This window comes from Gymnoscopelus microlampas (genome assembly GCF_963454915.1).
Source record: "Gymnoscopelus microlampas genome assembly, chromosome: 1".
NCBI lineage: Eukaryota > Metazoa > Chordata > Actinopteri > Myctophiformes > Myctophidae > Gymnoscopelus > Gymnoscopelus microlampas.
Window position 1 is genome coordinate 6,394,644 of NC_139962.1, and position 72,089 is coordinate 6,466,732.

The 72,089-nt window shown below is 41.1% G+C and overlaps 1 protein-coding gene and 1 long non-coding RNA gene across 2 annotated transcripts; one reads left to right on the top strand and one right to left on the bottom strand.

Annotated features, from left to right (window-relative positions):
* The first annotated feature begins 4,819 nt into the window (after positions 1–4,819).
* Positions 4,820–53,184, top strand: LOC311048264 (CD151 antigen-like). The gene is made up of 8 exons (XM_084061412.1): positions 4,820–4,991; positions 30,137–30,227; positions 36,277–36,468; positions 44,361–44,435; positions 48,407–48,511; positions 48,950–49,108; positions 49,681–49,767; positions 52,286–53,184. Exons 2-8 carry the CDS (start codon positions 30,144–30,146, stop codon positions 52,343–52,345), a joined length of 762 nt encoding a protein of 253 aa, XP_083917538.1. The 5' UTR covers positions 4,820–4,991; positions 30,137–30,143; the 3' UTR covers positions 52,346–53,184.
* Positions 13,540–15,296, bottom strand: LOC311063922. Its single transcript, XR_014602655.1, has 5 exons — positions 15,252–15,296; positions 14,938–15,068; positions 13,911–14,004; positions 13,760–13,821; positions 13,540–13,648 (listed from the first exon to the last, which is right to left on the bottom strand). It is a non-coding gene; the product is annotated as an uncharacterized lncRNA (long non-coding RNA).
* Positions 53,185–72,089: the final 18,905 nt, after the last annotated feature.

Here is a 72,089-nt window from a genome sequence, read left to right on the forward strand (position 1 = left end):
TTTGCACACCAGCATCAAATCAACATAATGCTGCCTTTTAGAACTTCAGATTGGGGGTCATTTGAACCCATTAAGACCTGGAATGCATCTGTGTCATGTTTTGATTTGAGCTAAAAAGCACTATTTTACACTTTGGCTATTCATAAATAGCAGATCTACAAGCTCATAGCACGGCACCGAGTGCCGCGCAACGAGCTTGTAGATCTGCTATTTTTTTTTAATCGTGAAAATGTGTGCAAATCTTTGAATATGTATATTTTTAAAGACAACTTTTTTTAACTCAAATCTTTGCTTCTGGGACCCCCTGGAACGAAATATTTTGAGATGGGGGTCGGCGGCCAAATCCATATCATTTTGGGGGTCCTTGACATGAAAAAGATTGAGCACCACTGATATAGAAACATACGTTTTTCAGAAAACTGTTGGGATTTAAAAGACATCTGTAGAATCGGCTTCAGGTCTTAATGGGTTAACTTTGCAGGCCGGATTGAGATCGTCAACAGGCCCTGGTTGCCTATGTGTGATCTAAACAACAGAAGACAGTTCACTATTGCTGTGCCACTGCCAACATGCAGAGTGGTACAACAGTATTTAAGCAGGTCTTCTGGGCCTCCCTGTGAGCCAGGCTTACTATCTAGGTACTTACTATCCAGGATCCTCATAGTGACCCCAGGTGGATCCTATTATGACCCCAGGCCATCCATGCAGACACAGTATTTATAGCGTGGCAGGTGTGACCGTGTGACAGAGATTAAGACCAGTTACAACACTGACCATGCCGACTCTCTGCTGAACCCTCCCTCCCTCCCTCACACATGCAGCACAATGGCACTGGGCTATAAATATATATAACCTTTTAGCCTACTGACCCATAATAGAGGGTATAGGTTATGAGCATATGTAAAGGTAAAGGCATAGAATGCATCTTTGCCCTGTGTTTACAAAACAAAACATACCATCATTTCCTTCTATAGCAGCAGTCGTCATGCCATCAGAGAGTAGTGTGGTGGTGTTTACCTGCAGAGAGACACACTGTCCTCTCACTGTTATGTTGGTGTTTTAACTGTTTGTTTTTGGTAGATGGGGACGTTTTTGGGCCTACCATAACAATTAACAAACAGTTAAAACACCTCACAGATCGGATATTTTCAAATAGCCTACGTATACATTTGTGCTAAAGTGGTATGTTTAATAATATCATAATGTATATCTGAAAAGTAACTAGTAACTATAATTGTAGTGGAGTAAAAGTACAATATTTGCCTCTGAGATGTAGTGGAGTAGAAGTAAAAGTATTGGAAATTGGAAATACTCAAGTAAAATACAAATACCTAAACATTTTACTTAAGTACAGTACTTAAGTAAATGTACTAGTTACTTTCCACCACTGTTTAGTTATGTAAACACAAGGCAAAGTGACATACATTGCCTTTAACAAATAATTTCCGGATGAAGCCCCCCATGACCCAACCCCCCCTTCTTCTACTTTTGTCACTTACACTCAATCACACATTATGTGATTTCCTCACCATAAAGCACCTGAACCCCAGCATTCATATTCTAGGGCCGGGGGGAACATTATAGCCAAAAAATAGCAGATCTACAAGCTCACACTAGGCATTGTGAGCTTATAGATCAGCTATTTCTGGGGAAGAGATTTGGTGTAGAGGAGAAAAAACTGTCCCAAGTACAGAGACAACAACTCAGATCCAGTAAAGTCTAGAGGGTTTAAGTGGTTAAAGTTCAATGCAAAAATCGATTTGTGTATTTATATTCAAATATTGAATGTATTATTTAAAAATAAATGACTAAATCAAATATAATATATAGTATAGCCAGGTTGGTATAGTGCCACAGACCTGGGTAATTAAGCCTGGCCAACTTAATCCTATTAAGCCATGTAATGCTGGAACAAAACAACAACACTATAGCCTAACTAAAGACTAAACACAACATAATGAGTACCTGGACCTGGCAGAGAGATGAAGAAGAACAACAACACAGTCTTGAAGTGAAGTCTATACTTAAGTTGCACAAATCCAAAAGTGTAATAAAGCACAGAAATGTGTGCGTCTGTGTCTGATCAAGATGTCCAACCACCTGCTGTGAGCTGGGACAGACTTTGTCCCGTAAAGTCTCTAATAGACGGCCACATCACTTTTCTTTTCTCCCTTCCTTTTTTTGTGCTATTTGCAGTGGTATAAAGTAACTGAGTACATTTGCTCAAGTAATTCTGTACTTAAGTACAATTTTGAGGTATTTTTTACTTTACTGGTGTTAAGTACTTATACCATTTTTCAATAGATTTACTTCTACTCCACTATCTCAGAGGTAAATTATTATGCTTTTACTTAGTTAGTAGCTACTTTGCAGATTCTGATTATTATTACAAAACATACATTAACCACTTCAGTCCTAGTATACTTACTTAATACCTGTAAGGGTCCATTTGGTTCCTAACTATCAATCTTTTCTGGGGACCCCATGGAACCCCCTCAATGACACATGGGGGTCCCCGCACTCACCTTTGAGAACCACTGCCTTAATGAATGCATCAATGGTCTAATGAAAAGTGAATGAATGATGATCCAGACCCACCATGATGCACTAAAGATGTGTGCACTGCTGAATATGTGAGCAGGGCCTTTCAGGCTTTAGAGGACCACTGATGGATGACATGTTGGTTAAATGGTTTTGCCCTTAGGCCTTCAGACAAAACCAAACCCATGGGCTTTACTTGGAAGATTACGGTAATACATCTAGGAAGGATGTTTGGAACCAAAGCGACATCTAGTGGTTGAAACACGTCACTGCCATAAACAAACCACTCCAGGCAATGATAGATTCCCATTTTACATTTATTAACAAAACAAACAAAAAAAAACTCTGCTTGATCAAAAAACACATGTTATAAATATATTACAAACATATTGTTCAGTTCCTGCTGGATCTGCAGGTAAACTTCAAAGTCTTCTTCTCTGCCCAGCAGAACAGAGCATTGTCCTCTAAAACATACATGTGTGTCAGTGTGTGACCTTTCTCTAGGCATGAGGCTATAAGCATCTGTAATCATTCTAGGAATGTAATTATAACACCATTACAAACAGTGCTGGGAGAAGTACTCAGATTAATTGAATTAGCACTTGCCGTAGCACTTATAGGCTATACCCTACCTTGACGACCTTGCAGTTTTATGCAAAGGTTGAAATGTAATTTAGATCAGTGCTTCTCAAACTTTTTCATGTCAAGGACCCCCAAATTGACACTTAGTAGCCCGTGGACCCCCATTTGAAAAGATATGCCAGGGACCCCCGAAGATTTTTTAGGTGAAAATGTATGTGAAAATGGGTCCATTTGGTTCCTAACTATCTACCATTTAGCTGGGGACCACCTGGAACTCCCTCAAGGACCCCTGGGGGTCCCCGGACCCCACTTTGAGAGCCAATGATTTAGATAGCATGTTATGTAGACAGATGCCAGGTTCATTTGTTGGCCTGGTATCCTATAGTATGTACAGTTTCAATGTACAGATTATTGTTTAAAATATATATATATTATACAGTTTAGACTGATGGTTTACCTATGCTCCTAGATTACTATTTATATGCATTAGATGTATTATATTGGGTTGTCTTTGCTTATACTGTAAATCACTCTGGATTAATACCTACATTGTAAATTATAATTGTATGTAAAAGTACCAATACCACATTGAAAAATATTGTTTCAAGTAAAAACTCTAGATTCCACATACCTAGAATACCAAATCAAAAGTATCCATTATTCATAATGATATTATTACATTGTAATAAGTAATGCCTTATGTGTTCTTGACTTTAAAGCTGGTAAAAGTGGGGCTGATTTTAATGACTTTATATGCTGTTGCCCGGTAGATTGACCTTTTATTATACATGATCATATAGTAGCCTAACCTAAATCTGCAAAATAACTAGTAACAAACTAAAGTAGAATATTTGTGACAAATGTTGTACTTTTTACTCCACTATTACAATTATTTGCCACCACAGAGACACAGAATTTGTCTCTGAGATGTAGTGGAGAAGTGAACTATCAAGAAATGCAGATACTCACTTAAAAATTGAGCATCTGTAGCCTAGGGCTACTTAGTTACTTTCAATCACTGCTTGCTTTGAAGTGAAAGTGCTTCTTCCACTGATCCAGCATTGATTTTCTTATTGTGCTGCTTTAAGGCCAAATGTTTGAATGAGCAGCACGGATTCACAAACCAGTGGTGGGCTGGTGGCCACTAACAAAGTACATTTACTCAAGTACTGTACATACTTAAGTACAATTTTGAGGTTGCACTTTTACCCCACTACAATTATTTGACAACTTTAGTTACTTTGTAGATTTTTGATTATTATTACAAATTATTATTATTATTATTATTATGCATTAACCGTAAGCAGATCTTTACTGTGAGCTTGTAGATTTGTAGACAAAAGATTTGTTATGTTTTGAAAACTTGTGAAATGGTACATTCTGCATCATGAATACTTTTATTTTTGGTACTTTAAGCAGGCTATGTTTTGATTCCAATGCGATTGTACTTTTATAAAAGTACATTTTGAATACAGGACCTTGTTGTAACAGAGTATTTCTACATTGTGGAATGATACTTTTACTTAAGTAAAGAATGTGAGTAGCAGTGATTTAGTGGTGCTTCAAGGCCTATAATGTGTGAATGAGCAGCATGGATTCACAAAGCATCGCCCCGGGACAGAGAAAGGTGGTTGTTCTCATGGGGTGGAGTCTCATAGACACAGAGACCACGTAGCCTCTCTCTCTCTCTCTCTCTCTCTCTCTCTCTCTCTCTCTCTCTCTCTCTGTTCTAACGCGCTTTGCTTTGCGGACACTTTTCTTTCATTCCATCCAATGAATCTGGAATGAAAAGCATCGTTTAAGTTGATCCTCACAGTCACACACCATCCGTCCATTGGATCCACCAGATCACCGGATCACCAGATCAGGTAGGTCCAGTATAGGAAGTGATTGAAACTCGATACTTTGTAGCTGCTTATTGTGTGTCGGGCCGACCGACACACAGACAGAGGACATTGTCGTTTGTGTTTGTTTAGGTAACATTTGTAACAACGTTAATACAATGTAACAATGTTATTATAGTGTTATTACAATGTAACCATAACATCTGGTCTTCGCAACGCTCTGTAGTTGAACCTGCTTTACTATCGTAGGGTTTCCTTCTCTAAATCAATCATCCATTTCAGTGAACGCACAGCAGCAGTAAAACAGTGCAGGCTGATTCTACAGACGGTATGTTCTCTCCCCGCAGGCAGCGGCCGGGTGGTTAACAGATAAGAAATGTCCTAGTCTTGGATCAAGACTGTATTTTATCGAGTCTGACTGTACTTTTGTATCCTAGATCGTGTCAAAATCTTTAAAATACACGTATGATAGTCTTGATCTGCAGGCTATAGACAAGTCCTGGAGTTATTCAGGATGTTTTACGTTGTTTTGGTTTTGTCTAAACTAGTGTCTTCAAGGGTTTTGTTTTGTTTCGTGTTTAGGGGATGGTGGTGGTACCATCTAGTCCTAACCTAGCTATGTCTGTCTGTCTGTCTGTCTGTCTGCCCCTGGCAGAATGTTGTTCCCAGGGATCACCACCCCAAAGCCTCAGTTATTATAGCCTAATAGTTGCTTGCCGGTGTCGTGTTCAGTAAATAGCAGATCTACAAGCTCACAACGCGTCACGTCACGACTGTGACACGTTGAGAGCTTGTAGATCTGCTATTTAGGCTACGGCATGCAACACCATGGCAAGTATAGGCCTTTAAATCAGTCTTAACCCTATACAGACCTAACCTAACTCTCACCAATCATTCGCAAACCTTTTCATTTCAAGGACCAGCCAGTTTATGGAGTATGAACTGTGAGAGTGTAGGGCAGGGTACACCATGGAACCCAACAGGTCCATTTGGATCCATTTCTACATCATTTTTCCCCTAGTTACTACAGTAGATAGCATACTGGTTCCATTTGGTTCCCACTATAGTAACGATAACAATCATTTAGCCCTGGGGACTCCATTCAACCCCCTCAAGACCCCTGGGGGTCCCCGGACCCAACTTAGAAGGAGAACCACTGTAATAAATGTAGGGACCTGTTAGGACATGTATTGTGTTCATTTGTTATGCTAAGTTGATGGATTGAATACATAGGACCACAATGGAAACAAGTCCCCAGGACTTTTTTGTTTACATAGTTACATTTATGACTAATTGATTGAATACTTTATTAGTCATAAATGGAAACAGCATGTGGTACAGTCAGACATTAAGGCTGAAAGGATAACACAAAAAAGTCCTGGGGACTTGTTTATTCAATCAATCAATCAATCAAACCCTGCATAAGGAACAACCCCAGTATCACAAGTTAACCCATTGAGACCTGAAGCCGATTCTACATGTCTCCTAAATCTCAGTATTCTGAAAAACGTATGTTTCTATATCAGTGGTGCTCAATCTTTTTCATGTCAAGGACCCCCAAAATTATATGTATTTGGCCGCAGACCCCCATCAAAATATTTTGTTCCAGGGACCCCCAGAAGCAAAGATTTGAGTTAAACATTTTCGCTTTAAAAGTATTCATATTCAAAGACTTGCACACATTTTCACGATTTTTCAAAAATAGCAGATCTACAAGCTCGTAGCGCGGAGTGCCGCGCTACGAGCTGGGGTTAAGCATGATTGTTGAGAGTTAAAAACTAAAAACTAAAAACAAAATCAAACCCATGTTTAGTTTGAATGAGGGATATGTAGCCCATGACAACTCACTGGATCACAGTTTGTTTGTGTATCTATGTACAGTATATACATCCAAAAAGGAATGAGAACAAGCAGTGGTGTAAAGTAACTAAGTACATTTACTCAAAGGTACTTTTACTGTACTGGAGTGTTTCCAATTTTCAATACTTTTACTTCTACTCCACTACATCTCAGAGGCAAATATTGTATGTTTACAATTTCTTTTTTTGGGGGGAAAACTTTAGTTACTAGTTACTTATATACATTAACCATAAAATATACATTAACCACTTAAGCCCTATACTTTGGCTATTTGAAAATAGCAGATCTACAAGCTCACAAAGCGTCCCTTATCGACATGTTGTGAGCGTGTTATCTGCTATTTTCAAAGGATTTTTATACATTTCATACATGTAAAAACGTGTGATATTCATGGGACCTTCTGCATAATGAGTACTTTTAATACTAAGAACCTAGCATCAGTCTAAACAATATAATAATACAAAAAATAAATAATCTGTACATTGAAACTATAGCAACTATAGGATGTCTACGTATGAACCTGGCATCTGTCTAAAGAACGTGCTATCTAAATTACATTTGAACCTTTGCATTATACCAAGAATATAACTATATTACGACTTTTATAAACTTCCTTTATGAAACCGGTAAAGCATCCGTGTCACTTTTTGCGCTGGCTATTCATAAATAGCAGATATACAAGCTCACAGTCTGTGCAATAGTCAGTGAAGGAAACCATCCATGTCCAAAAAGCGCTCCATCTATAGCTCTGTAAATGTTATTAATAATTTAAACCTAATTAACCTACATTTCAGTGTGATTGTCCCCATTGTCTGTAGTAATGAGAGGTTGAGCCAAGTTATAAAGCATTGTGTCATAATTACATCATCAGAACACAAAGTAGTGCTTTGTACTGACCCCCCCCCCCCCCCCCCCCCCTCACCTACAGCTTCCAATACAGTGACACATAATAATATTTATAGAGCACTGAACTGTCCAGGTGCATATCTTCCATTTGGGAGCGGATGGATCATGGGAACAACTTTCATATCGTCACTGTCTGTCGTTGTGGAAACCAAAACTGTTACTTTAGAGGAAATGAAAAAATAAATGTTACAATGGATCCATTGTAGTCAGTATTTTAGTCACAAGCTCTTGTAAATACTTTTCATTGGTTTAATATTTATAAATACCACAGTCACTCTTAAATGGCTTTCAACCTGGCCTCCATATTTTGGGCCTTTCAGTACAATATTATGCAAAAATCATTACCAGAACAAAACATAAATACATAAGTATACACATCAGAACTCAACACACTCAACATGCTGTAGCACTGTTGAATGACATGACATGCAGTAAATGAGAGAAATAACAATATATTACAATTAACACAAACATTAAAAGAAAGGAACCCAGGGGGATTCTGGCAAGAAGGCTATTCATGAGGCAAAGTTAACAAGTTCTTGTTGCAAATTAAATTCAGTTGTATTTAAATGGCAAGATTTTAACCACATGTACCCTATTGTCCCTATTATGGGCATATCATAACAGGCCGAATAGCCAGCGAAAATAGGCACATATTCACCAAAAATAGCAGATCTACAAGCTCGAGCTTGTAGATCTGCTATTTCCTGAGAAGCGATTTGGCGTAGAGTGGGAAAAAGGAGGGGACCAATTATAGACCCCTGGGGAACTCCGGTCAACAAAGTACTGCAAGGTTTAAGTGGTGGGTGTGATACAGTCAGTGATGTTCCGCACAGTGTGGCGTGACTTGACCAGTTGAAATGTTTGTATTTAAGTATTATTTAGTACTATTTATAGTGACTTTCAAATATGACAGATATCAGCAAGAATAGACAGACAAGAATCTCCTTTTGTTGATGGCTGCAATAATTATGATGATGTGTGTGACATTGTTGAAGCCAGCGGTGGAAAAAGTACTCACAAGTTTCAATACTGCAATATAGAAATACTCTGTTACAAGTAAAAGTCTGGAATTCAAAATGTACTTGAGTAGAAGTACAAAAGTATTGGCATCAAAATGTACTTAAAGTACCAAGAATAAAAGTACTCATTATAAAGAATGTCCCAATTCAAGTTTCAAATGCATGCACATCTTTTGAAAATAGCAGATCTACAAGCTCACAATGCGTCGCATTGTGAGTTTGTAGATCGGCTATTTTCAAATGGCCAAAATGTAGGGCTGAAGTGGTTAATGTATGTTTTGTAATAATAATTTAAATCTACAAAGTTAACTATAGTAACTAAAGTTAGTAGTGGAGTAAAAGTACAATATTTGCCTCTTAGATGTTGTGGAGTAGAAGCAAAAGTACTGAAAATTGGAAATACAATACCAGTAAAAACAATACCTCAAAATTGTACTTAATTGTACAGCACTTGAGTAAATGTACTTAGTTACTTTCCACCACTGGTTGACGCACACTTGAAACTAATTCACACACAAACACAAATTCATGTGAAAGTGTAGGCAGTGTGTGAACATGTGTCAACCTCATGCAGGTTCAGCTGGGTGGGGGTGTGGGGGGTGGGGGGGGATGACTCTACACTGGCATCTGTCAGGCAGGTGGTCTAGTCTAGTAGTCTGAGCAGTCTTGTTGAAAAAAAAAAATAACAATAACCTTGAGTGCTGAATGAGACATTCCCAAAACAACTAGATAGTAAGTCTGTTAATTATGTCAGTGGGTGAAAACAGGGAGGCCATGACCTTAATCATTTCATACTTTCAAACATTTTCCGAAATAGCGAAAATACAATCACGAACAACTACTACCAGGTGACTATAATAACGGTGACAGACAGGCCTAAGGGTGCGGTCAGGTCACACCGAATTTTATTTCTGCCTATGCGGCGGATTCTGCCGATGCCTTTCAATGGCAACAAACCACTCCGTTCCCATCGGCACAATCCACCCTCATTGACAGAATTAAAGTTGGGTGTGACCGCACCCTCTAAAGACTGTTGATTGTGTCTGTGGTTTTCGTTTAACTTGTGTCAACCGGTTATCTCCAAAACCTCAGTCTTTGGTGTTTCCTGGTGGGAAATGTTCTTTTTGTTTTAATTAGCGTGTTGCTTGTCTTCTTAACTCAGCTGTGCTTTGTCAAGCCTCTAAACAGTCATGTCAATAAAGGCTTGTTTGAATTGAATTGACAGGCCTACACTAAAAGCACCCTTACGGCAGATGGTCAGCAGACACAGAGCACACACACACACACACACACACACGCACACACACACACACACACACGCACGCACACACACACACACGCACACGCACACGCACGCGCTTGCCCGCACACAACCCATTTTAATTAAATGAATGTAATTAACCTTTAATTTATTAGCCATAGATAATTCATTCAAGAATTTCCCCCAGCACTATACCTTTAATAAAGGCCCTCAACCCACCAGAAGCCAAGCTCACTGATACTGCTTCGCTTTCACTCCTGTGTTAACCCATTAAGACCATGAATGCATCTCTGTCATTTTAGATTTCTTTGGCTATTCAAAAATAGCAGATCTACAAGCTCACAGCGTGGCACCGAGTGCCGCACTATGAGCTTGTAGATCTGCTATTTATTTTATTTCTTTCGTGAAAACTATATATATTTTATAAAGCGAACATTTGTAACTCAAATCTTTGCTTCTGGGGGGTCCCTGGAACTAAACATTTTGAGATGGGGGGTCCGTGGCTGACTACATATCATTTTGGGTGGTCTTTGACTTGAAAAAGTTTGAGAACCACTGATTATTATAGCAACATACGTTTTTCAGAAACCTGTCGGGATTTAGAAGACATTTATAGATGCGTTCCTGGATTGAAAGGGTTAATGATGCAGTGGTCATCACTGCGCCGCCCTGCTGGTGGACACGTGAATCGAATGCTTCCACTCTGGGTGGAAAAATCTGGGCGTTCACCCAAGCATATTGTCTCATAGAATTACATTATATACAGTATCGTTGCATATTTTTTTTCGTCCATATTTTAACTGTGTGTGTGTGTTTTTTTTGTAATTAACACCCTATACTTGATCATACTACAGCGTCACACAAAAGCATCAAAAGTAGCAGATCTACAAGCTCGAAAGGCGGCGCGGCGCGAATCGACTGCGTTTTGAGCTTGTAGATCTGCTACTTTTGCTATTTTTAAATTTGAATAGTTTTGGACATATGAGGTTTCTACCCGACAGAGACGACATAAACCTAGACACAACATTGTGGGACGAATCCAGTTAAATCAAGTTATACACATTTAGCATATGACCAGTTTTCACATTTTACACTTATATGTATTTGGCCGCTGATCCCCATCTCAAAATATGTTGCTCCAGGGACCCCCCAGAAGCACAGATTTGAGTTAAAAATGTTCACTTTAAAACAATATATAATCAAAGATTTGCACACATTTTCCCGATTTCTCAAAAATAGCAGATCTACAAGCTCATAGCGCGGCACTCGGTGCCGCGCTATGAGCTTGTATATCTGCTATTTTTGAATAGCCAAAGCGTAAAATAATGATTTTTATAATCCTTTATCTCAAATAAATATGTCCAATGAATGAAGTTAATGTTCAGTTAATTACAACTATGCTTACTTCTGTTTTTATTATGCTTAAATCCCTGTATTGATTTAAGGTATACCTACTACTACCGAAGAGCTCAAGGACTCTGGCAAGCAGTACATTAATCTCCATTGATATAAAGGGCACAAATCCATACCAATAAGTAGACATTCCTACATAGACCTATTGATTCCTGAATCTTCTCGACATTGAGTGGGCCATCTAGAACTATCACAGCACTAGATGGCTCTGAAATCTCGTTTATATTGGAACTAGGACCTTATTTAACTACAGTCGTTCACATTAATTCAACGCATCTGTGTCATTTTAGATTTCTTTGGCTATTCATAAATAGCAGATATACAAGCTCATAGCACGCCACCGAGTGCCGCGCTATGAGCTTACACTGCAAAAAATGGCCAAATTAAAACAAGCAAAATATTTTTAAATTGAGACATATTTCTTTATATCAAGCAAAAAAATCTGCCAATGGGGTAAGCATTTTTTTCTATACTAGAATTCTTAAAACTAGGAACAAAGTCTAACCACTGTAAGAGCATAGTGGTGCTCAAAACTAGACAAAAATGCCTACATCTAAAGCAAGTTCTGCTTAATACAAGCAATGAAGACTTTGTTATTTAAGAAAGATATGCTTAAATGTGGTATTTTTGTTCTCTTTATTAAGCTGATTCTGAGGATTTTTTCCTTAAATCTGAGAATAATAATAAGCCCCAAAACTCTTAAAATAAGAAGACATTTCTTCAAATAATAGAATGAAAAGTCTTAAATTAAGACACCAGAAGCATTCTTATTTTCAGCATTTATTTTCTTTTATAAAGCAGCTCAGGCCCACATGCTATAAAATAGTGGTTATCAAAGTGGGGTCCACGCAGGGACCCCCAGGAGTCTATGAGGGGATTTGAGGGGGTCCTCAATCCTCATGAACATTTGTTGACATAGCCTCAATGTCAGTTTTACTACTTTAACCCATGATATCATTTTAACAACCCAAATTGTGTATGGGGAGGCCTGCGGCACAGATTATTTTCAGATGGGGTCCAAAGCCAAATATTAATTTGGGGATCCTGGATTAGAATAAGTTTGAGAACCACTGCAAAGTTGGGCAGGGGGAGGACTTCACAGTTTACACAGCAGACACTCCGGACACTCAACTGGAAACATTCAATTCTAAAAACCTTTGAAACAAAATCATTTGACAAAATGATATGAAAACACACACATGAAACAAAAAAAACTACAGCACAAAGTAAAATGTCTATTCTTAAAAAAGTGCACTTTGAATGATCCTTGTATGTCCATTTTCAATTAAGACCCCAAATAAGAATCCATTTTAAACAAAAGACCTCAAACTGGAATCCAGAGTGACAATACAATGTATATATAAAGTGCTTTGAAGGAGAGGCATAACTGATCCTTACTTCACAGGGTCCATCAGTTGAAGAATAACTGTTACCAAGACGTCTTGGCGGTAATAAAGCAGTACCAAGCTCTGTTTGTGACTAACCTGAGTAATCAACTAACCGTATTACAGCAACATCGAGGAACTGAACTGGTGGCGTTTGGTGTTTTTCTAGGAGTCTTGTTCCACTTGGGGTATGTGAGGTGAACGGTGTAATCACACGCCATGAGATACATCATGCTGGCATAGGTGTCCTCTTTTGGGGGAGGCACGGTGGCGCAGTCGGTAGCGCTGTCGCCTCACAGCTAGAAGGTCCTGGGTTCGATTCCCGCAGGGGACATTGTGGGCGTGTCCTCTCCTCTGCGTCATCAGTGCCCATACTAGGTGGGGTTGGCAAAAGGGCCTTTCTGTGTGGAGTTTGCACGTTCTCCCCGTGTCTCCTAGGGTAGGTACCCTCACAAAAACATGCAGTAATCACAATACTGCCTCCCCCTGGCCAGCCGGGGCGCCTGATGGAGGGGAAAGGAACAAGTTGGAATAACGTGTTCCCTCCACGTCCTACCGGGGAAACTCTCCCCTGTCAGGTGGTCATGCATTGAAGGAGGCATGAGCTCGGCCCTGGCCTCTAGGTTGGCAGAGGGAGTGGGTGCCCAGGATTACATAGACAATTCGCACTGGGTGTAAAAAATAGGGGTTAAGAAATCGTGGGATAAAAAAGATGTCCTCTTTTGGGAAGGTCAACACAGGCATGGCTCCAATGGCATGTGCAGATGGTTTCACAGGCGGCAGGGCTGAGTTTAGTGGTCTTGCCTGAAGAAAGGTGTTGGGGTCTTCTGCAGACTGACACAAAGACAAAAACAAAAAACAAAAAAATATCACCAAAAAAATCATGCGTTGCATTCTGAATCTTATAGTCAAATATGAAAATTGCCATATATGCACATTTCTTACCTCAAGGATGTGAGCAGAGCATGTATGTCCTAACTTCATGTGATGGAGACATGTCAGGCGTGCTGCAAAGTTAAAAACATTAATTTACAGCAGCCAGTTATTTAAACAAGCGTATACTTTCATGAGATACTCTGTCAGAAACAGTAATTACCTTTGTCCAGCTGCTTTTCATAAAAGGTCCCACAGCGGATCACTTTGGGTACAAAGTAGGAGTTCCGTCAATCAAGGATTCGTCAGAGTTTATCCTATGACACAGACAGATAAAGAGAGAGAGAGCAGGTCAGTTCACATTCCTCCAATGAGGATCTACCGGTGTTCATCCATAACTAGAGAGAGATCACAGAGAGACAACAAATATTAGAAAAGTAGAGCCTGGTGTTAACCAGGTAAGATAGATAGATAGATACTTTATTTGTCCTTGCGGAAATTAATTATCAGGATACAAAAAAATCACAAACACATAACATAAATACAAAATACATACAAACTAGAAAAGGCCACCAGTCATGATTCAAGAGGCATCACATTACATTTTATGCACAGAACTGAGATGGGGCGTGTTTGTTCAGGAGTCCTATACTTGTAGGGACAAATTATCTTGAAGCCCTAGCCTGCAACGGCACTGTGTACCGTCGTACTGATGGTAAAAGGTGGTATTGACTGTATAACGGGTGCGTTCTATCCCTAGCAATAGCTCTCCCCTTCCTAAGCACCCGGGTCTCATACATTGCTGCCATACTCTCATGTCGTACCCCAGCTATCTTGCTGGATACATTGATGATTTTATGGAGTTTGTTCTTATTAACCAATGATAGTGAGCCATACCAGGAAACAAAACAGAAAGTCAGTGCACTCTCCACGAAGGATCGATGGAAGAGCACCATTACACTTTTTTCCACGTCATACTGTCTCAGTCTGCGCATAAAATGCAGCCTCTGCTGACCTTTCTTATAGATGGCATCAGTGTTGGAATTCCATGTCAGCTTGGAATCAATCGTTGCACCCAAATACTTGTATTCCTCAACAGTCGCCACCCCATCCCCATCAATAACTATTTGCTGGTGTGCATCATGAGCACTATAGTCCTAAAATCAAATATAACCTCCTTAGTTTTCTTAATATTCAACTGACTGAAGGAAGCACATGCAGGCCTACTTCAAAGGAATACATTTGCTTACATGTTCCAGTTCTCTGAAGCAGGGGTCGATGAGTCAATGAAGGCCCATCTGGGTTGTTATTCAAGGTCCAAGACCTGGGAAACATCCTTCTTGTTGGGTCTGGTCTTAGGCTCTCAGTTGACTCTTCCAGACTGCCAGAAAACATAACAAAAATAACCAATTACAATTTAAAAGTGTAACCTGGCATTACGTTTCTAATAGCAGAAACTGAATTTATACACATGTTGCCACATCATGCCATGATGAGTGTCAGATGTTTGTCATTTGTCTGCCAGGTATCAGTAATGTGTTAACATGAATAGTGGCTTACTCACTTAGCTCCAACTCCACTGGCTGCATATCTGTCCTGCAACATTGGGTAGCACTGAGGTAAGGGATAAAAGGATAATACACATTAGAAACAATGTTTGGTAATGCCTAGACTCCAATAAGAAATAAGTAATAGTAAAAAAAGGGAATTAAACAAATAACCACAGGCAACCACTGGAATATGTATAAATGAAGTTAGACAAGACAGTAGCAAAGGGCCAGTCAAGACAAACAGCCAAATAAACAAACTACATAAGCCACAGTCTAATAATAATAATAATAATAGTCTGATTTCAACCTGGTGTCCCTATTTTGAGCAACATTCTCAATAATGGGCAGCCTACACCCTCACAACGTGTTGTGATGCGCCACTGTTGGACAATACAGTATTAATAGTTGGGACAAGGATAAGTCGGGACCCCAGGGAGGTCCCCGCATGATTTTGAGGGGGGGTCCCCCAATGACAGTTAAGTGACAATTTAAGGACTTTTAGACCTTTTTAATACCTCAAAAGGAAAGAAAAAGACCATTACTGAACCAAAAGTAAACAACAAACTATACTATAAACACTGGTGAAACATTGGCCAATTTGTCAAATGATATAAGAAAGAGGCAACAATTGTGAAAATAGAGAATATCTATATCAGTGGTTCTCAACCTGTCGGTCAGGACCCCAGGGGGTTCCCCAAATGATTTTGGGGGGTCCCCAGTTGACAGTAAAGTGACAATGTAATACCCAACAAAAAGATAAGAGCGGAAAAGGAGATGAAAAAAAGACCATTATACTGTATTAAGTAATAATCAAACTATACTATTATATAAAAACTGGTCAAAAATGTGTCAAATTATATAAGAGGCTACAATTGTGAAAATAGCAGATCTACAAGCACACAACGCCTCAGAGCGTGAGACATTGTGAGCTTGTAGATCTGCTATTTTCCACAATATTTAACAGTGAAACAGACTAGTCAAGCTAAATTGAATACATCAACACCTACAATTCCAAGTGCTTGTCAGGGTGGGGGTCTCCAGTTCAAATATGATTATTGTGGGGGGGTCTCCAGTTAAAATAGAATTATTTTGGGGGGTCTGCAGTTCACATAGGATTATTTTGGGGGGTCTCCAGTTTAAATTAGATTATTTTGGGGGGTTACCAGTTCAAATAGTCTTATGTTGGGGGCTCCCCAGTTCGAATTATGATTATTTGGGGGGCCTTGGCCTGAAAAGGTTGAGAACCACTGGCTTACGTGGTTAACAGTCAACAATATGGTCACTGATTACATGAATTAAAAAATAGGGGGAAAAATAGGATTTTTTTGGGGTCTAAAACTGGTTGTCAAACATTTTAAATTCAAGAAACCCCAGTTTAGAATACATTTGTCAATGGACCCCCATAACTACCCTATAGAGCAGTGGTTTTCAACCTTTTTAGCATCAAGGACCCCCAAATTGACAAATATTAGCCCAGGGACCCCCATTTGAAAATATATGCCAGGGACTCAACCATTGAAATTTATTGGGGGTCCCAATCTACACTGTATCATCATCACCAGTGTTCATTTAACTCTGAGAGTGTACAAATGGAACCAAATGGACCCGTTAGGGTCCATTTGGTTCCATTTGTACACTCTCAGAGTTACAGACCTAAAAGGGTCAATTTGGTTGCTAACTATTAATTTAGTTGGGGACCCCCTGGAACCCCCTCAAGGACCACTGGTGGTCCCCGGACCACTGGTTGAAAACCCCTGCTATAGAGTGTACAAATGTAACCAAATGGACCTGTAAGGGTCCATTTGGTTCCCAATAAGCCTCTGCTAGCCTCTGCTAATATTAGCTCAAGTTAGCCACAGATACTACACACAACATAGCACATTATGGTCATAGTAAACAAAAAAACGGTTCCTTCTATCAAAAGGGCATCATACTATGAGCTATCCAACACAGTTTGAACATGCAGTTCCTTAAGGATGTACTGTAAAGACCTTAGCATCAGTTAGCGTTAGCCCCCGTTAGCATCCGCTAGCATTAGCTCCCGTTAGCATGTGTATGCTTAGTAATGTGTCTGTCTAGCTAGCTAGCATGACCTCTTAAAATACACATTTCCAACAAAAATACCAGAGACAATATTCTTAACATACAGGTAACAGTTAGATTATCCAGTGGTAATGTTTAAGTTTCACCTACCAAAAAGGAATACATGAAATACCTCCATCCTCTGGCAGAAGTGCAGCTGCTGTGAGTCAGTGTGCTTTGCTTTCAAACAAAAACTGGTTCAGGCCAGTTCCAAGGTAGAATATCAAAGGAGGTTCTCCCGTTCTGCTGACTGCTGCATGCAGATCAGAGGAAAATATGATGTCACTGACTTAACCTTTGAGCCCTTAATGTTTGGACACTTAACCCTTGAACTGCTGACTTAATAATAATTGTTTTTTTATGTGACGTGTTAACTACAGAAGGAAGTTACATCTAAAGATTAGATTAGATTAGATAAAAGAATAAATAGATAGATAGATAGATAGATAGATAGATAGATAGATAGATAGATAGATAGATAGATGATATTAATAATTATAATCATAATTATAATATACATAATAATATAATCAATATGATAACAATATTAAATATGTATGGTATTTATATGAATATAATAATATTAAATAATAATGTCGTTATATTAATATCAAGAATATAATATTACTATCATATATAGCCTAGAGTTGCAGCTGTAGAAGTAATAGTATTTGATTAGATTTTGGTAAAAGATATAAGTAAAATCACAATATAACTTAAACCCAGGATAACAAATCAAAGTTTAATGAAACACTTGTTTCCAATGTGGTCCTGCAGTAGTAGGCCTAGTATGTGGACATAAACATTAAAACATCAAAACAGATCAAATAATTGCTGTTTGTGGTTCTATATGGGCGTTGGTGTAAAGTAACTAAGTACATTTACTCAAGTACTGTACTTAAGTACAATTTTGACGTATTAATGTCTTTATCGGTGTCAATAAAGATCTGACCAAAAAAATGACAAAACAAATGTTTTATGATCTATCTATCTATCTACATAAACGTTCAAATGTTTTAAAAGGTGCTGACCCCTATGGCCACGGATGTTGCAATTATTTACGGGTCCTTAAAAGTACCCGTATCTTCCGTATTGTTTAATAAAAAGCATTTTAATCTGATTGGTGGCCATTTTATCAGAGAGTTGTAACGTTGCGTGAGTGCAGTACACCTTTCAACCCATAGGGTCACGTGAAAACATATGGAGAAAATGGCCAGCAATTGGATTAAAAGGCTTTTTATTGAACATTACAAAAGATACAGGTACTTTTGAGAACCCATACATAATTTTAATAAACATTAAAACAGATCAAATAATTAAAATCTTTTGTTATTGTTTTTTATTGTTTTTTAACACCCTCCCCCCACTAATTGGATGACGCTGAGTCGAATCGTGGGTTACATCAATAGTCTACAATTTTTCAATTAGAAGTTATAGATTTTTGAAATATAAAGTTAAGCTTTTCTCACATTTTTCTAAAATATTTTTTTTTAAATTAAAGAACACTTTTTCAGACTCAGAAAAGGACGTTGAATTGAATGGGATAGGTCTCGATTTGTTTAACTTTTGGGAAAGTGGTTTAAACAAGCGTTAAATTGTCATAAACGTGAGGCTTTTTTCACAAAAATATTTTTATTATTTTTTTATTTTTTTGACCCTTCCAACCGCTTATTGAGATGATTTTGAGTCGAATGGTAGGTTACATCAATAGTCTAGAATTGTTTAATAAGAAGTTATAGATTTTTGAAATAGTTCAAGGTTTAGCTTTTCTCACATTTTTTTTAAATATTTTTTTTTAATATTAAAAAACACCTTTTCAGACTCAGAAAAGGACGCTGAATTGAATGGGATAGGTCTCGATTTTCTAGGACCTTGGGAAATACAAACGGTCACCAAAAAGATTGGACGTTGACTTTTGTATAAAAAACTGATTTTGTTGAGCACAAAATCTGTAACTAATCGCTCCAGATATTTTTTTAAAATCCGAAACTTCTCTCAATCCATATTGAGAGTAAGCCGGATTTTTTGGCACCGGCCCTGATTTTTTCTGACACTGATAAAGCTCAAAGGTCAGCGAAAAGACTGCAAAGGTCAACCCTCGTTAAATTTTTAGAAATTGTATTTTTCTTCGAGACTCTGGCTTTAGACTAATGTGATGGCGCTGATTCCAAATATGCAAGTTTCTTTTTTCTCGGACAACAGGAAGTGCCTCAAAAGGCCACTTCCTGGTTGGTTTTAGGGTGTTCCAAGCCTGTGATTTCTCCGATATATTTTTTTTCCAAATCTACACGTAAAACAATGCTAAAATTTGAAATAATCAAACCCTAATATCAAATCATGATTTAATTATCCCTTAATTGGCTATGGTTACGGCTTCTCTATCTCGCTCAATATCTCGAATACGATAAGGACTTAGGGTCCACTTTTTGGATATGTTGTAGAGCTGGCTGAGACGCACATGTGGATGTCTTGTTTGTCCCGTTACGACACATTTCTATTTCTGACTTTGTCCTTTGATATGGTCTTAAGATATAAGACTCTATGTGCCTTCTGAGAGTGTAGGAGGTCAACTTAGGAGTGTCGTACCGGGACAAACAAGACATCCACTCGTGCGCCTTGGCGAGCTGTACAACATATCCGAAAGGTGGATTCTAAAAATGCATCGATTTCGAGATATATTGCTTTATTACGCGAAATAACTTGACATTTGACCCTAGCCAATTAAGGAGAATGGTAAGGCCGTGTGCGAGGAGAGTTATATGGGCGCGTTCGGGGCGACGCGCTGACCCAGAATGTGGTGTCCAATTTAGTTTTTACTCCTTTCAAACCATTTTTCACTATTATATCGGCCCCTAGGGGGCGCCGAAACAATCGGACAACGGATTATTGATCAACTCTTCAACCCGGATGCACCCATATAACTTTCCTCACACACTGACATACGGTTCTGGTTACAGGGTTTCTTGAATAACTTGGCCACAAGGGGGCGCTGACACAATCAGACAACGGATTATTGATCAGGTTAGGGTTAGGGTTAGGCATAGGGGGTTTTTCGCAGGGGACGCTGTGGGCACTGGGGGCGTGTTCTCTCCTCCGCGTCATCAGTGTCCATACCCTAGGTGGGGTTGGCAAAAGGGCCTTTCTGTGTGGAGTTTGCATGTTCTCCCCGTGTTCCCTAGGGTAGGTACCCTCACAAAAACATGCAGTAATCCTGGTCACTATATCAGCAGGACATTTCTAACTGTGTAGTGGGTTGTGCTGGGCTGCCCCGCAGGACGGGTTGCGCGGTCTACTGGGAAGGGCTGAGCTGTGCAGTTGGACAGATCGTGCATGTCCACCAGTCCATGCTGAGATGTCGAGTTGGGAGAGCACATGGTGTTTGACTGGGTAGCGTATGCTGTTGACTTGTCATGCTGCACTATCCAACTTGGTAGCGTGTGCTGCTGACTAGGCCGGTCTCTGTCGGGTTGTGCCCGATGTCCATTGAACACATGTTGTCTGGTTGGGTGGCGCACGCTGCCGACTGTGATACCTGTGATGTCTACAGGATGGGTGTTTCCTATTTGGACGGGGCGTGCTGGCGACTGTTACGTGCGTGGTGTTTATCTTGGCCAGGTTTTTAATTGTTTGGTCTCCCATACCATTCCTCAGGCAGTGAACGACACTGTCTGCGTTGTGGCTCACCCCACCGCCACTGGTTCGGTCGGCTGGGATCGTGTCGGTGCCGTGGGGAGATGTGTGGGGGCCCGGGAGATTAGTCGGCAGAAGAGCTCTTTAGATAACATGGTGGCTCAAATAAGCACGTCTCCGATCACCGTCAGTGCAACAATGTATGATGGGCAAGGGCATTTTATGACACTTCTTTTCTAATGGAGCAATGCCTTGGATTAACTAGTCTATAGCTTTTTAGCTATACATCTTCCTGCCTTGTACAAATAGTATATAAACATTTGATTTGGTTGCACCTTTGTTTAGGCGGCATTGAAAGCATGTTCGAGCATTGCAGCACCATGCAATTCCCCAGGTCCCCTGTACGAATGGAATGTCCCTTGTTTTGTCAGTGTAAAACCCCATTAGAGCTCACTCCTCTTTGCAATGGCGAGTTGATCCAAATTGAGACTGGTGACTGATGTGGTTTCTTTATTATTATTGTTTATTTTACTATAATTTTTTTATGACACTGTCCTGCCTGTATGTTCGTTTCTTTTGGTGTGTACTGTACTGTGTGTGTGTGTGTGTGTGTGTGTGTGTGTGTGTGTGTGTGTGTGTGTGTGTGTGTGTGTGTGTGTGTGTATGTGTGTGTGTGTGTGTGGGGGGGGGGGGGCTGTAGTGTGTCAAGTTGAAGCCTACAGAGGGTGCTTGATATCATACTTACATTCTTTTGTTTTATATCCTTTTTTCTTTTGTCCAATAAGTACCTATAACATTATGCATAAAACTACACAGCGTTGCTGCAGAGTTTAAGACTGGTTTTATAGTTCCCAGATTTTAAAGTGTAGCGTGCACTTTTACCAATGTGCACTATGTTTGCTAAATGGTTTGAGCGATCTGAAACATGGTCTTTATGTGATGTCAGATTGTTGAATTAAATTAATGTACTGGGGGTGGGAATGAAACTGTAGTGTGCGTGTGACCAGTTGAACCCTAACACCCAAACTTCTATTTTTTGTTTTATATCACTTTTTATTTTTCTCATCTGAAAGTAACATGCATGCACAGCGTTGCCGAGTTTTGTTAAGATGTGATAATGAAATGTTTTATTGTTCCCCGATTTTAAAGTGTAGCTTGCACTTTTACCAAAGCCAATGTGCACTTTGTTAAATGATTGGTTTGATCTGAAACATGTTTTTTTGATCTGAAACATGTTATTTCTATGTTGATGAAGTCGCATTAGATTGAAAGTTGAATTAAAAAAAGCAATTCTTAAATTGAGAAGCTGTTCCAACTGGTCTTACTCTTAAAATAAGGAAAAATAATCTTGTGCGTCTGCTGGGATATGATGCAAACCATTGTTGTAGCTTGTTACTGGTTAGATATTGCTCAAAAATGGATTAAATTCCCTATTAAGAAAATGCAAGTTATATTTCCTTAAAATGAGAAAATAACTTCTTGTTTGAAACATGTTTGACAAGCAATTTTTTTCTTTGACAAGCACATTTTTCTTTTTGGACAAAATATAAGACTAATATGCTAGGATCGAGGATTTTTTTACTTTCTTAAAATCCATTATTTGCAGTGTAGTAGACCTGCTATTTTTGAAAAATCTTGACAATGTGTGCAAATCTTTGAAAATATATATATTTTTAAAGTTTTTTACATTTTTAACTCCAATATTTGCTTCTGTGGGGGTCCCTGGAACAAAAATATTTTGAGATGAGGGTCCGCGGCCAAATACATATCTAAAAAATGTTTTTTTTTCATGTCAAATACCCCCAAAATGATGACACCCATCTCAAACGATTTAGTTCCCTATTTTAGACCCCCGGAAGCAAATATCGGAGTTAAAATGTTTCACTTTAAAATATATGTATATATTCAAAGATCTACAACCTCATAGCACGGCACTTGGTGACGTGCTATGAGCTTGTATATCTGCTATTTTGGAATAGCCAAAGAAATCTCAAAATGACACAGATGCGTTCCCGGTCTTACACACTGCAATCCAAAACTCATTGTGATTACCTTATCAGCTGTGGTTCGCATCATGAGCCAAATTTCTTTCATTCTTTGCCTAATGAAATTAATCTGATTTACGATTCATTTAGCTGAGCGCTGATCTAATGAAGCTGTTTTATGTCCATGTTTACTCCCACACGGCAGACTATTTCTGACATGCACAAACAAACCAATAATAAGGATGATGAACTCATCAAAACACCTCACCCAAAATTCCGAAGGTATTATAATACTTTCCTTTTGCAACGAGCTGCAGAAATGAAATGATAGCACCCTGCCGAACCATGATAGGATGGAATTATTCTGGGCGGTAATAGAAGCGCCACAGTCATGTACCACACAGCGGTTGTTATTCCCAAACGGAGTGCCAAGGCACACCACTGTGCCAAGGCACACCGGTGTGCCATGATGAGTTCAGGTTACCATAGGTTCCGATGTCCGTCACTTTCATGTTTTACCCTGGTCTCCTGCGTAAGTGCTGACATTTTTACCAGTTAGCTGATAGAGCTTGCTTGCTCAGGGGAGAAATGTAAATGCGACCTTCCGGCAGTAGCACTCGTGTCAACCAGCTGTGTCAAACCAGCAGACACAGGATGTAAATGTCTCAATAGAAGAGCAGGGAGACCAATTACAACCACAATTTTAAGTTATATTGTATTAACATAAAAAGTTACATTGTACATTGAAATGGGAGGCATGCGTTAATCCGACAGACCTTTTCTCCGACTATGTGGCATCCGCGTGCGGTTAGGGTTAGGGTGCGGGTTTGGTTCGGGTTTAGTATTGGAAACGTCGGAGCGCTGCGCTGTCGGAGGAATGCGCTGTCGGACTAACGTACTGCACCCCATTGAAATAATAATAGGCAAATTCTATAACCAAAAATAATATATTTTAAAGATATTTCAACCTTGGCCTCCATATTTTGGGCATGTCATAAGTGAACATTTGAAATGTATTTATTGATTTAATTTTCAATCATTTCCCACACATTTTCAAAAACAACAAAAACAGCAGATCTAGTGCAAGTTCAACACATTGTGAGGTTGTGGATCTGCTATTTCTGCTATGAACACAATGTGCTTTGAGATTTGGACTTGCCCATTGGAGTGCCCTGGGCACAAAATGTTAGAAAGCCACCGCCACACCGCCACACAGACAGACAGACAGACAGACAGACAGACAGACAGACAGACAGACAGACAGACAGACAGACAGACAGACAGACAGACAGACGATGTGACGCAGTGATACCTGGTATGACCTACCTGTCTGTGTATGTGTGAAGGAAGGAACAGAGGGTCCAAAGGTTAGAATGTGATAAGGTAAGAGACAGAGCTGAACGGGCGAGTCTGAACATGATGGACAGGACAGGATAGACATGGTAGAGAGGAGAGAGGAGAGGGGGGGTGGGGGGCAGGACTTTGGCTGTTCGAAAATAGTTCAAATTAGTTCGTTAAAAAGTGTGTGCAAATGTTTTTAAACATTTTTTAAGCGAATCTTTGCAAAAAAAAGAAAGAAAAAAAATAGCTTTTTGAGATGGGGGTCCGTGGCCAAATACATATCATTTTGGGGGTCCTTGACATGAAAAAGTTTGAGAACCACTGATATTATAGCAACATACGTTTTTTCAAAAAAACTGTTAGGATTTAGAAGACATTTGTCGAATCCCCAGAAGCAAAGATTTGAGTTACAAACGTTCGCTTTAAAAGATTTGCACACCTTTTCATGATTTCCCAAAAATAGCAGATATTATATCTCTGCTGTCAGGCAGCAACCAGCTAACTCCAAAGTGTTCATTTTTCAGGAAATGACAAAAACAAAACAAAAAGTAGAGTTAGGAGGTTTTGTTCATCATTGATAAGAACAGCTGAATGGACCTCCAAGCTCACAATGAGGTTGGAGGTCAAAAGGGGGGTGGAGCCTGGAGTCAGCAAAACCAGTTAACTCCACCCCCCTTTGCTGGAGTTAGCTGGTTTAGCAGAAAGTTTGAGGTTCCAATAGTTAGCTGCTTCTGTCAGAAGCACTTTTTAATACTTTTCATCGGTTCAATATTGTTTTAATCAACACACAGACGTAAAAAAAAATGCAAAAGCGGAAAAATGGAGTTAGCTGGTGTCTGCTTGTAGATCTGCTATTTTTGAATAGCCAAAGTATAAGATAACGGTTAAAGTGACAGATAGCTTTCCCGGTCTTGATAGGTTAACTCAGAGAGTAAAAATGTGTTAGTCATTGTTTGTTCTGAAACCTGACACCTACAGTAGACCTCTCTCTCTCTCTCTCTCCCTTTCTCTCTCATGTCTTAACTGACTGCATTCCCAAGGGGGGGGGGGGGGGGGGTCAATCTCTTCGCAGATCTACAAGCTCACGACGCGTTACGCTGCGACACGTTGGGTGCAATGTTGATCCGTTATTTCCACCTCCCAATCTTCACTCCAGAATATGGATGCTGTATAGGGTGCATGTGGTTAAATACGTCATAACATATACACAACTCATAATTTGAGTTAGACATGATAGATGTGCCTAATACATAAATGATACAATAATGAGATTGTAATATACCTAAATACACATAATATAATAGTACATAATACACCAGTATGTGATACGGCCACGAACACCTTAGAGCAGTGGTTCTCAACCAGTGGTCCGGGGACCACCAGTGGTCCTTGAGGGGGTTCCAGGGGGTCCCCGGCCAAATGAATAGTTAGGAACCAAATGGACCCTTATGTGTCTGTAACTCTGAGAGTGTACAAATGGAACCAAATGGACCCTTATGTGTCTGTAACTCTGAGAGCGTACAAATGGAACCAAATGGACCCTAACGGGTCCATTTGGTTCCATTTGTACACTCTCAGAGTTAAATGAACACTAATGATGATGATACAGTGTAGATTGGGACCCCCAACAAATCAAAATGGTTGAGTCCCTGGCATATCTTTTCAAATGGGGGTCCGTGGGCTAATATGTGTCAATTTGGGGGTCCTTGACATGAAAAAGTTTGAGAACCACTGCCTTAGAGAGCGTCATTTGTTACTTCATCTGTCTGAAGCCAAATGTAAACTCCTGCCAACGAGGACAGATTAAAGATTAATTGAGTTTAAAGATTGACGTTCTAAAGGCCTTTGGCTAACATAAGCTTACACATCCCCCCCCGCACACACACACACTCACACACACTCACACAAAAAGGAAAAATAAATGGAGTAATGTTGATCCACCTGGGAACGGTGTGGCTCCAATGTGAATCTCAGACTTCATCAGTCATCTATGATATATTGTTGCTGTCGGTCAGAAACCTCATATCTCCATGTTTTTTAACCCTTGGTGTTTTTTCAATAAATGAACGCCCTACGTGATCATACTATCGTCACACGAAAGCATCGAAAGCAGCAGATCTGAGCTTGTAGATCTGCTACTTTTGCTGTTTTTCAATTTGAATCCTGAAAAGTAACAGTTTTGAGAGACAATATGATGTATGACTCCAAATTTAGGCAAGGTTACTTCCATCAGAGCCCCATTGACTTCAATTATACAAATGTAAGTCAAATATTGCAGAATATTTTTTTAAAATGGATTTGGTGCTGATGGGTTCAGTAGGTTTGTGAGATCAGCTCCAGACACAGACAGACACACAGAGCTGATAGACTCCTGCAGAGCCCTGGGGCAGGCCCGGTCAACCACTGACAGTGTATACTAGGGTTTAAAGTGGTTTAACTATCATTCTTTAGTGTTTAATCCATATAGACCGGGAACGCATCTGTGTTTTTTTTTATCTACAAGCTCATAGCGCGGCACCCAGAACTTGTAGATCTGCTATTTCTTGAAAAATGGTGGGATTTATTTTGCTAATCTTTGAATATAAATTTTTAAAGCGAACAACTTTTAACTCAAATCTGTGCTTTTAAGATGGGGGCCCGTGGCGAAATACATTTTGGGGTCCTTGACATGGAGTTGGAGCACCACTGACATAGCAACATACTGTTAGGATTTAGAAAAGGATTTAGATATGTATTTGGCCACGGACCCCCCCCCCCCCCTCCACCCACCCATCTCAAAATGTTTTGCCCCAGGGACCCCCCCAGATGCAAAGATTTGAGTTAGAAATGTTCGCTTTAAAAAAATATGTATATTCAAAGATTTGCACACATTTTCAAGATTCCTCCAAAAATAGCAGATCTACAAGCTCATAGTGCGGCACTCGGTGCCGCGCTATGAGCTTGTATATCTGCTATTTTTGAATAGCCCAAAGAAATCCAAAAATGACAAAGACGTGTTCCCGGATTGAATGGGTTAAGAAGAAACATTATATATTGTATGAAATATTCCCTCAGTCATGTGTGTGTGTGTGTGTGTGTGTGTGGGTTGGATGTGTGTCTGCCAGACATTAAGTAAAGCCGGTGCTTAACATTCCAAAACCGTTGGCACACTGATACTTATGCTAAGTCATGTATTTCCTCTGAATAAACCATGTACAGTAATATACATATAGCTCATCATGGCCCTGCTTTGACTCACAGTGATCTCATTTTCTTTTTTACACCCAGAGGGCGTTTGTTTGTTTCCCTGAAAATAGACCATCTTTCTAGACGGAGCTAGTCTGAGCGTCGTCCTTATGCCAGACGGTGAACCTGAGTCATAAGGCTAGGGTTACGGCTGGTGACATGTTTCAACAGCTTCATATTAAACATGATCCACATGGTTCGGTGATGTGATGTTCGGACAAATTCTCACTGATTTATGACCATATTTGCCAGCCAGCCAGCCAGGCCCATGTACATGTTAGGAACTGATGGCGCCCCCTGTTGGCCGTTTTCAAAAATCTTACACACAATGGTTCAACACAGTGTTACAAAACATACAGTGGTGTAAAAGCAAGTTGTCAAGTACTGTACTTAAGTACAATTTTTAGGTATGTTTACTTTACTGGAGTATTTCCAGTTTTCAGTACTTCTACTCCACTACATCTCATAAGCAAATATTGTACTTTTACCCCACTACAATTATTTGAAAACTTTAGTTACTAGTTACTTTTTGGACTTTGATTATTATCGGAAAACACACTAACCACTTCACCCCTATATACATTTCGGCCATTTGAAAATAGCCGATCTACAAGCTCACAACGCGTCGCGATGCGACGCATTGTGAGCTTGTAGATCGGCTATTTTCAAACAATTTTTTATACATTTGAACTTGTAAAATGATACATTATGCACAATGAGTGTTTTTACTTTTGTACTTAAGTATATTTTGATACCAATACTTTTGTACTTTTACTCAAGTACATTTTTAAGTCTGTATATGGACTTTCACTTCTAACAGAATTTTTCTACATTGCAGTATTACATTGCAGTATTTTACTTACTGTAGGTAAAACATGCCAGTACTTTTTCCACCACTGAAAACATATCCTATAAGTTTTGCAATGACAATGCTTAATTCGTAACCTGTGTGACACCATCGTATGACGAAGTATAAGTCAGGCTTTGTGTAAATGGTTAACGGAGGACTTTGCAGAGAGGCCATGATTGTTTTTAGCATGGAAGTCAAGTCAATGAAGTCACATTTACTAATATGGCACAGACTTAATGTGCTTCAAAGAATAAAAGCAAAAAAATGCAAAGGTCAATGACACAAAATTGCATACAATTAACACATAAGAATGAATAAGAATAAACACTCTCCAAACCTAGCAGAACGCTTGTGAGAATGGAAAGGTTTTTAGTTTGCTTTTAAAAGAAGACACTGTTGTAACAGACCTGAGATCAGCTGGTACTAAGAGTGGCTGAAAGTACCATAATCTCATTTAGAGTTTATCTTGGGCTTAATAAGGAGACCGATACTGTAAATCACATCCATCAGTGTATGCTTTTATAACTTGATTGCCAGTGATTTGACGACAAGATTCACCCACTATTTTAACCAAAAACGTTAAGGTTACCAATCAAAACATGTCATGTGTGGCATAGCAGTGATTATATGGAGAACTTCAATATGTTACTGTTGGAATTTTACTGTGCATTACCTTTTTAGCTTTTCTCTAATTTTAATTTTCCCTTTCTTTAGCTTTTATTCACTAAAGCCAATCTACAATCTCACAAGATTGTAAATCAGCTTTTTTCGATATGTTTGAAATTATGTTTAAAGGACAACTTTAGTTTTTTACAACCAAGGTTTATATTTTAGCTTGTAATTAAAGTAAATAAAAGATGAGTGTTATTTTTTATTTATTTACTGCTTTCTATAGTTTTAGCAATTTTTGCGATATTTTTTACAGTGGGGCGGAGGCATTCTGTCCGGTGGCTAAATATGCCTTTTTTACACAATAAAAAAGGTCCTGTGGTCTTTGATGGCCAGATGTGAGTTATTGGGGGCTAGAAGAGCTACTGTAAATAATAATAAAGAAAACACCGGGTTATTGTGTAAAAAAATACATATTTAGCCACCGGACAGAATGCCCCCGCCCACTGTAAAAAAAGATCACGAAAATTGCTAAAACTATAGAAAGCAGTACATTTTAGAGTTTTAACACTCATCTTTTATTTACTTTAATTACAATCTAAAACATAAACCTTGGTTGTAAAAAAACAAAGTTGTCCTTTAATTGTTCGGAAATGTTTTGAAAGTTTTCACTTATAATGACATGACCCGGGGCGCCCTCTGGCCTATAGCGGTCCAGGCGCATATACCACATAATGCTGGTAATCCAGCTTGACAGCGTGTCGCGGGTTCGACTCCCGATCCCGACGGCCTTTGCTGTGTGTCACCCCCCCATCTTTCTCTCCATTTCCTTTCAGCCCACTATCCTATCGATATAGGCAGAAAAAGCCCCCCAAAAAAACAAACAATATAATGACATGACCAAGACAGGTTGAAAGTGGCTAATCTACAAGCTCACAACGCGTCGCATCCGCTTGTAGATCTGCTACTTTCAAAGGATTTTCATACTAAAACTAAATAACGAGTACTTTTACTTTTGGTACATTAAGTATATTTTGATGCCAATACTTTTGTACTTTTACTCAAGTCAATTTTGAATACCGTACTTTTACTTGTAACAGAGTATTTCTACATGATATGGAGTAGGCTACTTTTTCCACAGTAAAGTGATGATGTGAAATGCTTGTTTGTTTCATAGCATCATCATGGGGGCGTACGACGAGAAGAAGGAGACATGTGGAACCATCTGCTTGAAATACCTCCTGTTCACCTTCAACTTCTTGTTCTGGGTAAGTTTTACACTCAGCACAACACACCAGAGAACAGTGGTGGAAAGTAACTAAGTACATTTACTCAAGTGCTGTTCTTAAAGGGATAGCTCACCCCCAAAATTACTTTTTTCCCCCCTATCGATTAGCCACCCCATGGAGACTTGAATGCATGGATATCTTTTTGTTTTTGTCGCATTCCAAAGCCAATAATTTGATGACCGGCAGCAGTTTCGTATGGAGACACAAAGAGTCTCCTTTGTGTCTCCTACCGGAACCGATTTGGTAATCAAATTATTGCCTTAGGAGTGTGACAAAAACAAAAACATATCCATGAATTCAAGTCTTTTTTGGGTGAACTATCCCTTTACGTACAATGTTGAGGTACTTTTACTTAACATAAGTACCAAATAAGCCCTTTTTTATACTTTGTCTATTTGAAAATAGCCGATGTACAATCTCACAACGTGCCACGATGCGTTGCAAGCTTGTACCGTATATCGACTGCATCGAGCTCTTCGATAATGAGTATTGAGTACTTATAAGTACATTTTGATGCCAGTACTCTTGTAGGCTACCTTTACTGAAGTAAAGTACTTTTTCAACCCATCTGTTTCTCTGCTGTTTTCCCACAAATGTGATAATTATAAAATGCCTGGCAGAGCGTTTAATATAGTCTCAAATAAATTGGCTGACAAACAATCCCGAGCTCTTATTCTCTGAGGCGGTTTCCAGATGCACCACCGTATGAATGTTTTACAACCCTAAACCCAAGCCTCCAACCCTCGCCTGGCACTTTATTTCCCTCGGGATATGTTGGTGAGAAAGGCCATTTGTTTTTCTTTTGTTTTTTTTAAAGACAAGACTTGTTTTTTATGCTTTATCTGAGACAGGAGAGTATGTAGAGAGAAAGGAGAACAAAGGCACAGAGAGTCATGTGAGGTGATACAGGGGTCAGATTCTAACTGTCCTGTCGGGCAGAAACCTTGTATATCCATATTTCATCTTTTTAATGTTTTTTACTTAAATGAAATATTTTATACTGCAAAGGTACCGAAAATAGGCGACATACAAGCTCACAGCGTGTTGCGATGCGACCGTGTTATGACCTTGTAGACATGCTATCGTTGCTATTTTTTGAACACAAACAAATATTTGAAAGATTTGGAAATTTCTCGCTTATAATGATATGCCCAAAATAGAGATTCCAGGTTTGTCTGTTTCTGTTTTATAAACATTGAATTTGAACCCATGAAAAGTATTAACAAGAGCAAGAGCTTCTGACTAAATAACTACATTGGATCCACTGGAACACATTTCCTGAAAGTAGTTAGTAAGTCAAGTTTTGGATATATAACCTTTCTGTCGGATGGAATTAAACCTCCAAAACTGTTACTTTTCAGTATTCAAATTCAAAAGTATCAAAAGTAGCAGATCTACAAGCTCAAAACGCCTCACTTTGCGCCGCGTTTCGAGCTTGCAGATCTGCTATTTTTGATACATTAGTGTTACACAGTAGTGTGATCAAGTAATAAGGCCTTAATTTACGTAAAAAACACAAAAAGTTAGAATATGGAGATATAAGGATTTTTTTCTGCCCCGACAGTAACAATATGGACTTTGCAGTACGTGGCCCAGCCACCAGGGGGCCCCCAGGCCATTTGTTTTCAGACCACATGAATCTAAAACCTCCTGGTGGCAAAATTACAAAACATAAAGGCACCTTATGGAGTACTAAACCTGTCAGGGTGGAGATAGTATTCCAGTGAAAAGTGTTGGTGAGGACGACTGACTCTACAGGTTCAGGTGGTGTGTGCCGCAAAGGAAAGGATAGTTCATAAAGATAAATACATAAACGTCACAATGTGCATCCCATTGAAACTGCACTCTTTACACTTAGACCAAAAATACAGAAAGTTCTTTGGAATGTCCAGCGGCATTACAAATAAATAAGCCTGTAATCCGTGTTTAAGCCATTCAATCCAGGAACGCATACTGTGTCATTTTTTTGCTATACCCATTATTTTGTACTTTCGGCTGTTCAAAAATAGCAGATCTACAAGCTCATAGCGCGGCACCGAGTGCCGCGCTATGAGCTTGTAGATCGGCTATTTACTTATTTTTTTATCATGAAAATGTGTGCACATTTTTGAATGTATACGTTTTTTTTAAGGAGAACATTTTTAACGCAAATCTTTTTTTCTGGGGGATTCTAGTTAATGTCTGTTATATCAGTGGTTCTCAAACTTTCTTCATGTCAAGGACCACCCAAAAGGATATGTACTTGTCCGTGGACCCTGCACCATCTCAAAATACGTTGTTCCAGGGCCCCCCCCACCCGAAGCAAAGATTCAAGTTAAAAATGTATATATATATTCAAAGATTTGCACACATTTTCACGTTTAAAAAAAAAAAGCAAGATCTGCTATTTTTTGAAAAGCGCAAAGAAATCTAAAGTGACGCGGATGCGTTCCCGGTCTTAATGGGTTAAGCTGCGACCGACCCTCAGTTTACACTTGAAAATGTAGGACAAGACATCTAAAAATACAAAATAAACAACATCTTGGGGGGACGGGGGCGGGGGGACGAGGGGGGGTTGTCTTGCTCAGGGACAGTTTGGCACATAATACCGGGAGAGCTGGGAGGCAGGATTCTGATGAAGGCCTTTCTACCCACACTAAGCCAGTGGTTCTCAAAGTGATCCCCCCCTTGGGGGGTCCTCTTGTGTTGCGTTCCAGGGGGGGTCCACCACAGCAAAGTGACTTAATCAGCTTATACCCCTATTTTATTCTTCAAAAATACTCGTTGTGAACTTGTGAGTATATAATTAGAGCATTGGTTCTCAAAGTGGGGTCCGGGGACCCCCAGGGGTCCTTGAGGGAGTTCCAGGGGGTCCGCAGCTAAATGATGGAGAGTGAACCAAATGGACCCAAACGGGTCCATTTGGTTCCATTTGTACACTCTCAGAGTTAAATTAACATTGATTTTACAGTTTAAATTGGGGTCCGAAGAGATAGAAATGCCTTAATTTAAATGGGGGTCCGTAGCCTAATGCATGTCAAACTGGGGGTCCTTGAAATTAAAATGGTTGAGAATCACTGCAAGAACTGTAAAAATCTTCTCTTATGGGGGTGCCTGGCATATCTTTTTCAAATGGGGGTCCGCAGGCTAATAAGTGTCAATTTGGGGATCCTTGACATGAAAAAGTTTGAGAAGCACTGAATTAGAGGAACAGTTCAAAGTGATGTTTTGTTTCTTCTTTCCTGAAAACATTAGAAATATGATTTAGGCAAAATATGCTAAGAGGCTAACAAGCAGTTCTCTACAACTAGGTTTAACATACTGTTCCCCCATAACATATGGTCAATTAAATTCTTTGATTGCAGACCTACCCACAAGTGTCTGCAACTGTTTTTAACTTTGTGTTATATCACACGATACGGGAAACTTTCTGTTTTGTTTTGTTTTTGTTTTGTTTTGTTTTATCATTGATATGAATATTGATGTGAAAAGGAAACTGTACTGTGATGTATCTCGACGAGGCGACACTGCAATTGAGGGCAACCTCAATGTCCTTCGAGAATAATCTCACTCAACATGTGCCCTGTAACCTGGAAGTTGTCTAGACGTTAACCGGAGAGAGGGGCTGAATGTGTGAACGCAAATGACAGACTCAGTAGGACCAGACATGCAATCATGGACTTTACGCTGCCAGCTCCCTTGAGTTATGTCCTGGTATAATATCCAATTTCACCCTAACGGCTATACTGTATGTGTGAAAGTACAGGTGATTGTCCGGTGAAATTACATTGGAGCATGTGTGTGTGTGTGTGTGTGTGTGTGTGTGTGTGCGTGCGCGTGCGCGTGCGTGCGTGTGTGTGCGTGTGTGTGTGTGTGCGCGCGCGTTGATGACGTTTCTAGTGCCTAGGGGGAGAGGAGGCCTCATCAGTGCCACTTTCTCCCCAAGGTGTTTGGAGAGAGAGACATTCGATCCATTCATTCAGCAGTTTCTTATCATAGTTTGGGTTGGAAATATTCACAGATTCAAACTTCAATTCTGATCAAAGTTTCTTTCCTATGCCGTACTGATATATAGACAATATACAACCTAATGTTCATTTCAGACACTCTCCCTGCTGGAGTACATGTGTGTGCGAGTTTTTTTCCCAGGACGTTTTTCTCATGATTCTGCACTTCATAGAGACTTGTTCTCACTTCTTTCACTATAATAGAAGTCCTGGAACTCCAGACGCGGGATAAGAACAAACTTCAGCCATCCATAATTTAATGATTTAATTTAAGGGCTTCGAAAGAAATGCTGGACCTTGATTTAAGAGTTTTCCCTTCATTATTTAAGACCCAGGTCTGTTTCAAAGGCAGGTCATATAAATCAGCAGAAGTCAAAGGATGAAAGGGGAGCTCACACATGAAAAAAAAGCACGTGCCCCTCTAATACAGAAGATAATGTACACTGCAAATCTTCCAAGTCTCTTGGATCAATAGTCCCATAACATTTTAGTGCCGCGGTAGATGATCCAAGATGTGGGTTTGGCCAGTGAGTGCAAATCTTTATTACTTTGAAACAGAGCGCTAACATTTTTACTTAAGATTATCAGACAAGGTCAGGCCATCGATATTTTTCGTGGGGCTGCTATGGGAAAAAAATCAAGTATCGCTATATTTTTTGACCAAATAATGTATCCATATTGATATTGTGATGATAATATCGTATTGAGACAATGGTATGCATTTTCTTTTAAATGTTTCAAGTATTTTCAAAAATAGTGACACAACACTATATAACAGTGACTATATAACACATATAACATTAAACACTATTTCCATATAACATTTTTTTTTTTACATTTTAAAGTATACTTATAAGGCTATGGCATATCACAAAATTACGCTATCCAAAGTCCTAGATGATATCTTTAGTCTAACTTTTTTTAACATATCAATCTATTGACCAGCCCTCACATCAACAGAAGAACAAGATGTAACATTTTTGTGTTACATCTTAAAACTGCCTTTCATAGTTACAATAGTACAGTACAGTACGAAAATGAGCATACGTAGCTTGAATTCAGCATAATATGATTACTATTCATGTCATAGTATATCGTCTCTGTCGGGTGGAAACCTCATAAGTCAAAAACTGTTACTTTTCAGCATTCAAATTCAAAAGCATCAAAAAGTAGCAGATCTACAAGCTTGAAACGCGTCGCTTCGCGCCGCGTTTCAAGCTTGCAGATCTGCTACTTTTGATGCTTTTGAGTGACGCTGTAGTATGATCAAGTAGGGCGTTAATTTACGGGAAAAAAACACAGGGATAAGTTAAAACATGGAGATAAGAGGTTTCTTCCCTGACAGCAGTGACCTTTGTGTCCTTTTGGACTCCATCTCTGGGTCTTTGAACAGAATATGCAGAATGTTTACATCATGGGCTCCGTCAGCGTCGTCATGCTGCTGTAATGATTGCAGCACTGCAGCACTAAGTTGTCAGCCTGCCAAACTAATCAATCTGTTCAATTACAGAATGGAGAAACGTGCCCTTAGATGTACGAGAGACTGGAGAGGAGGCAGGGAAACCACAGGCTGCACACACACATACACTATAACACCAGTGGTGGAAAAAGTATCAATACTGCAATGTAGAAATACTCTGTTACAAGTAAAAGTCCGGAATTCAAAACTGACTTGCACTTAAAGTACCAAAAGTATAAAATACTCACTTTTAAATGGGCGAAATATATATAGGGCTGAAGTGGTTAACGTATGTGTTGTAATAGAAATCAACATTTCTATATCAGTGGTGCTCAAACCTTTTCATGTCAAGGACCCCCAAAATGATGTATTTGGCCGCCGATATTGTTCCAGGGACCCCCAGAAAAAAATTGCAGATCTACAAGCTCGTAGCGCGGCACTCGGTTCCGCGCTACGAGCTTGTAGATCTGCTATTTTTGAATAGCCAAAGTGTAAAAATAAGGCTTTTTTTGCTCAAATCAAAAAGTGACAGAGATGCGTTCCAGGTCTTAATGGGTTAATTAATGGTCATGTGATTGGTCAGTTGGCAGGGGGCGTGGTGATGGCGGTGGGCGTGTGGACGCTGGTGGAGAAGAGCGACTACATCTCCCTGCTCTCCTCCAAGACCTACGCCGCCTCCGCCTACATCCTCATCCTGGCCGGGGCCATCGTCATGGTAACCGGCGTGCTGGGATGCTGCGCCACCTTCAAGGAGCAGAGGAGGCTGCTGAGAGTGGTGAGTAGTGATGTCATCAATCAATAATAATAATAATAATAATAATACTAATAATAATAATAATAATAATCAGTGGTGTAAAGTAAATTAAGTACATTTACTCAAGTACTGTACTTAAGTGCAATTTTTTAATACTTTTACTTCCACTCCACTACATCTCAGAGGCAACTATTGTACTTTTACTCCACTACAATCATTTGACAACTTTGGTTACTAGTTACTTTGTAGATTTTGATTATTATTACAAAACATACATTAACCACTTCGGCCCTATATACATTTAGGCCGCATCGTGAGCTTATAGAACTGCTATTTTTGTAAATTTGTAAATTTTGTAAATTTGAAAACTTGTGAAACGGGACATTCTGCATAATGAGTACTTTCTACTTTTGGTACTTTAAGTACATTTTGCTACCAATACTTTTGTACTTTTACTCAAGTAAATTTGGAATTCCGGACTTTTACTTGTAACAGAGTACTTCTACAAAGCAGTATTTGCAGTAGTTACTTAAGTAAAAAAGTGTGAGTACTGTTTCCACCACTGATAATAATAATATATTATGGAATGGGACAGCGTCATTCCATCATAGCACAGTGCTTGAGGGGGTACCGGGGGGGGGGGGGGGGGGGGGCGGGGGGTCACCCACGCAGCTAATTATAGTTAGGTACCGATTGGGCACTTATACAGGTCTGTACCATGTTGAGCCACATCCATCCAAGATCAAGCTTTGGTCCTGTGTGGCATACTTAAGCATTTAAATTAAATTCAAATATAATTGGATCTTCCATGGGAGCCTAAAGCACGTCTGTGACTGACTCAGCACAACACACACACGCGCACGCACGCACGCACGCACGCACGCACGCACGCACGCACGCACGCACGCACGCACGCACGCACGCACGCACGCACGCACGCACGCACACACGCACACACACACACACACACACACACACACACACACACACACACACACACACACACACACACGGCTCTGTCAGCAGTGACACCTGTTGCGTAGACACACACACGGTCACACGCACGCACACGCACGCACGCACGCACGCACGCTCGCATCAAAATGTACTAAAAGTAACAAAGGTAAAAGTACTCGTTATGCAGATGTTTTCAAATGTATAAAATGTATAACAATCATTTGAAAATAGCCGATCTAAAAGCTCACAATGTGTCGTAAAAAGCGACGCGTTGTGAGCTTGTAGATCGGCTATTTTCAAATTGCCAAAGTATATATATAGTTCTGAAGTGGTTTTGTAATACTAATCAAAATCTACAAAGTAACTAGTAACTAAAGTTTTCAAATAATTATAGTGGAGTAAAAGTACAATATATGCCTTTGAGATGTAGTGCAGTAGAAGTAAAATCATTGAAAATTGGAAGTACTCCAGTGAAATAAATGTTTTCACTTAAGTACAGTACTTGAGTAAATGTACTTAGTTACTTTCCACCCCTGCATTTAATAGCTCAGTCAAAAGGACCTCTGCTAGGCTGTAGTCAAAGAACAGACATCTGTTTGGTCTCATCGTCTAGAACACTTCCATCTGGTCAGCTGGCAGTAAAGTCAGATTTATAGGCGTTACGGTACGATGTTTGTTCAGCACATTGTTACCAGTTACCTGTTGAATGTGCTGCTGACGCAGACACACTGAGGAGGACTATGACCTTGGGAACCCGATAGAGAGATTCAATCTACTGCAAGATAATAGTTTATGTAATGATTTAATTGGGCCTATACACGTCCCAATTAGTGCCCCATTGACTCCCATTATAACATTTAAGTTAAAGTTGAAAAGTTAACATTTAATGAATACATTTTAATTCTGTCCAATCTGTATAGTAGAGTATGTTAGCAGATCTCCTTCAGAGCAGTGTTGATTTTGACAGCAGATGTATTTTAGCATAGTCTTTTGAATAAAATTCCGTTTAGTTTTAGTCATATTTTAGTCATCTGAAATGCTTTAGTTTCAGTCTAATTGTAGTCAACTAGATATCATAAGATTTTAGTCGACTAAATCCACAGTTGATTTAGTCGACTAAAATGATGAAGTCGTAATGGCAGATTTTACATTTGGTTGCATGCTGAAAATATAGCCGTCTACAAGCTCACAACGCGTCGCAGCGCAACACCCGAGCACAACCAAACATAAAGTGACTTGTCTTTTAGTTCTACTGGATCTCTCCTCCTCTAGTCCCTCACTAACATTTTAGTCTAGTTTTTATTTGTTGACGAAATTGTCAGTATATTTAGTCTTAGTTTTAGTCGTCATATCTTAGTTTTTATTTCGTTTTTATTTCGTTTTTGTCACTGAAAAAAGGTAGTCGATGAACATTTTTCGTCATAGTTTTAGTCGACGAAATCAACACTGCAGACAGAGCACAGCTTAAAAAATACTGCTACAATGTGTTAATACATAACGATTGAGGAAAGCTTAGCTGAGCCATGCAACAGCCTTTATTAACAGAATTGCTCTCTTTTTATAACTCAATTTACAACTAAAAAATGATCCGTGAGGCACTGAGGTCAGTTCAGCTCTGATGGCTTCGGTCCACTCCAAGCCTTTCCCCCCTGTTTCACAGAGACAGTCTTTGTCACTGAGGAGGAAAGGAGAGGAAAAATGTTTCTCCTTCCAAAACCACAGAGCCGATCGGAATGCAGGGCAGGCTGAGCAGCCTGGAACCAGCGCTGGAGAAACTGACCTCATATTATGTACACTGTGACTGACCAGCACACCTCCATCCAACACCTTCTCCATCAGGCTGCCTGGAAGCTCACCATAGAGTTATAATATATCTAGAAAGTGGATTGCCCCGTCCCCAGCTATTTGTTTCAAGGAACGTTGCTCAGTGGCGTTTGAAGCACCCGGAAGTCTGCCGGAAGTACCAATATCGGAGCCAATAGGCTCTATGCACAGCAGCCATATTGGGAATGAATTGGGCCCCTTCCTTACTTCCTTCACAGGTGTTACCAATATAGTATTAATTAAGGCTCTGTTCCATTTAGTTTAGCACAGTGGTTGTCTTATTTTCAAGGACCCCCATAACTCTGAGAGTTACAGACCCACCATAAGGGGTTTCTAGTGAGCTAACATGCACAATATCAGCACCCTGACCAGAATGGAACAGAGCCTTCATCAGTATCATTGGTAACACCTGTGAAGGAAGTATAAAAAGAGGCCCAATTTCTTTCCAATATGGCTGCTGTGCATAGAGCCAATATCGATGTAGAGAATCTGTCATTCCGCCCCGTAAAAGTGTAGAACAGGAAGCTGTATTCTGTTAATGTGAAAACATATTTCGAAACATCTTTAATTGAAATATACTTTTGCATTTCCATTTCGATTAAGCAGCTAGCTAGCTAGCTAGGCGGCTTCAGCTAATTTGGTTTATTTATTGACATGACTGTGAAGGCAAAACGGAAGTGGCGGGGGATTATCTTCCATTAGTTTACAGTGCTTTACAGTGTACGGATTGTTAGGCAGCCAACAGCCTGTCTGGAGTCACTAATGGATAAATAAACATTGAGGCTTTCACTGTGTAGTGAGATGGTAGTGTGTGTGTGTGTGTGTGTGTGTGTGTGTGTGTGTGTGTGTGTGTGTGTGTGTGTGTGTGTGTGTGTGTGTGTGTGTGTGTGTGTGCGCGTGCGTGCGTGCGCGCGTGCGTGCGTGCGTGCGTGCGCGTGTGACTAAGGCCTCAACAGTCAAAGTCACTGGAGTCAACCTTGAACTAATTTAAATGTCCTTGTTTTGTCCAACAGCCACATACATTATCTGACTCACCATGTCACCATGACAAAGCAGGTGTGTGCGTGTGTGTGTGTGTGTGTGTGTGTGTGTGTGTGTGTGTGTGTGTGTGACAGTGTGACAGAGAGAGTGTGTGTGTGTGGGTGTATAAGGGCAAATTATGTAAATTTATTTATGCTTGCTTGTACTACAGTTTGACCGGACGTTGCATGCACGTGTGTGTGTGTGTGTGTGTGTGTGTGTGTGTGTGTGTGTGTGTGTGTGTGTGTGTGTGTGTGTGTGTGTGTGTGTGTGTGTGTGTGTGTGTGTGTGTGTGTGTGCGACTGTACGTACGTGCATGTGTGTGTGCGCGTGTGTGTGCGACTGCACGCGTGTGTGTGTGTGTGTTTGTCTTTCTCACCACTTGCCTTGGTGCTGCATCAAAATGCATTTATCTGTGTGTGTGTGTGTGTGTGTGTGTGTGTGTGTGTGTGTGTGTGTGTGTGTGTGTGTGTGTGTGTGTGCGCGCGCTCAGCATTCAAGCTCAGACCTTCAGAGATGTAATCAGCTCCAGCTCTCAAATCAAAGACCATGTCCACTTAACACCCTCTGATCTCCTCTCCCTGATAGCAGCGGGGCTTTTCTGCTGATCATATCAGCGTTTGTCCTTAACTTTAGAGGAACTAAAACTAAAGGAATGAAGAGCAGAACAACCCCATGTGGTCTATACACATATACTATGTGTTCACAAGTCACATGTTATTACTGATAAACTCTGGACACAAAGCTTCGCGTAAAGCCGTGCTTCTCAAACTTTTTTTCATGTCAAAGGACCCCAAAATTGATATGAATTTGGCCAGGTGTTACCCCAGGCCAGAGATCCCCCTCCCACGCCCAGCGTCCCTTCCCCCAAACAAAGCCAACACAAACTTTCTGGGCCCTCCTATTCAATATCCAGGTCCCTTACAGCCCCCCCCCACACCCAATTCAAATTATGTTTCTGCTCTGAAATTGTATTTTATAATTCTGTGTTGCCTATCATTTCAAAAGTATCTCATTGAATGCCAGCTAACAGATTTTTTTCTATTTTTTACTTGACTGTTTCTATGTGACTATGGTTCCCGGGTAGAAAAAAAACAGCCGTTGACTATTAGTAGAATTGTAGATAGTTAAAATAGGCCAGAGGTATAATTGTATCATTGTATTATTATGCGCTGCGACCATAGACTGTATAAAAATAATGGACTATGCCACACCTCTAGTTTCTACAGACCGAAAATGAAGCCGTTTGTTCAGGAATTCGAAATCCGCCATCTTTAATATATGCCAAAGAGCACGTCGGGAACAGGAACCGGAAAACAATTCCCAAAGAATGCTATTGGTTGGGTAGCTTGTCAATCAAATCATCCCGCCCCTCCTAGAGCATAGCCTACTTTATCGTCAATTTTAAAATAATTTAGCAAAACGCACATCATGATGATTGAAAGGAGACTTTAAACTAGCGACTGGAAGCATATAGTATTTATGACAATAAGTCAAAAACCCATACGCTTACATTGAGAGAAATTTCTTTCTGACACCAGCAGGGGTAAAACAGCAAAACTACAGGCCATTCATATGAACTGTCTCTTCCGTATTGTCAATGTCAATGTAAAAATCTCAAGCTGGCCCCTTGGCTGCGACCGGCTATTGTCAGCGAAAGCTTTCCCCACAATAACAGAAAAAAAAAATTTGTAATTTCCCCTTGGAAATGCAGGTTTCACGCAGAGATTCCAGACTAATATCTACGCAGTGTTATTAGTCTGGCCATGCCAGGTTAGTATTATATGGATTGTTCTCAAGTCATCGGCAGTTTAGGGATCGGTGTCTGGCGAGCAACAGTGGATTCCTTTTCAGAGACCATATTCTGATATTCTTCCATGGCTGCCAGTTCCCTCCTGATGTCGCGTCGGAGTTCCGCCCGTAGCTTCAGACCGTACTGAATAACTGCCAGCTTGGATAACGTCTTCAAACTAGGACTCAAGTGTAAGACGTACAGGTCATAGGAGAGTCCTCTAGAGAGAACAATACGATCTCCCACCACGCAACCGCAAACGTGAGACGTTATCCAACGTGGACCTTTCCCCTTGGGCTCAACCTTCTTCCAGGAGAGGGTCTCTGGATTGACTTTCCACAGATCACTGAAGGGATAAAAGTTGTCACCTCCAAATATGTACATCTCTCCATTGTAGGTAAAGGCTGAATATAGACGCTGAAGCTGTGCATAAGGCATGCTGAGCCACACGTCAGTATCTGTGTCAAACACTCTGATGTCGTCGTTGTGGCACCTGTCCGCTCTGCCCCCAAATACAAACATCTTTGTCCCGATGATGGAGGCAGAGTGATGGCATGAATGAACACCTGCGGTGTTAATTAAAGACCAGACCATCGTGGTGGTGTCCAACTTGTACAGGTCATTAGAGTATGTCACCTGGGTGTATCCTCCATAGACATACATGACCTTCCCCAAGGCACAGGCTGAGTGGAAGGACCTCCCGTTTGGAACGGTCCTGGAAAGCCTGGGCTCGAACCATCTGTGGGTGTCGACGTCAAATGCGTAAAGCACGTTGCAGTGCTTCCATGTGCACAGCGCGCCTCCCCAGATGTAGATGACGTGTCCTATCAGCACAGCTGTGTGGCCGTCGCGCCTGGAGGGAACCTCATGGTAACGTTGTCCTCTTCCAGTTGTCACTGGGGACAACCTAAGACAGTGTGACGAGTCCGACACTGTGTTGAAGACATGGACCCTAATCTGATTCATGTGACCAGGAGGGTGACTTCCGAAGGAATACATCCTCTGTCCTACGGCTACAGTAGCATGATGGGCTGTCTCGGCTCCTCCCCTCAGATGGGCTGTCTCTGCTCCTCCCCTCAGATGCGATGTCCAGTGTAGCATGTCTCACAGAAACACCACTATGAACTACTACTCAAAGGGACTGGTTGTCCGAGTCTAGGACCCGAGTCTGCGAATATAGTTTGGGAAGTTATGTCTTGGAGATAAGCTAGGAATGGAGTGAATACTGCTTGCATCTGAACTCATGGTGTGATGGCCACCCTTTATATAGTGCTTGGCTGGATGCTTAAGTTAGCTATATCTAAATATGTCCTACCCAGAGCCATTTAAGGAGAGTTGCGTTCGGTTCGAGTTCGGTTCACTTCATCGGGCCAGTCTTCTACAGAGCCTTCTATTGGCGAATAGTGACAAAGCCCTAAACCGGAAGTTTACGGAATGCACTGGAGTATGAGCGTTCGTCACTCTTTCGAGTTTAAATGAACCACGTGACCTGCCCCTGAGGTGTCGCAACTCTCTAATACAAGCTCTGGTCCTATAGTAAGACATGTCGGATAGCTCCATATACTATGGAGTACCAATATTTAGTGCGTAGCCTAACTATGGCAATCTATCAAATACCCATATGACGTGAAGTGAGTGAAAGTCTTCGTTACAAACACCAAGTAGATTGGTAGAGTCCTGCCATGTAAAACAAGAGTTCTATTGTACGTTTGGCACAAGGTCTTGTCTAATCCGCAAAGCCGTTGGGTTGGGTTGGGTTAACCAATCAAGACAATCTGGTTCATTGTAAATACATTGTTGTGATGTCATTGTGAGATGATGTCATGATGTAGAGTGCATAATGACTGAGCGCAAAAAGTCCAAAAACTGAGGAATACGGCCAATTGAGAGTATATCGGGCCGTGACAGTAGAGGGGAAATAGGAGGAGGGCCTAGTATAGATCCACGAGACACTCTGGGCAATGAAGTATACTGTATATAGGGTTTGAAGTGATTAATTGAATAGACAGACAGTCCATATTCTATTCCTTTCTCAAAAGGTGCTGTATTGGGGACATTAAAAGAGGACTTGTTCGAACTGCTTAACAAGCAATGATGCATGCACGACTTAACCTGTTTCCTTTGCACCACATTGCTGTCAAACTATAACTATGTTCTCTCTCTCTCTCTCTCTCTCTCTCTCTCTCTCTCTCTCTCTCTCTCTCTCTCTCTCTCTCTCTCTCTCTCTCTCTCTCTCTCTCTCTCTCTCTCTCTCTCTCTCTCTCTCTCTCTCTCTCTCTCTCTCTCTCTCTCTCTCTCTCTCTCTCTCTCCCTCCTCCAGTATTTCGTGCTGTTGCTGTGTATTTTCCTGCTGGAGATCCTGGCTGGTGTCCTGGCATATATCTACTACCAGCAGGTAAACCTCAAACACTACACCAACCATATCTACTACCAGCATGTCAACTCATAGCTGGTATGACGTCATCACAAGAGGAAGAGGCATTCAACTGGCTTTAGAGCAGTGTTTCCTAAACAGTGGGCGAAGAAAACAACTATAAAATGTATATTATTTCAAAATATTTAGAAAAGATCACAACCTTTTAATCAATTGAAAACAGTTCCAACATTTTCCTAAAGTATTTCATAAATGAAATGAAAAGGGGATCTCTGATAATGAAATCAAAGAAAAGGGTACTGCACACTGTCTGTAACTTGCACAAATGTTACTCTTTAAATCAACTTCACCAGGACAGACAATCCTTTATCAGAGATCACCTTTTGAACCTCCTATGTCCTACGCACCTGTCACCAACCTTTGAGGTGTGCATCGGCCTTCTTCTATAAATAAAATGAAGAAATCGAATAATATCCATTAATAAATTTGAAAAAAACGTTATTTTCTATTTAGTCTGGGTCCCGGGCAAATGTCTAATTTCGCCTTTGGGTCTCGAGCTAAAAATGTTTGGGAAACACTGCTTTGGACTATTTCAGATACTGGTACAGTATCTCGTCCTGCGAATGACTCCGACCCTAAAACCCACAATTTGCTGTTCAGCGAAAGCGAAAGCGTGAACGTAACAGTTTCAGGAAATGAACGAGTTTGTTCACGTTCACGGCTATGAACCAGTTCTTTTGAACGAATCGATCATGAATGACCCATCACTACCCAGTAGAATGGGAGGACGTACGGCTGAGAAGGAGCTGATAAGAGTGTCCTGCACTTCTAGGAACAAGTCCCCAAAGTGGACCTGGGGGGACGAGAGAGCACAATGATGTTGATGTGAGCAACAGGTTGTCTGATTGAGACAAATTGTGGAAAGTAAAGGATGAGAAAGAAGATTAGAAATACTGAAAATTCACCGGCTTCGAATGCTATCAATGCATTGAATGGGAGATTATCACGTTTTATCAGACCATTGAATGGGCGAAGTAGGCGAGCTACCGTCTACCCCGCGATTTGTCAGACCATTCATTGGGCGTAATCAGGAGCTACTGACCTACCGACGGAGGCGGAGCAGTCCCCACAACAATATTTACGATTCTGTCCATATCGGTACATAACTCGAACGGCGCTGAGTAGGCACAGGCGAGGGTCGCACCGCTCCGGACGGCAACTCAGTCGCCTTAGCTCCTTCGGTGGCCCGTCGCGGGGCTCCACCTCGCCTGAGACTGCGCGCCTCCGTCATGGTCCGAAACCGAAACAACCAAAACCAAAACCGAAACTAAAGTATTTAAGTCATCTCCGTCGGTAGGTCAGTAGCTCCTGATTACGCACACTGAATGGTCTGATAAATCGCGGGGTAGACGGTAGGTCGCCTACTTCGCCCATTCAATGGTCTGATAGAACGTGATAATCTCCCATTCTATGCATTGATAGCATCCGAATCAGGTGGAAAATTCCGCTTGGGAGATAGTAAGTAAACCGGTGCCACCATCTCGGCCCGAAAACCTTGAAGATTGACTGAGGTTGTAGCCCCCCCCCCCCCTCTCTCTTTCTGAGCAGACTATACTGAATACAACATTTTTCTTTTATCTTTCAAGGACAGTTTCCTCTTTTCCCCAAACATTCTTCTCCTTTTTGAGTTCTTTCATGTCATGTAACAAGTTTCTTGTTGTACAATCTGTGCACACATTACATGTGTTCACCTGCTTGTATGGCAGTGTTTAAATAAACAAATTATTTCAGACACAACAAAATACATTTCCCCTATTCTAAAATCCACTTCCCTTGCGTTCTATCCTTACTAAACCCCTGCTCCAGTCCATACTATGGAACCTTGTCCAATAACCAAACCCCCTCAGGGATTTATAAAGTATTTCGATTCTATTATTCTATTCTACCTGTCAACAGTTATAACACGCTCACTCTCTGGTTCTGTTCTTCCTTCCTTCCTTGCTCGCTTCCTTTCCTTTTCTTCTCATCTCTCCTCTACGCACAGACAAATAAAGGTGCCAACTGGAACCAAAACTAGCTTATGCCATATAGAAGAACCATTTTTGGTTCCCGAAAGAACCTTTCAGACCATTTATTTGAATGCTTCACTAAAGAACCCAAACCCTTTAAACCGTAAAAACTTCATCAACCGACTGAAATGTGTTTGTCAAAAATAGCAGATCTACAAGCTCACAACGCGTCGCACCGCGACGCGTTGTGAGCTTGTAGATCTTCTATTTTCGATGAACGTCTGCCTATTAAGACAGAGTGTAAAGGTTCCTCAAAGAACTTTGACCAAAAAAAAGGTTCTCTAGGGCTAGATGAGGAACATGACGAACCATTCACTATAGATCAAATGGTTCTTTAGTAGTTGATGGTTCTTGTAGATCTGCTATTTTCGATGAACGTCTGCCTATTAAGATACGGTGCAAAGGTTCCTCAAAGAACTTTGACCAAAAAAAAAGATTCTCTAGAGCTAGATGAGGAACATGACGAACCATGCACTATAGATCTAATGGTTCTTTAGTAGTTGATGGTTCTTTGCGGAACCATATAGCCTTTTAAAGAACCATTCTTTTTCTGTGTGCAGTGTTCCAGTAAGTTCTCTCTCCCTCTCATCCGTTCTCTTGATCTCTTCCCTTGATTTACAGTGGCTTCCCAGCTGGCGTGTTGCCATAGAAACTGAGCCCCCCAGACCTCCGTTTCCCAGGGAGACGTTTGCCCCGCCCAGCCTCTGGTGTAGAGAACAAAAGAAAAACACACTTCCTCTCCCTTATAAAAAAAAACACCTTCTCCTCATCTAAACCTCACTGTTTATATTTATACTACTGGACTCATAACCACTTAACCCATTAACGAGTCTGATTCTACAGATGTCTTCTAAATCAGGAGTTCTCACACTTTCAAGATTGTTAAAGAATGTTCAAAAATAGCAGATGTACAAGCTAGCAGTAGCACGCAGTGAACTTGTATATATGCTATTTTTGAATAACAAATGCTAACATCTAAAATTACATGATGCTTTCCCGGTTTTAATGGGTTAAAACCTTCTACACTTAGTAAACGTGACCGGGTTCGGCTCTTGTACTTGGTCCGTTCTTTTCTTCCCCTCTACACCAAATCTACTTTTCCGAAGAAAAGAAAGTAGTCTATCTACAAGCTCTCAACGCACTGCGGTGTGACCAAAATGTTCACCTCAGACACCTCTTGACAGCAGCTATAATCTATTTCTCAGTATTGTGTTCTTCCCGTTGGAGAAATCCGATTTGTCGTCTTGTTATTTATGCCAGTGGCTCCCAAACTGGGGGTTGGGTCCCCAAATTATTTTTGTGGGTCCTCAGATGATTAGCTTAATGTGCAACATTGTTTTTTTTCACTCAACAGTAAACAAACCAGGACACAGTATAAGTGGTTTCAGGGTATCTATCTGCACATTTCTAAAGTTACCATTTTAAGACTTTTAAGACCTTTGTAATACCAAATCGGCCAAATTGCCAAATATTAGGTAAGAAAGAGGCATTTTAAAATATTTTGAAAACAGCCGATCTACAAGCTCACAACGCCTCGCAGCGCGAGGCGTTCCGAGCTTGCAGTTCGGCTGTTTTCAAAATATTTATCTGTGGAACCGAGTCAAACTAAATCTTAATGCCTACAATTCCAAGTGCTTGTCAGGGTGGGGGGTCCCCAGTTCAAATAGGATTATATTGGGGGGGTCCCCAGTTCAAATATGATTATATTGGGGGGGGTCGCGGCCTGAAAGGTTTGGGAACCCTTGACGTACGCTGCTAGAGCAGCACTATAATAATATCTGTCTCTTCCCTAATAGTCTATGAAAAGGAGTTCATTTTCCACTCTTCTTTATTTTGTCTGTGTGTGTGTGCGTGCGTGCGTGCGTGCGTATGTGTGTGTGTGTGTGTGTGTGTGTGTGTGTGTGTGTGTGTGTGTGTGTACAGCTGAACGAGGAGCTGAAGCAGACGTTGAGAGAAACTCTGGTGCAGAAGTACAGACAGAAGGACCAGGAGCACGTCACCAGAGCTGTGGACAAACTGCAGCAAGAGGTGAGGAGGAGATGCCACCGTACATTAACCCTTAACTGCTTCTCAAACTTTATTCATTTCAAGTCATTAAGTATAAGTCATATGGCCCACAGGGCAGCTTGTAATAGCACTTCTATCTCTGGGACCCCAATTTATATTGTACAATCAATGTTGATTTAACTCTGAGAGTGTACAAATGGAACCAAATGGACCCGTTAGGGTCCATTTGGTTCCATTTGTACACTCTCAGAATTACAGACCCATAAGGGTCCATTTGGTTCCTATCCATCATTTAGCTGGGGACCCCCTGGAACTCCCTCAAGGACCACTGGGGGTCCCCGGACCACTGGTTGAGAACCACTGGTGTAAAACAACCTAAAGGACGTTGAAATGCGTCTCCCTAGCGAGAGCAAGGATGTTGACATTGCTCTCCGTGGTTCTCCTCTCCCGTCTTTTCAGTTCAAGTGCTGTGGCAGCAACAGCTCGTCAGACTGGGCCGAGAGCGCGTGGGTCCGCTCCATCGAGGCCAAAGGTCGGCTGGTCCCTGACAGCTGCTGTAAGACCCTCACCGAGGGCTGTGGACACAGAGACCACCCCTCAAACATCTACAAGGTGGAGGTGAGAACAGGGAACAGTCAATGTCTCGGCAGTATACGGGGTTATGATTAATTGATGAATTGACTTAACCCATTAAGACCGGGAACGCATCTGTGTCATTTTTTGATTTCTTTAGCTATTTAAAATATAGTGAAAATGTGTGCAAATCTTTGAATATGTATTTTTTTTTAAGCGAACATTTGAGTTAAAAAATATATATATTCAAAGATTTGCACAAAATGTTCAAGATCTTTCAAAAAAAGCAGATCTGCAAGCTCATAGTGTGGCACTCGGTGCCGCGCTATGAGCTTGTAGATCTGCTATTTTTGAGTAGCCAAAGTATAAAATATGTATAAAGTGGTTACACTGATGCATTCCCGATTTGAATGGGTTAATACCCGATGACTTAGTCGTACGACAAATAGGAGCTCTGTAAGTTCACGACGTTGTGAACTTGCAGATCTGCTATTTTCGGCCTTTTCGGAATAGTTTATTGCTTTTGGTTAGACTTTCAGACAATATAATGACACGGCCAAAATTTGGGGCGCCAGGTTGGGAAGTGTTTAATCCATTTTATTTCTTTGTGTCATCAGGGAGGCTGTATAACTAAACTGGAGCTCTTCATCCTGGACCATCTGAAGATCATTGGAGCTGTGGGGATTGGGATCGCCTGCGTGCAAGTAAGTGTCAACGTTACTGTCACCTACTGGAGCCAGTCACGCCATTAAAAACACTGTTTTATGGTTCCTCCTCTTATTAAGCCATGAAGACCGGGACCGCATCTGTGTGTCATTTTTAGATTTCTTTGGCTATTCAAAAATAGCAGATCTACAGTACAAGCTCACAGCGCGGCACCGAGTGCCGCGCTATGAGCTTCTAGATCTGCAATCTTTTTGAAAAATCGTGAACATTTGGGCAAATCTTTGAGTATATATATATTTTAAAGCGAACATTTGTAACTCAAATCTTTGCTTTTGGGGGATTCTACAAATGACTTTTAAAAAACGTATGTTGCTATAATATCAGTGGTGCTCAAACTTTTTTTCATGTCAAGGACCCCCAAAATCCATGGCCAAACCCCCATCTCAAAATATTTTGTTCCAGGGACCCCCAGAAGCAAAGATTTGAGTTACAAATGTATATATATATTCAAAGATTTGCACACATTCTCACGTTTTTTTCCCCAAAAATAGAAATCTAAAAATCACACCCAGTGTGAAGTGAGCGGTGCTATTTAAAAACAACAGTGGTCATCACAGTGATGGAAGCTCACTTAAAAAAAAAAGTATTTTTTTTGAAGTGAGTGGTGATATTTATGAGTTATTAATTTTGTCATGCGTCTCGCTAGCCAATCACAGTACTGAGCAAAGGGTCTGAATGCCAATCAGCCAATCACAATACAGCGAAAGACACATTTTCACGACGGAAAGAAAAACTTTCGCTATGGATGGGTCCCAAACCCACTTATAGGAGCGGCTACACCGTTCAAAAATGACACACAGATGCGTTCCCGGTCTGTATGGGTTAAAATGGATGATTTCAGTCCTCAATTGTGATTGTCCAGGGCTTCATTTTTGCCGGAGCCGAGCTCCGGTACCTGCCTGCTGAGCTCCGGCTAATGTAAAAGGTGCCCCGTCACCTCAAATGCACAATATGTTTTTATTGTAGGCTATTTATTATTAATTCAACTTTCACATAGAGAGAGAGAGAGAGAGAGAGAGAGAGAGAGAGAGAGAGAGAGAGAGAGAGAGAGAGAGAGAGAGAGAGAGAAGAGAGAGAGAGAGAGAGAGAGAGAGAGAGAGACAAGAAACACCATGAGAGTGAATTGACAAATGATCAGGTAAACTTGTGTTCTCTCTCTCTCCTTTCCAAGTTTGATGTCAGTGAATAAACAGTAACGTTACGCAGAAGCGCATCTGACTTTTAGTCGGATTCGTGAGATCCGGCACCTCATAATTTACAAATTAAGCACTGGCTGAGACCTGTTGTAAAATACTGGATAAACACACAGCTGGAGGGCAGTCTCACTGCACCAACATCTTGTTTATAATATTCTCTGTATATTCCATGGAGGCACAGCAGGCAATTTCTTGAAATTATTCTTGTAGTGATGATGTCTAGGATTTTCATGTTGCCTTATGTGTTAACTATTTCATATGTGTTTTCTAAAATCCATTGTGGCTTATTGCTTTATCAACCATGCATACGACAAATGGCGTCAGGATGCGACACGTTGTGAGATTGTACAGTATATCAAGCTATTCCCGCTTCGTAACACCGGTGTATGGAGTCTATAAATAGACTCGGTCTAGGCTATTTTTTAGGTTATATAACAACATGCCCAAAATAGGGACACCAGAGTTAATGTATAGTTAAAAGACGACTTTCAACCCATTTTCAACCTGTCTTCATATGATTGGTCCTCACTAATGCTCATTATAATATAGTACCACTCTGCGTCTCAGGGCTGTGGACAGTTCAAAAACCCGCCTTCCAGTGACATCATCGATGGGGAATCCAAGCTTAGCAAAATTAGCATGCTATAATGGAAGCCATTGTTCTAAAAAAAAAAAGTTTAAAAAAACAAAAAAACTGCCCAACGATGATGTCACTGGTAGGCAGCTTTTTGAACTGTCCAGAGCATAGAGTTAAAAATAATATAGAGGGGCACCCGATATCCCCTCCCATCCACTTGCATTGAGTTGCTCACACAGCGCATGGGCCGAAATCACCTCTTCTTCCGGGTTGTGAAATGTGGTGGGCGAGGCCTATTTGGGGCTTCTGTGCGTCACTTCTGTGTGGCATTTTGCGTCACAGAAGCGCGCAGCCCTGTGCGCAAGCTCGTGAGTCGAGCCCATTGGTCGAAACCGTTTTGCGCTCGTTCGTGACAGAAGCCCCAGGCCGTTTTAAGCTGCAGTACCATGAATGGCCAGCATGTCCATTCGGCTTCAATGAAACCACTGGGTTCTGGGGGCTTGGTCCAGAGCCATGCTCTGAGACACAGCCCGAGTAGATATGTTTTTCTTACCATACTATCATGAGCATTAGTGAGCACCGATTATATGAAGACAGGTTGAAAATGGGTGAAGTCGTCCTTTAAACCCGTTCTGCAATTTTAGCCTGCAAACAGAGATGAAACGTGAGCATTGGTCAAACAAGTGTTGATGAGTTCTATATTGTGGTGTCTGTCTCCTCCAGATCATAGGGATGGTGTTTACATGCTGCCTGTACCGAAGTCTAAAAGCAGAGCCTTACTGAGAAGAAGAAGAAGAAGAAGAAGAAGAAGAAGAAAAAGGAGATGACGAAGTAGAAGAAGCAGAAAAAGAAGAAGAAGAAGAAGGGTTTGTGGATGAGGGAGGTAACGCCTCAATACCTCCACACGTCAGACTCTATTTAGTCCTTAGTTTTATGTCTGTGCCATGCTAATACAGGGGTGGGGTGGGGTGGGGTGGGGGGGGGGTGGATGATTAGCTTGGGAGAAATATGGCCCCGCGAGGGACCCGAGACTTCCTGAAGTAATTAGAAAGCCAAGCCGGGCCGGCGGCTCCCAGACAGATCCTTAACATTGCGCGCGTAGCTCTGACTGAGAAAAGCTTTTTGAGAGAGAGTGAACGTTCCACATCGACTCACTGTCTGTGGAGAGACAGCTTTATTTTCTCTTCTCGTTTCATTCATTAAGCCGTTATTTATCCAGAGAGGACCATTGTAGAGCAAAAGCTCTCTTTTTTCTAAGGATGCCCTGATCACAGCAAATATAGGACTGTATATTGTTTAGGTTATTGTTATTATAGGACTGTATTGTTCATAATTGTAGTTTCCTTCCACTCTGAACCACTTAAACCCTATATGGTTGACCGGCGTGGCTCTATACTAGTGTCTTTTCTGTTTTCTGTTATTATGGGGAAAGCTTTGGCTGAAAATAGCCGAAAGCTTTCCCCACAATATGAATGCTGGGGTTTAAGTGGTTAAAAACCTCTATACTTAGTAAACTTGACCGTGGTCGGCTATGTACTTCGTCCGCTTTTTCCCCCCTCTCTACACCAAATCTCTTGCCGAAAATAGCTGATCTACATGTTTTCAGCTAATGTCGTCCCCCCCACCAGAAAAGGGACGATATAGGGTTGGAGTGGTTAATTAACTTCTCTGGTTGTAGAAACAGCTGCTAAACAGGCCAGTTTCAAAGTCTCACAGTGGTATAAGGATCAGCCCTCTAAAAACAACACTAGTCCTGGTACGGTAGCTTCATTGTCCCGGTGAGTCCCTGGTGTCGTTTTTAACGAGCTACACGACCACCATCTGGGGTCAATTAACACTGTTATTACATCACTTCATTTCCATGTTCCATGTTAGACATCGATACTGTCGGGGTGGAAACCTTGAATGTCCAAAAACCTGTTCCTTTTGTTATTATAAAAAAAATGGTTAGATTACATTTTAAAATAGTAAAAATATCAGATCTACGAGCTCACAACGCATCGCATCGCGATGCGTTGTGAGCTTGTTGATCTGATATTTTCTCTACTTTTGAAGTAGGGCGGCAATTCCCGAAAGAAAAAAAAAGAAAATATGGAGATACAAGGTTTCTGCCCGACAGTGACGATATACAGTATGTTTTGACTGATGATCTAAAATGTTATTTTTTTTTGCTTTCATTGCTGACTTGGAGTATTCATGGCACATCCCGTCAGACATTCTACTATGTTAGGAACACTGTTATAACATATATATATATATATATATTTGAAAATTGTTTTATCACTGCTGTACAACTATAAATACGACACGTAAGCTTATAAGGGAACTGTAGTAGCAAACCACAGTAAGGCCTTTATACTTCAGTTATACTTATAGTTGCGCGCCCGTTGTCGTGCATGGTCAAATAGCAGATTTACTCGTGGCAGTGCGATGCGTCGTGAGCTCGTTGTAGGGGTGCGAATGAAACAGAATGCTTCACAACCTCAGCCTGATGGCCTGAAAGTCTAATATCTCCCCCGAGCCATAGGGAATTCCCTTTGGCTTGGTGGTTAAGATGTTGGCTTTCCACGCAGGAGACCCGGGTTCGAATTCCGGGCGTTACACGGAGGTCACCTATAACTTGTTGCATGTGATGACGTCACGCAACCTGTTTAGTTTCTTATTTTCAAGGCACGACGCAACGCACAACCACGTATAAATAAGTCGTTGATGTCATAGCACTCCAAGGCCATCCTGCTGTATTGTGTTATTATTATTATTATTATTACTCATGGATTCATCACTATGGTACTATGTTAACGATAGACAACAAGGTGATTTTATTAATGTTGCTGATTAGAATGGGTCTTGGTTTGAATTCTACAAGCGATTTGTGCACTGATACCAAAGTCCGGGGTTCACTGTAAAGGTCAGTACGCGCACACAGGGGGGCGGTAATGTCGCGCGATTAATTCACATTAATTTAACCCATTCAATCCGGGAAAGCGTCATTTTAGACTTTAGCTATACATATATACAGTATACAACATACGTTTTTCAGAAAACTTAGGATTTAGAAGGCGTTTTTAGAATCAACCTCAGGTCTAAATGGGTTAAATGGGTTGGAACCGATGCCGATTTTTGCAGCGTCAATAATATCGTCAACCCGTATGAATGGTACAGCCATCGACAAAATAAAGGTTTGATAATCGCGACACATTTTCGTATTGGCGCCACTCCTGGTGTGTAACGACCGACCTTAAGAGTCTACTGTATCTACTTCTGCCAGCCATAATGCATCTGGTTGCCTTTTAAGATTTGTTATTATTATTATAAAACTTTTGTTTACTTTTATATGGACCATAAAATGTTATTTTATTGTATTTAACAGACCAATGAGAGGAGGCGAGTATGTACTTTTTTCCATGCGTGCCTCAAAGATACCACTAAATTGATCTTACGAACCTGCTGTATTTTCTGTCTCTGATAATCCAGAAAAAAATCTTTTAGTTTGAATAAACATTCAATACAAGATGCCTTGCTTATACTGTATTCTGTCTATAGTTGTCTCCTGTCCGTCCGTCCTTGAGTGTGTCCGTGTGTGTGTCCGTCCGTCTGTCTTTGACCAGCTAATCTCCGGCACCGTTGGACCGATCGGCGTGAAACTGTGCACAGGAACTCTGCACCAAACTTTTCACATCGGACTGTTATAGCGCCACCAGGAGGCAGATTTTTGCAAAACAAAGTAATGATATTACTCCTACAGATTTTGTCCAAATATCACGCATATCGGTACACAGTATATCTAGAGTCATGTGATCATCAAGACAGGTCTGTCCAATTTTTCATATTCCATCCTGATTGGCTCAGATTGGCTTCCAAAATTTGCAGGACTTGCCCGTTTTGTACAAAATGCCTCGAATCATGAACGCAGCGTTCGATTGCCGTGAAACTTTGCACTTACATTCCCACTAAGCCAAGGAAGAAATGCCACCCTACATTTTCCTAATCTGCCTCATGGTGGCGCTATAACGGGACGATTCACGTTTTGGCCTATATTTCTTGAACTGTATGTCATACAATCAATCACAATTTTGTTCCCCCTTGGATTCCTTGGATTATTGCGCAACTCCCCAAATAAGCCACGCTGGCCCACAATAAGCTACCTGGCCTGGTGGAGACCTGTGCACATTTTTTTTGTAATATATCATGGCTGTCGGGCAAAACCTCGATCCAATCATCTGTTTAAAGTCTGCATTCCAGGCACCACTGGGTTGGACTGGATCCTCGCCATACATGGCTTTTTTCCACCGGGAACGGTCCATGGCCACCTCATGGTCCATGACCACCTCATGGTCAATGCCGAGTGCTTTTCATGTCAGCCAACACGGTCCTCTGCCAGGCCTTAGGCCGGCCAGTGGGTCTTGTCCCCTTTAAGTTAGTCGACAGTTACTTTTTTCACTCAATCATTCTCTTCCTTACTTACTGCGTGTCCGTACCATCGCAGTCTGCCTCTGGGAATGTAGATTACATAATACATATTCATGTGGGAATTTGAACTGACTAAGCAAAAAAATATGTTGGCCAATGACAGAACAAAAGCAGCGTCCTTCGTTTGACAGAAAGATCATGGCTCTACACGCAGAATTAATTGAGCGAAACCTCGTCCTGCTATAGGCTTGTTACATTCAAAAGTCAAAAACTATGACTTAATATGACTTAGGCAGAAAGTGATGTTGGTATGTAACAAGCTTTGTGGTAGGCTGAGGACATAGGCAATAAGGCACAATGAAGCAGCAGTGTTAAGAGAGTTACTGTAGGCAGAGATTTCAATTTGGCCAAGGCAATTATGCTACAATTATGAAGTGTATGCAGGCTAACGGTTTGTCAAATGTTTGGTCATGTGCATTTTGTGTCATATGCTTTATAGTAGCTTCTAGAGTTGTTTTGTATTGCCTTTTATTAGGCTCATGATAACCGTATACGCTGTGATTTCTTTGTCCCTATACACATGCTAGTCACACAATTCACAAAGTTTATCATCATCATAATTTATTATCATCATCATTGCAGTATTACCGGCAATTACTGGGTGTGAGCACAAGGAGGCAGCATCCCCCAGGCTTTCACCAATAAAACGCCATCTGCCTTGTCTTCAGGAGGGCCATCAATGGAAGTCATTATTATGAATGAACATCCTCCATAGACACCTTGTTCATCTGACACATGTGAATGGATTAATTGTATAGGTAATTAAGTGACTGACTTCCAACAATGTCCAGGAGAAAAGCGTTCTTTATGATAAAAGATCTTATGAAATATTGACACAATCTCCGTCTGTTATATCTGTATTTAAAAAATCCTACAGCAGACTTCAATTAACCTTAAATGTGCTTGTTAGCGAAGTTAGCCCGCCTGAAGAAACAACACGGTAATTGATTTTAAATGCCAATAATATTCCTTTACTTAATCCCATTTAAGCCTGGCTTCCCTATTTTGGGCACATTTTCCAAATCTTTCCAAAACGTTTTCATGTCAAGGCCCCCCAAAATTTTTATTATCTATTTGGCTGCGGACCCCCATCTCAAAATATGTTGTTCCAGGGACCCCCAGAAGAAAAAGTTTGAGTTAAAAATGTTCGTTTTAAAAATATATATGTAAATAGAGTGCAACGAAAACAACTAAGTGCTACAAAGTAGCTAGGATACCAGGTAAAAAATAAAACCTAACGTGTCTAAACCATTGGAAATTGGAAACACTCAAGTAAAGTACAAATGCCTCAAAATGTTACTTAAGTACAGTACTTAAGTAAATGTACTTAGTTACTTTCCACCACTGTGTTGAAGACCCCTAGGTCAACATGCTATATAAAAAATAACACTTTTGCCAGGGGGACGACCCCCTGGCATCTCCTCAAGGACCCCTTGGGGGGGGGTCCACGCTCGGCCCACACTTCCAGAAACACCGAATGAAGGCACGTGGCAACACAAACTTTTCCAATGCCCCCCCCCTCCTGTTTTGCTTGACTGCGATAAACGCAGCCGAGCGAAACACAACACAGCGGTTTATAAATGTCACTGTATCCCTTTAAGAACTTTTTCAAGAGCAGAAACACACACACACACACACACACACACACACACACACACACACACACACACACACACACACACACACACACACACACACACACACACTCATGTGCAAAGCTGAGTCATTCCCTTGCAAAATGAGCGGGCAAGTTTTTTTAGGGGGGAAAAAACATTTCACAGCGGAGGGAACATTTCCACTGGAGTGAGAAAGTCACGCAACACATGGCGAGTTTAATGGGGCGCCGTGGGCCATCTGGTCCACCCATCAGTTTAACGGGGCGCTGTGGGCCATCTGGTCCACCCATCAGTTTAACAGGGCGCTGTGGGCCATCTGGGATGTGTGAGTTGTCCACCCATCTTCTCGGCACGAACGGCCCTCACTCACCTTTCCTTCTCGACTGATTTCAACCTTTTCTCATTCTTTCAAATGGATGAATTGAGTACAAGGGACCACAATGGAAACACGCACACAGGGATTGTTGTGTTATCCTATTTGCATAACCTTTGACTACTGCCTGTATACTGTTAACAATCCGGCTAATAAAGTATTCAATCAATCAACAATCAATCGATTCTGTATAGTGTACAATGCTAACAATGCTAGGACGTGACATTTCTTAATCACATCATGAACCCTATATCGCCCCGATTCTGAGCATGTTACAAGCAAACATTTGGCAAAAACAAGCGAATATTAGGCAAAAAATAGCAGACCTACAAGCACACGGACGCTTTACAAAAGGGCCATTTAAAGATATTAACCACATGAACCCTAGCCTCCCTGTTATGTGGCGTACGTATGGCTATTAGACCCCTGGGGGTTCCCGGTTAACAAAGGGGTCAAATATGTTGTAAACCCTAGTTTTCTGAAATCCATGTTTGACACAGCATTCTTCATAGTGTAGCTGAGCTGCAAGCTACAGCACAGCCTGCTATTTAAAGAGTGTGGGACCGACACCCACACACCTGTTCACCTGCTCCTCTGACGATGGGGTGAATTCACTGGTGTGACGGCTGGCTAACAGGACAAACAGACAAAGGCAACAACCAACATACAGTTTGTCCCCAGCTGGTGACAGGACTGTAACAGACAGGAATTCACTCCCTCTGGTCACCCAAATGCACAAGAAGCCAAGGACACACAGCGCGCCCCCGTGTGTGTGTGTGTGTGTGTGTGTGTGTGTGTGTGCGCGCGCTCGTGCCCACGTGCACGTCCGTGCACATGTGTCGGGGGAGGGAGGCAGTCTGCCCTTCACGGTTACATGGCTGTGACTTCCAGCTAATCAGCCACTCCGTTTGTTTGTTGACATGTGAACGAGGTCCTGCACTCTGTTTGTTTGTTTGTTTACACGAGGTCCCACTCTCGCAGGGTGTCATCGTTTGACCGCCCGCTCGCCACACGTTGACCACTTCAACCCCCAATACTTAGATATGACTGGGGTCCCTCAAGGCTCTCTACTAAGGCCAGGCACACTGCTTTTTCCGCTCGTTGAGTCTACACTAAACATCTTCAGCAACAATAGTCGATCTGCATGCCCACATATATATATAGCCTACGTGTCCCCGGATGTTCACCCCAGAATATCGTTACTGGCAGAAAACTGTTATCTCCATATTTCAACTTGTTGTGTGTTTTTTTTCCCGTAAATTACGGCCTACAGTACTTGATCATAGCCTACTAGAGCGTCACACAAAAGCATCAAACGTAGCAGATCCGCAAGCTCGAAAACGCGGCGCGAAGCGACGCGTTTTCAAGCTTGTAGATCTGCTATTGTTAAATTTCAATCCTGAAAAGTGACAGTTTTGGACATATGTTCACCCGACCCGGCATACGGACGCTAGGGTTTCAAGTGGTTAACATAGCAGCTGGTTGTGCACATGCTACTGTGGAGAGCACAGACCTCGTGCATAATGTAGTTCATCACTCTCTACTGCATGTGTGAACAATTACTCATGTTGAGCCTATAGGTGGCAGCAGCACGCTGGGCCTAATGTGTTGTTACCAGTAAACTGGGAAAAAGCTGGGGCTTTGTTTTGCACTGTCAGATTCTGTCAGTGGAAAAGTGAAATTAATTGAAGGATTGAGTGCGAAGGAGATATATTATGTTTGCACAGTAATCGTGACATAAATCTACATATTTGGAAAGCTCTCTCTCCCCGTCTGACTTTATATTCTCCTTGCACATCGATGTTGGCCTAAAGACTTTATGGTCTCAGACAATAGCTCATATTCTTTCAGATACTGCAGAAGAATTATACATTATGCCGTTATTATGGTTGTTTATATCTAGCCTTTATATTTTACCATCACTTATAGTACTCATATAATACATTATGATATATCTTGTAGGACCCAAGACGGTCTCCGCTAGACCTGAAAGCTATTGTTTTTGTTACGGTCTATCTTGCTATGGTTCAGCTTGTCCTTATGTCTGATCCCTGCAGCTCGTTGGCAGAACCACCGTACCACGACCTGAGTGTTATTGTACTTCTCCCCATGATATCATGTACATTAAAGGGATAGTTCACCCCCAAATAGACTTTTTTTCTATCGATTACTCACCCCATGGAGACTTGAATTCATGTTTTTTTTTTTTTTTTTGCCCCAATCCTAAGCCAATCATTTGATGACGAGCAGTGATTTCCGATAGGAGACACCAAGATTCTCCTTTGTGTCTTTAAGTAATCAGTAGAAAATAAGTAATTATTTGGGTGAACTATCCCTTTAAAGCATAACCATCACCACCTGGAATATTGTCTCGACTCCTATTGCCTCATCAATTATCGATTGATCCAGAATTCCACGACAGTTCAGATACTAAAATACCAATGTTTGCAATCCACTACATGTACAGATTGTTTTACACACATGGTGAGAGACCTCTGTGTTACAGATAAACACCATTATCTGGAAAGAGAAGACGAGTAAATTCCCTCGCTTGCCTGACCAAACTGCTAACCCATTAAGATCTGAGGCCGCTTCCACAAATGCCTTCTAAATCACTAGTTCTCACACTTTCAGGATTAAAAAAAAAAAACTCAAAAATATAGCAGATGTATAAATCTAAAATGACACAGATGCTTTCCCGGTTTCAATGGACTAATTGACCAGGCTGAACACGACTGCTTAATATTTTGGCTATTTTTACACCCGCTGCTATCAAGCTTGTTGTTAAGTGCTGACTTCACATTTATGACGAAGGGGGGGGGGGGGGGGGGGGGCTATATGATTATATAAAGTAATTTACATTTTCCCCCAATTCGAGAGTGACTGGCTCAGCGAAGAAGAGAGAGAGAGAGAGAGAGAGAGAGAGAGAGAGAGAGAGAGAGAGAGCGTCTGAAATGTTGGCAGCTTTCAAGCTCCCCGCAGACTAATAACCGAAGAGTTCTGTGACTGCCATGAAATAAAACCTCTTACTGAGCTGCCTGCGTTACGTCTTCGGCTTTTACAAGTTGTCACAGATGTGCTGTAGCCGTGGAATAAAGCACTGTGCATCCATGTATGCACTACAGCTGTAGCTGTGGAATAAAGCCCCGTACATCCATGTATGCACTACAGCTGTAGCTGTGGAACAAAGCACTGTTACAGCCATGCACTACAGCTGTAGTTGTGGAACAAAGCACTTATAGCCAGTCACTACAGCTGTAGCTGTGGAACAAAGCACTGTTACAGCCATGTATGCACTACCACAGCTGTAGGTGTGGAATAAAGCACTGTATAGCCAGTCACTACAGCTGTAGCTGTGGAATAAAGCACTGTTACAGCCATGCACTACAGCTGTAGCTGTGGAATGAAGCACTGTTACAGCCATGCACTACAGCTGTAGCTGTGGAATAAAGCACTGTTACAGCCATGCACTACAGCTGTAGCTGTGGAACAAAGCACTTATAGCCAGTCACTACAGCTGTAGCTGTGGAACAAAGCACTGTTACAGCCATGTATGCACTACAGCTGTAGCTGTGGAATAAAGCACTGTTACAGCCATGTATGCACTACAGCTGTAGCTGTGGAATAAAGCACTGTTACAGCCATGTATGCACTACAGCTGTAGCTGTGGAATAAAGCACTGTTACAGCCATGTATGCACTACAGCTGTACTGTAGCTACATCATGCATCTACTTGCAACCATTATCCCCAATGGCAGTTGCAAGGAGTTGCATTGGTGTGGAGCGGCCTTCAAGGCCATCAGTCCACACCAAGGATTCACCATGCAACAAGTTGCAACGTGCAACCACTTGTAACAGAATCCCCAAACTCCACCTACCTGCAGCAGTACCAATACTGTAGGCTCTATGCACAGCAGCCATATTGGAAAGAAATTGGGCCTACAGGTGTTACCAATGATACTAATGAAGGCTCTGTTCCATTCTGGACAAACGGAGTCAGGGTGCTGATGTTGTTGTTGCATGTTGGCTCACTGGGAACACTGGAAATGAAAGTGTGGTCCAGGAACCCTCATGGTTCTTTGAAGGGGTTCCAAATAATAATAATACATCAGACTTATATGGCGCTTTTCTTAGTACCCAAAATGGCCCTTTACGCGTGTGTAACTCTGAGAGTGTACACATGGAACCAAATGGACCCATAAGGGTTCGTTTGTACTCTCTCAGAGTTATGGGGGTATTAGTGTAGCAAAACAAGTTTGCTACACTAAATGGAACAGAGCCTTCATCATAGTATCATTGGTAACACCTGTGAAGGTAAGTAAGGAAGAGGCACAATTTCTTTCCAACATGGCTGCTGTGCATAGAGCCTATTCAGACCGCTGGGTTACATGTCGCCTTTCCGACATGTCGCCTTCCGACGTTAACGAACCCTATACCTAAGCCTAACCCTAACCCTAACCGCACGCGGAAGCCACTAGTCGGAGTGGCGAGACGTCGGAATGGAAGGCGGTTACCAGACCGCTGCAATGTATTTGCAATGTTTTGTTGTTGCATAACGAAGCATTGGTGTGTATAGACTGGACTGGGCTTAACACCCCTAAACCTCTAAATGTCTATAATCACAATCTCCCAGCCTGAATCTTTTCCCAAACATCTTTTAAACAACTGTTATTTAGCATTAAACAACCATTAAGCTCACAATACACGTGTGTGTGTGTGTGTGTGCCTGTGTGTGCGTGCTCTTGTCCTCAACATCTATATCTTACAACAGCAAGTCCCTCACGCACGCACGCACGCACGCACGCACGCACGCACGCACACGCACACGCACACACACACACACACACACACATCGGGCCGTGCCATGAAGCGTGCCAGCTGAACATCTGTCTCCTCAGTTCCATCATCTTCTGGGTCACATGATCCCAGAGAGAGTGAGAGAGCGCGAGAGAGCGAGAGAGAGAGAGGGAGAGGAGAGGAGAGGAGAGGAGAGAACGAGAACAGAGATGTTCTTCAAGGTGCTCCGACCAGCTGGCACCGGTGTGTGTGTGTGTGTGTGTGTGTGTGTGTGCGTGCGTGCGTGCGTGCGTGCGTGCGTGCGTGCGTGTGTGTGAAGATAGTGTTGGATGAAGCCAGGTGGTCAAATATTTGGAAAGGAGCACCTTTGAGATATGGACTGTATTAATGCAAGACTTACTTTATTACTTTTTTTCATGTCTATCTGTTAAACCGCTTAAACCCCATATTATGGTTGAGCGGAGTCCCTCAGGGCTCTATGAATGAATGAATTTTTATTTTAGTGTCTTGTCAAAAGATCCATCCCTTACGGGATTATAAGACACCAAAAACATAAATAAACAGTTAAAAAAAAATTGCCGCAGGTCATGATACAAGGGGCGATAGAAAACAATATTCGTAATGTCACAATAAATACAAAACCTCTCCTCTTCCACTACTCCTCTATACCTACCAGTCTCAAGGTGCATGGGGCTAGCCTGGGACCAGACGAATCTGCGAGTGCCAAAAAAAATTGCACTCTGCAATGATATAGTCAGGCTACGCGAGGCTAGCATGGGGCAAGATCCCAGAACGGAGTTGGGCACATAGAGATCTTTGTCTTTTGGACAATGGAGCACAAACATATTTTTCTCTAGCATAACAGCTTTTTATCATCAACAAATGTGCTAAGTTTTGGTTTACACAATATATCCTGTGACCATTTGCTCCGATACTAACCGTAAAGTGTCTATTTAACCACAGAGATGTTTGCAATGCTGTTATTTTGAAAACTGTCAAGCAACCCAGCCCTCAGAGGTATATCCTCTACTGCAGGGGTCTTCAACAGGGGGTCCGGGACCCCTAGGGGGTCCTCAGAGTTACTATCCTCCGCCAAATCTTTGTGTGATAGGATTTAGGTTTTTTTACATGAACCACTTAGACCCTAGAATTCCTTTTCTGAGGGGAACACTAGCCGAAAATAGCCGAAAATAGTAGAAAATAGCAGATCTACAAGCTCTCAACGCCTCGCGCTGCGAGGCGTTGAGAGCTTGTAGATCGGCTATTTTTGGCAAAGAGTCTATAGGTGTAGAGGGAAAAATAGCAGGCTAAGTAAAACAAAAACTTTAATCTGAAACACAATTTTATACAATATAGAGTAGGGGGTCCCTGCTTCATCTCTCTCTCAGCTAGGGGGTCCTTGGCCTGAAAACGTTGAAGACCCCTGCTCTACTGTACTCGCCCATGCACCTTTTATCGAGAGAGAGAGAGAGAGAGAGAGAGAGAGAAAGAGAGAGAGAGAGAGAGAGAGAGAGAGAGACCCCAGAAGACCACTGGGATAATGTTTTCAGACACATAGACAAATCTTTAAGCCTTCATTTGGAAAATAAAACGTTTGTATTACTGGCTTGCCCCTCCTAAGTGTGTGTGTGTGTGTGTTTCAAAGCCTGGAAGTCCCTTTTAAGCATTAGACCAGCGGTTCGCAACCCTTTATGGTTCAGGATCAGGGCCCACTTGAAAATCTCAAAAACGTGCACACATGGCCCACCCATCGTGGGCCATGTGTGTGGATTCTAAAAGCATGTTTATTTTAATGATCAATCAATCGATTGTGTTCCAATGGAGATAATCTAGAATACTTATCTGTATCACAAAGAGATAAAAAAAAATTAACATGACAAATCTTTTACTATTTGTGTTATTTTGTTAGTTTAGTTGTTGTTTTTGCCAATAAGGTGGGGGGAGGGGGGGGGGGGGGGGGGGCTTTCAGCCGGCTACCATCAGACTGTTGAGCAAGGCATGACCACCGCCTGGCTGGACCTCATGGTCCTACCTGTGGATTAATACCAGTAAAAGCAACCTTTGAGGATGTGGTTGAACTTCACACTTGCTGATACTCTGCACTTTAATCTCATGCATAACTGTGAGGAGGACCGCATTAGCGGCTGGAATCAGTACAGGGCCAAGTAGTATAGGTGTCAACCAGAAGGTGTATTTATTCGCCATAGAAATACAAACAGGACAAGAACACCACCTGTTGCTCTCCGCCGTGACCCTCACCAGACCTCTGCATACTGGCAAGTGGCAGCTTTTTATGTCCAGCTGAGCTAATGAGCCAGCCTGGACTACACCATTCAAAGGGGTGCATTCTAAATCTAGCATGCCACAAATAGAGCATACAATAAATACATAAATAAACAAACATACAATCCATAAGTAAACAAACACACCATACATACTTAAATACCCTTAAATCCCACAAGTATATTAAAAGTCACAAATACAAAAATACTCTACTGCAACAACCATAAGCAACTCTAAAACACATCACAACCCCCCTTTGCCCCTCCTGACTTGGTTCAGCCCAATTATACTGGACAGAATAGCACAACTTGAACAGTAATTGTTAAGCTTCCATTCGTCACTCAACATCACATATCTTACACTTCTATTTATATTGCACCTAAGTCTCTATTGCACTCATTCATATTATACACATTGCATCGATCTGCCCATCCTGATTACCGACAAACATGTCTGTCCCCAGGTGGAACTAATTAGCCGAGTGGCCAGCTCAACAAGACAGGAAACACAATTCAAAATGTTCAATCAACAAACTCAGGACTGTGCAAAAATACAACTGTGCAAATTAATAAGGTGCCAATACCTAAAGTGCCCATATAGCTGTGCTAATATCGTTCAATTAATAAGGGTTGAGGTTCTCTCTGTTACAATAACGCACTGATACTCTTCTTGCACTAATGTCTATGTCATAAACCAGGGGTCTTCAACCTTTTTAGGCCAAGGACCCCCTAGCTGAGAGAGAGATGAAGCAGGGACCCCCTCTATATTGTATACAAGTGTGTTTCAGATAAACTTTTGCTGCTCTTTTTTCCCCTCTACACCTATAACTCTTTGCCAAAAATAGCCGATCTTGTAGATCGGCTATTTTTTGGCCAAAGTTCTCCTCAGAAAAGGGATGCTAAGGGTTCAAGTGGTATATGTAAAAGAGAAAATCATATCACAAAGATTTGGCGGACCCCCTGTAGTAACTCTGAGGACCCCCTAGGGGTCCCGGACCCCCTGTTGAAGACCCCTGTCATAAACAGTATATATCAGCTGCTATGGCTATGCCCATGCACCCTCCTCTCCTCACATACTGTACAGACCATGACACTGCACAATGTTCCTGATGCTCTTGTTATTGTTGTTGTTGTTGTTGTTGTTAGTCTTTTAGGGTCACAGTGGGCATTGTGGGAAGCCCAGAGCTGTTGGACCTCTCATTTTTCTGTGCAGTCATTGAGGGGGTTGGGAGGAGAATTCGAGCCGCTGGTGGCAGAACGGCTTGTTTTTTCTGGCAACACTGGTCCAGTGCCATTTGTCAGCGTCCACTCAGTGTCCGGCCGGCCGGCTGGCAACAGTGGTGGAAAAAGTACTCAAATGTGCTGCGTAAGTACAAGTATCAATACTGCAATGTAGACATACTCTGTTACAAGTAAAAGTCCGGAATTCTAAATTTACAAGAGTAAAAGTACAAAAGTATTGGTATCAAAATGTACTTAAAGCGCCAAAAGTAAAAAGTGCTCATTATGCAGAATGTCCCATTTCACAAGTTTTCAAATGTATAAAATGTATAAAGATCTTCTGAAAATAGCAGATCTACAAGCTCACACGCATTGTGAGCTTGTACTGTAGATCTGCTATTTTCAGAAGGCCAAAATGTGTATAGGGCTGAAGTGGGTAATGTATGTTTTGTAATAATAATGTAACTAGTAACTCAAGTTTTCAAATAATTGTAGTGGAGTAAAAGTATAATATTTGCCTCTGAGATGTAGTGGAGTAGAAGTAGAAGTACTGAAAATTGGAAATACTCAAGTAAAAATACCTCAAACTTTACTTCAGTAAATGTTACTTTACACCTCTGGCCGACAGTGGTACCATGTGGCAGCACAGAGACCTCCACTGGGTGACCTGCGTCTCTCCACGTGTGTCTGGTGTATCTGCCCAGAGCTACGTGATGATGGCTGTTGATCACTGCTTCAAAAAACAGATGTTTTGTGCTGTTTTGTTGTATGAAGGGTCATATTTGTCCATGGCTAATGACCAAAATAAACAATTACTACTACTACTACTACATCTCTGCAATAGCATACATTCTATGCAAGCAGAAAACGCGGAGCGAGCAATTCCTCACCAGGTTTATTACCCTGACAATGTCAACCCGTCTATCAACGTGTTGGGGTTTCGGTATAGCCAGCATTGGCCGGGTTATATTGTATGGGTGAAATAGGCTTACCCTCCCTCTCCATACCCCTCTCTCCCTCTCTCCGTCTCTCTCTTACTCTCTCTCTCCCTCTCTCTCTCTCTCTCTCTTGCTCTCTCTCTCTCATTCCGTCTCTCTCTCTCTAAATGGTATACAATGTCAACCATGACTTGGCTCCACTGCCACTTGTAACCTAAATCAACATAAGAACCATGCAATATTAATCATAGGGGTCATTATCCACTTCCAACAAAAGTAGTACAAGTTCACAAGGCGTCACATCGAAGTGTGTTGTGAGATTGTAGATCTGCTGTTAAACTAAGCATAATCAGTTAGTAGGTCTAGGTTATTTTTGAGGATTTTCACCAATAACGGCATGCCCAAAACATGACATTCTGTTAGCCTGGTCTATCAGAGGTACAATAGAGCAGTGTTGATTTTGACAACACATTTTGATTTGGTTTTTAGTCACATTTTAGTCACCTGAAAATGTTACTTTTATTCCAGTTTTAGTCGACTATAAGATTTTAGTCGACATTTAAATCTGCAGTTGATTTAGTCAACTAAAATGTATTTTGGCGGTGCCTTAATGGTGTCGAAATGGCTGATTTTCACTTAGCTGCGTGACGAAAATAGCCGATCTACAAGCTCACAACGTGTCGCGCTGCGACGCGTTGTGAGCTTGTAGATCTGCTATTTTCGGTCTGTGACACCCATGATGACGTTTCTTAGTTCTACTGGGTCTCTTCTCCACTAGTTCCTCCCAAACATTTTAGTCTAGTTTTTATTTGTTGACAAAATTGTCAGTATATTTAGTCTTATAGTTTTAGTCATCGTATTCGTAGCTTAGTTTTTATTTAGTTTTCCTCAGTGAAAAAAGGTAGTCAACAGACATTTTTCGTTACAGTTTTAGTCGACGAAATCAACACTGCAATAGTGTGGAATATAATTCCAGATCACAATATGGATATAATAATATCAAAATGTACATGTGGGTTAGCACTGCATGCTATCTGTATGTCCTGCTATACTTCTTTTACCCGTCGTGTCTCTTTAGAGACGCTATAATGTCTTCTTATTTTCTTTTGTTTTCGCTTTGATGTATTTTAGGAAGTCGTTTTCAACACCTTGGCCAGGCAGGGACCGGGGATGACAAATAGCCTCTTGGCTAATGTATGTGTGTGTGTGTGTGTGTGTGTGTGTGTGTGTGTGTGTGTGTGTGTGTGTGTGTGTGTGTGTGTATGCATGCATGCATGAGGGGCTTTGTTGTTGTGATATAGATGTTGAGGACAAGAGCACGCACACACACACGCACGCACGCACGCACGCACGCACGCACACACGCACACACACACACACACACACACACACACACACACACACACACACACACACACACACACACACACACACACACACACACACACACACACACACACACACACACACACACTGGTCTCGCCCTTTAGGCTAGTTCTTCCATTCCACATGATTCAACTCTCCGACACACAGTGATGGAAGAAGTACTCACATTTTCTTTTTTTACTTAAGTAAAAGTATCAATACCCTATTGTAGAAATAGTATGTTACAAGTACAAGTTCGCTATTCACAATTACTTGAGTAAAAGTGCAAATTAAAGTATTGGTATCAAAATGTACTTAAAGTACCAAAAGTAAAAGTACTCGTTATGCATGATATCCCATTTCACAAGTTTTCAAATGTATTCAAATCCTTTGAAAATAGCAGATCTACAAGCTCACCACATGTCGATGTTTGCGACACGTTGATAGCTTGTAGATCGGCTGTTTTCAAATTGCCAAAGTATATAGGTCTAAAGTGTTTTTTTTCTTTAACTATATTGCTAAAGTTTTCAAATAATTGTAGTGTAAAAGAGAGTAGAGTACAATATTTACCTTTGAGTTGTAGTGGAGTAGAAGTAAATTATTATTTAGTAAATAATACCTCAAAATTGTACTTAAGTACAGTACTTGTGTACTTAAGTTAGTCTCTACCACTACCGACACACAGGTCAACCACATGGTAATGAATGAATGAATGAATGAATGAATGAATACACGCATGAATGAATGTCTCCACAGCCTACTGATGAATTAAATGTCATTGAATTAACCCATTAAGACCGGGAACGCAGATTTTAGCCATTATTTTATACTTTATACTTTTTGAAGAATGGTGAAAATGTGTACAAATCTTTGATTATATGTATTCTTTTAAAGCGAACATTTTTAACTCAAATGTTTGATTCTGGGGGCCAATTACATATAAGTGGTATATATATATATACATATATATATATACCATATATAGCAGTGGTTCTCAAACTTTTTCCATGTCAAGGACCCCCAAAATTATATGTATTTGGGCACGGACCCCCATCTCAAAATATTTTGTTCCAGGGACCACCCCCATAAGCAAATATTGGAGTTACAAATGTTCACTTTAAAAAAAATATATATAATCAAAGATTTGCACAAATGTTCAAGTTTTTTCAAAAAAAAATAGCAGATCTACAAGCTCATAGCGTGGCACTCGGTGCCGCGCTATGAGCTTGTATATCTGCTATTTTTTCTATAGCCAAATAAATCTTAGAATGACACAGATGCTTTCCCGGTCTAAATGGATTAAACGGTGTTCCCGTGCTGCCTGGGTCTTGGGATGTTTTTAGTCCAGCTGTCTCTTGCATTAAGGTTACATAATTGAAGGCGTACAGTAGGACATCATGTATGGGGCGATATCACTGGAGGATTATGGAGGTGGCAGATCGCTTCACTACTAAAGGTCACTGTGTGTGTGTGTGTGTGTGTGTGTGTGTGTGTGTGTGTGTGTGTGTGTTCTTGAGTCTTGTTGTTCTCTTTTTTTAGATTGCGGAAGATGACAACATATCAGATTCGCTGTGAACACGTGCTACAGGTATGTCACACACGTTTTAGAAGGCCTGCAGTGTTTCTACGAATATACTTTGTGATGACCTGCTGCAATTATAAACTCACACTCTCAAACATTTTTAACTCAAATCGGTGCTTCTGGGGGTCCCTCCCTGGAACATAATATTTTGAGATGGGGGTCGGCGGCCAAATACAGTACATATCATTTGGGGTATGATGGTTTTACCCATCAAAATATGTTGTTCCAAGGACCCAGATTTGAGTCAAAAAATATGATAGAATATAGATTTCATTTAGACACTTCAGCTCAGAAATAACCAGACCGTTATGAACCATTTACCATTTATTAAGGTAACCGTTACCATATATGCAATGATATTGCAATCAAGTTTGGCGGTGTGACTCTGCTCATGTGATATACAGATTCCCTGTGCAAAATTGACACAGATCTTTTTAATCACAAACCCCCAGAGCAGAGCGTAATACAATTATAACATCACACAACAGTTATAACACAACAGTTATAAACACAACAGTTATAATGCAACAGTTATAACATAACCAACATTAAACCCTTAATGTACAACCATCACCATAGTACGACGCCATCTACAGAACTATCCTGCCAACACCAGATGCCAGGGAGGAGGCCGGGGAGGTGGAGGAGTTTTGACACTGACAGCTGAACAACCGGCACTGACAGCTAAGCACGTAGAATGAACAGAGAACTGGGGCTGCTTAAATGGACCGCCAGAGTTGCACTGTGGGTATATGGGGGCGTGAATGAGTTAGCTTGTAGCGAATGAGAATGACAAGAGTTTGAACGTGAGACTTAAAGAAGTACAACTGAATAGCTTGTTAGCGAATGGGGTGGGTCCGGGGAGTATGAATGAAATGTATAAACATTCTGCCTTCCGTGTCTACATGAACTATCGTTACACTGAATTTCATTTAGACACTTCAGCTCAGAAATAACCAGACCGTTATGAACCATTTACCATTTATTAAGGTAACCGTTACCATATATGCAATGATATTGCAATCAAGTTTGGCGGTGTGACTCTGCTCATGTGATATACAGATTCCCTGTGCAAAATTGACACAGATCTTTTTAATCACAAACCCCCAACACGCGCTCACTTGCAGTGAGCAAATACTGAGCCACACCTTACCTATATGAGAATGTTTATCAGTAAAAGCATCAAGCTGACGCAATTTCATTTAAACCCGTTTGGTATAAACAAAATATGCTACATGAATTAACTATGTGAGTGTCAGCGATGACACATTTCCTTTAAATGCATACCGAAGATGCCCTTCACATCTAAAAGCCGATAATCTGCGCAGCAGCAACTATTAGATGCACATTTGGCAAAACACTACTGTGTTCTGATGTTAAAGGAAATAAACTATGAAATAATGAATAACTATGTTTTGACACTGACAGCTGAACAACCGGCACTGACAGCTAAGCACGTAGAATGAACAGAGAACTGGGGCTGCTTAAATGGACCGCCAGAGTTGCACTGTGGGTATATGGGGGCGTGAATGAGTTAGCTTGTAGCGAATGAGAATGACAAGAGTTTGAACGTGAGACTTAAAGAAGTACAACTGAATAGCTTGTTAGCGAATGGGGGGGGTCCGGGGAGTATGAATGAAATGTATAAACATTCTGCCTTCCGTGTCTACATGAACTATCGTTACACTGAATTTCTTTCAAAAATAGCAGATGAGATCTACAACCTATGAACTTGTAGATTTGCTATTTTTGAATAGCCAGGGTATGAAATAATGGTTATAGCTAAAAACTAAAATGACACAGATGCGTTCCCGGAGTGAATAGGTTAACCACTTGGTGTAGAGGGGGAAAAAGAGCGCACCAATTACAGTGCCAATTCAGGT

Excerpts from the sequence above, each read along its gene's own strand:
- LOC311048264 (XM_084061412.1), top strand. The coding sequence starts at position 30,144 with ATGGGGGCGTACGACGAGAAGAAGGAGACATGTGGAACCATCTGCTTG. Across the intron at positions 44,436-48,406 it reads CATATATCTACTACCAGCAG|CTGAACGAGGAGCTGAAGCA; the intron begins GTAAACCTCAAA and ends GTGTGTGTACAG. Across the intron at positions 49,768-52,285 it reads TTGGGATCGCCTGCGTGCAA|ATCATAGGGATGGTGTTTAC; the intron begins GTAAGTGTCAAC and ends TGTCTCCTCCAG.